Raw genomic sequence first — 57886 nt, 5'->3', positions numbered from 1 at the left:
CACGCCACTGCCCTCCAGCCTAGGCGACAGAGCAAGACTCCAACTCAAAAATAAAAAAAAAAAGAGAGAGAAAGAACGAGCCCCAAAACCACAGGTCTCCTGGACGGAAACTGGCCAAAGGCAGTGGATACAATGAAGAATACCTTGGGCAGTGAAAAATGAATCTTGAGTTCTGACCTTCCATTGGGTAAGGTGTACACGTGTGAGGATTCTATGAGAGTCAGTAAAAGTTAAGCCATTTATATATGTATGGTCCAACCATATATAATCGGCCCTCCATATCTGCGTGTCCCACCTTTGAAGATTCAACAAAGAGCAGGTTGAAAATACAGTGCTTAGTCATGGTGGCTCACACCTGTAATCTTGCACTTTTGGAATCCAAGCAGGAGGATCACTTCTGGCCAGGAGTTCAAGACCAGCCTGGGCAGCATAGAGACCTCCTTTCTACTAAAAATTTGGGGAAAAAAAAAAATTAGCTGGGCCTGGGGGCCCGCGCCTGTAGTCCCACCTACTCGGGAGGGTGAAGCAGAGGGATCACTTAAACCCAGGAGGTCGAGGCTGAGTGAGCTATAATCCCTCCACTGCACTCCAGCTTGGGTGACAGAGTGAGACCCTGTCTCAAAAAAAAGTGGGGGGAAGAAAAGAAGGAGGCTGGGCGCAGTGGCTTACTCCTGTAATCCCACCACTTTGGGAGGCCGAGGCAGGCAGATCACCTGAGGTCGGGAGTTTGAGACCAGCCTGACCAACATGGAGAAACCCCATCTCTACTAAAAATACAAAATTATCCAGGCGTGGTGGTGCATGCTTGTAATCCCAGCTACTCAGGAGGCTGAGACAGGAGAATCGCTTGAACCTGGGAGGCAGAGGTTGTGGTGAGCTGAAATCGTGCCATTGCACTCCAGCCAGGGCAACAAAAGTGAAACTCTGCCTCAGAAAAAAAAAAAAAAAAAAAAAAGACTGGGCGCGGCGGCTCACGCCTGTAATCACAGCACTTTGGGAGGCCGAGGCAAGCGGATACTTGAGGTCAGGAGTTCAAAACCAGCTTGGCTCACGTTGTGAAACACCGGATCTCTACTAAAACTACAAAACAGGCCGGGCGCGGTGGCTCAAGCCTGTAATCCCAGCACTTTGGGAGGCCGAGACGGGTGGATCATGAGGTCAGGAGATCGAGACCATCCTGGCTAACATGGTGAAACCACGTCTCTACTAAAAAATACAAAAAATTAGCCGGGCGAGATGGCGGGCACCTGTAGTCCCAGCTACTCAGGAGGCTGAGGCAGGAGAATGGCGTAAACCCGGGAGGCGGAGCTTGCAGTGAGCCGACATCGCTCCACTGCACTCCAGCCTGGGCAACAGAGCGAGACTCCGTCTCAAAAAAAAAAACACTACAAAACAGCTGGCCGTGGTAACGTGTGCCTGTAATCCCAGCTACTTGGGAGGCTGAGGCAGAACTGCTTGAACCCAGGAGGTGGAGGTTGCAGTGAACTGAGATCACACCACTGCACTCCAGCCTGGCTGACACAGCAAGACTCCATCTCCCCCCCCCCCCCCAAAAAAAAGGAAAGAAAGAGAGGGAGGAAGGGAGGAAAAGGAAAGGAAATATTGTAAGGATGCAGAACCCACAGATCTGAAGAGCTGACTTCATATCTGCTGTTTGGCAGGGCCAACTGTAGGACTTGAGCACCTGCAGATTTCGGTATTCACGGGTGGTGCTGGAACCAATCCTCAGCAGTTAACCCATGTATAACTATCAATCATATAACTATGTAATGGTTGAACTATCCGTCTTATCTATATACAAGTGTATTGCAGAGTACCAGACAGGGTAGGTACTCAGTAAACATTCCCTTTGGCCATTCTCTGAATCTTGTTTGATTTATAATGTGGTTACTGGGCTTGGAAACAATTCTGAGAGGAGTGGAATGCTCAGGGCCTGAGGATGGGTCTCTCAGAGGTTACAAATCAAGAAACATCTGACAGGCATGGTGGCTCATGCCTGTAATCCTAGCACTTTGGGAGACTGAGGTGGGTGGATCACGAGGTTGGGAGTTTGAGACCAGCCTGGCCAATACGGTGAAGCCCCATCTCTACAAAAAATAGAAAAATTGGCCGGGCGCGGTGGCTCACGCCTGTAATCCCAGCACTTTGGGGGGCCTAGATGGGCGGATCACAAGGTCAGGCGATCGAGACCATCCTGACTAACACGGTGAAATCCTGTCTCTAAAAATACAAAAATTAGCCTGGCGTGGTGGCGGATGCCTGTAGTCCCAGCTACACGGGAGGCTGAGGCAGGAGAATGGCATGAACCCGGGAGGCGGAGCTTGCAGTGAGTGGAGATCGCGCCACTGCACTCCAGCCTGGGTGACAGAGCGAGACTCCGTCTCAAAAAAAAAAAAATAGAAAAATTAGCCGGGCATGGTGGCGCACGCCTGTAATCTCAGCTACTCAGGAGGCTGAGGCAGGAGAATTACTTGAACCCGGGAGGCAGAGGTTGCAGTGAGCCGAGATCACGCCATTGCACTCCAATCTGAGCAACAGTGAGACTCTATCTCAAAAAAAAAAAAAATACTTGTGTTAGAATGGCAGTAGGAGGGGCTGTTAACTTGCCACTGGAGAACTGAAAGGGGCAGTGAATGCCAGGTGCCTGGCAGCATAAGAAATAAGAAATAAAAGTCAAGTGGCCAAGCACGGTGGCTCACATATGTCCCAGCACTTTGAGAGGCCAAGGCGGACGGATCACCTGAAGTCAGGAGTTCGAGACCAGCGTGGCCAACATGGTAAAGCCCCATCTCTACTAAAAATACAAAAATTAGCTGGCTATGGTGGCAGGTGTTTGTAATCCCAGCTTCTAAAAAAAAAAATCAAGCAAGAAAAGAATTGAAATTCGAATGCCTTCTCCCACTACAACCACTCTGTCTTCAAGGTTGTTATTCCACCTACCCAGGGTTCTGGCGCCTCACATTTTACTTTACCTGATATCGTCAGTTACTGATACTGTCCTTTCTAGTTAAGGATTAGCCTAGGCCTTAGAAATCCCTGATCAGGGCTACTGCATCACCCTCCGTACTTTTCTCCCTCCAATCCACTGGCCACCAATGATTCTTGTTAGAAGAATCTTGTTGCATGTTTGCAAATCTGTTTCTCCGAGAACAGTAAGGCTGGGCCAGACACGGTGAATCATACCTGTAATCTCAGCACTTTGGGAGGCTGAGGCCGGCAGATCTCTTGAGGTCAGGGGTTTGACACTAGCCTGGCTAACATGGTGAAACCCCATCTCTACTAAAAATGCAAAAATTAGCTGGGCGTGATGGCGGGCTCCTGTAATCTCAGCTACTCGGGTGGCTGAGGCAGAAAAATTGCTTGAACCCAGGAGGCGGATGATGCAGTGAGCTGAGATCTTGCCACTGCACTCCAGCCTAGGCAACAGAGTGAGACTGTGTCAAAAAACAAAAAAACGGCAGCCGGGCAGAGTGGCTCAAGCTTGTAATCCCAGCACTTTGGGAGGCCGAGACGTGCGGATCACGAGGTTAGGCGATCGAGACCATCCTGGCTAACACGGTGAAACCCTGTCTCTACTAAAAAATACAAAAAACTAGCCGCACGAGGTGGCGGGCGCCTCTAGTCCCAGCTACTCAGGAGGCTGAGGCAGGAGAATGGCATAAACCCAGGAGACGGAGCTTGCAGTGAGCTGAGATCCGGCCACTGCACTCCAGCCTGAGTGACAGAGCAAGACTGGATCTCAAAAACAAAAACAAAAACGGCTTGGCATGGTGGCTCACAGCTGTAATCCCAGCACTTTGGGAGGCCGAGGCAGGCGGATCACCTGATGTCAGGAGTTCAAGACCAGCCTGGCCAACATGGCGAAACCCCATCTCTACGAAAAATACAAAAATTAGCTGGGTGTGGTGGTATGTGCCTGTAAATCCCAGCTACTCGGGAGTCTGAGGCAGGAGAATCGCTTGAACCCAGGTTGGGGGGTGTGGGGCAGAGATTGCAGTGAGCAATCGTGCCACTGCACTCCAGCCTGGGCAACAAACTGAGACTCTGTCTCAAAAACCAAAACAAATTTAAAAAACCATGTAGGTGCTCCACCCAGATCCTCTGGGAGTTCTTGCTGTTTCTGGGTGGCCCAGATTACCTTTGATGTGCTTTCAAAGACCCACACCAGCACCTGAGACTCTTCTTAAAACTCCATCCTTAACAGAGCTGCTTGCTTTACCGACAGATTTTAACCAGTGACTGCCAAGTGGAGAAATTAATCAGTGACTCTGAGGCTTAGCTCTCTCACCTTCCACCCTAAGGCATAATTGACTGGTTCTGGGCTTTTGCCTGAGGTCACATCCTTGCTTGGCTTCCTCCCCTTCTCCTTCCTGCTTCCCCTGCTCTGTTTTGGGAGCACTTTCTTAACAAATAACGTGGACACGAATCCTCTCAGGGACTGTAACCAGAACCATCACTTCCTAGCTCAAAACTCACCCATGGGCCAGGTGCAGTGGCTCATGCCTGTAATCCCACCACTTTGGGAGGCTGGGGTGGAAGGATCATTTGAGCCCAAGAGTTCAAGTCCAGCCCAGGGCAACATAGGGTTTTGTAGAAACCCTGTTTCTACAAAAAATTTTAAAATTTAGCCTGGCATGATGGTCCCAGCTACTCAGAAGGCTGAGGTGGGAGAATCTCTTGAGCCCAGGAGTTCAAGGCTGCAGTGAACTCTGCAGCCACCATATTCCAGCCTGGGCAACAGAGCAAGACCCCATTTCTAAATAAATACCCATGGGTCCCTACTGCCTCAAGATAAATCCCATGTTTCAGGGCCCTGGCCTCTGACTGCTGCCTGCTTCTCCAGCCTCACCGTCCTGCCCTGCAGCTGGCAGGATTTTTCCGTCTAGCAAGTCACTGTGGTTTCCTGGCCCCCTCCATTTGACTTCCAGATACAACTTACCCTCCATCCCCCTGAAGGGTAGGAGATGGTACAGGCCTAGAGTCAGCCTTAGGAAGTGTGCTGTGGGAGCTCAGATGTGAAGGTAAGAGAACTTTCCAGTTCTCCTCCCAGCCCCACCAGGCCACCCTTAGGCCTTTCTTCTTCCCTGGCAAGGTGGGTAGGGTGTTCCCACCTAAGACGTCATCTGGAGTTCTGATTCAAGTCTAACCTTGAGCCTACCTGATATCTTTGTCCAAATCCTTGCTCCTCCCTATCAGGACCCCACCTTTCCTTGCAGTGGGGCACCCAGTCCCTGCTGGGGCCTGCCAGGACACAACCTTGTATGTTCTTTTCCTTGGCAGCAGCAGACACAGTATTTTTAACCTTACTCAGGCTCAGGAATCAGTTGGCTCAGGAGGTTGCCCAGTCTGGTGACCTTCACCTCTAGAAACTGTGACTGCCAGGAAAGGAAGAGTTAGAACTGAGGCCCGAAGCTGGGTCAATCTGGGCCTTCGATATTATCTGGGACCCGGAAACATTTGTTCAACGAGATGAATGAAAGCTCTTTGTGTAAGGTGCTGCAGTCATCCCACTCCCACCAAATCAAACATGCAACAGACTTGGGACCCATTCTACTCCTGGCCCACCAGGCTCTCAGGGCAGGTAAGAGACTGGGACATGAACCAGTTCAACCCAAGGGCTCAGTGAACCTGAATGGGGACAGAAACAAAAGCTCACCTGCCCTCCCCACACACAGGGCCCGAGAGGGCTTTCAAAATGTGAACTTTAATAACAAACAACAGGTCAGAGTGGGGGTTCCCCAGGAACGAGAATGATGGAGCTGTTGCTGGAGGCCTCAGGGTGCCCACTTCCCCTCTCCAAGGTCTGGAGGTGAGGAGACAATGGACCTTATTGAGGCGGGGCGGTGCCCAGCTCCATGTAAGTCCATCTGTCTGGGACCCTAAGACCCAAGATGCAGCAGCGTGTGGAGCAGGAGGCCACCCTGCCTGACCCGGGAGGTCCTGCAGGGAATGCGGCCCAGGCTGGTCAGGCGAGCAGGCCAAAGGCTGTGGGGTCAGATCCGGAAGCTTTCCTCTCGGCCATCGATGTGGCGGAGCCGCAGGTAGACATCCGTGCCAATGCCCTGCAGGGACTGCAGCTGCAGAGACCCACCGAGGTACTCCGCGTAGGCCCGTGACGTGGGCAACCCGAAGCCAAAGCTAGTGGTGGGTAGGGGGACAGGACAGGAGGCTTCAGAGGCTTGAGTCTCCTGGGGTCCCCCACCCCTCCTCCATCCTGGCCTGGCAGGGTCTCACCCGTGCATGGGTCCTGACTGGGCACCACTGTGCATGTCCAGGTGGCCAAAGAGGGGGCTGATCCGGGGGTCCTGTGTGCTGGCCTCAGCGGTAGTGAAGTGGTAGTCCATGACCCGGTCCAGATCTTTGTGAGCGATTCCTCCACCGCGGTCTGAGATCCTAGCAAGATGGCAACAATAATGGGCTTGGCTCAGCTTTGATGGGGGACTCACCACCCAGCAAGCAGACAGTGCAAAGTTTGCCTTCCTGTCCCTTCCACCCAGAGCTGGAATGTGGTCCACCTCGACTCTTGGGCCTTGTTTGTATCATCCTCACCTCTGCCAGGGCCACTGACTGCTTATACCTTCTCACAGGATGTGACATTTATCCTCAGCCCAGCATCCTAGACCAACTCCTGACTGCTTCTCAATTTCAAGCTCCTCAGCTGCTGACAGAGGCAGGATACCTAGGCCTGCGGCTGGCCCCAGATCCATTAATAAGCAGCTCATGGCCATCTCAGGATCCAGAGAATAGTTTATCTGGTCAGGGACCAAGTCCCAGAATGGGGCAGGAAGGGGCTCAAGGTCCTAGATCAAGTCAGAAACAGTGCCTGGATCCCCATCCCATCCACCTCAGCCGAACTCCCACTCGGGGCAAACCTGATGATCAGATCGACATCATTGTTGGCGATGGTGATGACCACATCTGGGACATTGTAGGGAGTGTCTAGGTGACTCTCCATTGTGGCTCTATGCAGAGGGGAAAGACCAGTAAGTAGAAGCACCCTGGTTCCTGTCTGCCTCCCACCCAGCACATCCAGCCATCCCACCTCATAGCATTCTTGAGCAGCTCCGGCAGGATGTAGTCCAGTGGCATAGGGATGAAGGGAAACCGGGCGGCCACGTGGCCATTGATGCGGACACGGGGCGCATTGCCATACTTGTGCTCACACAGGCGTCTGTGGACGGGAGCGACGGTTCAGTCAGGGGCCCCTCCACCAGTGGTTTGCAACTGGAGACAATTCTGCCCCCCTAAGTAATATATGGCAATGTACAGAGACATTTTTGTTTGTCACAACTAGGCAATACTACTGGCGCCAGGGATGCTGCTGAACTTCCTAACATGCACAGGGCAGCCCCTATGACAAAGAATTATCTGGCTGGAAATGTCAATAGTGCCATCATTGAGAAACCCTGCTCCCCACAGACCATGCCCCAGGCAAGGGCTCAGACCCAATCCTTCCCTGCCCCAGACGTCTGACCACCCACTGAGCCATTCTTGCCTCACCTGGCAAAGTCCACCCACTTCTCAATAATCTTCTTTGGTGAGAGACGAGTACAGATGATGCCGACAAAGTCAGGCTGGCCGGAGAAAGGAGGTCAGGACTACCCACACCCCTAGCCCCACCCCCAGATGCTGGCAACTTCGGAACTGCCCCAAAGCACCAGCTCCACAGCCTCAACCCCCAGGCCCCTGACACGGATCCCCAGCCCAGTCTCCTCTGTCTCACTTAACGTTCCCAGGCGGGTCTCAGGTCCCAGAGCCCCACCTTGTCCTCATGCAGCGCCAGGTGATGCGTGGCCAACATGCGGATTCCAAGCCTCGAAGTCAGCGTCTTGTCCAAGAAGTAGCGGACGAGCTTTTCATCCTGTAAAGAGTGAGGTCTCAGGATCCCGTGCCCTTCCCAGCCCCCAGCAGGCCCAACCCCTTCTTCACTGCCCCAACCTCTATGTGCTTCCGGCTCTCACGCAGGCCCTCTGCCAAGAGGGTCACCACATCCTTGTGGTCATCCAGCAGCTGTCGCACCAGCTGGCAGTACCGGGTGTCGTCCGCCTGGTCCTTAATCTGCAGGTCACAGAGTCATGAGGAAGGGTGGTCCAAGACCAACCTCTCAGCCCCTCACCCTGCTCTGGCCCAGCACTCACTGGAGGGAAGTCTGTCAGTTTCTGGAAGGCACGGATGTATAGCTCGTGCTGCAACGAAGAGGTGTGGGAATTCACAGAGCCGCATGGGCACTGACCAGAGAACGGCCACCCCCACCTACCCATGGGGATCACCACCCAACTGGTCGACCACGTGATCAAACCCCTACTGCCACCCTTCCAGGCTCCATGAATACACACCTTTGGCTTCTGAGGGCCTGGGGTTGAATCCTGTGTGGCCCTGACACCTTTAGGCAAGCAATTGTCTGCCACTCTGGGCCCCAGACTCCCCACTTGCCCCCTGGGCAGGGTGGCCCACTGACTGAAGGTCCTCTCTACCTTACCACGTGCAGTATGGTGGGGTTGCAGCCAATGATGAAAGGAAGGCAGCGGAAGCCCTTGATGCGGTGAGCAATCCTCACTGGAAGTTCTTGTTGCAGGTACCGAGCACTTTTCTAGGAGAAAAAGAAAAGGGAAGGCAGGGCTGGAGCCTGAGTGTCCCTGAGAGCTCCAGGATCCACGAGGAAAATAGAGGGCGTGAATCTTACCAGAAGGTGGCTGCCGTCCTGAGAGCGGCCGGAGTAGAGCATCATGGTGGGCGTGAGGCGGACTGAGGGCTAGGGAGGGAGAGGGGCCTTGAGCAGAGAACCCCCAACACTGTCCCTCGCAGCCACATCCCTGACCCCGGGCTCGCCGCCCCCTTGCGCACCTTCTCCGCTGCCGCGTCGATGGCAGACTGGTTGTAAAAGGAGGTTACGGTCTTGGAGCGCTCCCGAGCCATCTCCACGTGGTGTGTGTCGGTGGCTGACGTCGAGCGGGCACGGAGCGCCAGTGCGGGCCCCAGGAGGGGCCGGAGCGGAGGCCTGCCTCGGGGGCCGCTCCCCAGTACCGACGCCAGGATCATCGTCCTGCTCCTTTCAGATCTGGTGGCCGCTAGGGCTGAGGACCCGCTAGGGCTGAGGACCCAGGTGACCCGAAATGGCGCAAGGGGGTGTGGGTGGGTAGGGGCTCTTCTCCGACTTCAGGGACCAGGGTGCATAGAGGATGCTGACAGGCTCAGCCCTCGGAGGGCGCTCCCATCTACCGGGGCAGGGAAGAGGAAGTTGTAAGGATCTGAATCCACACAGCCTGCACCGTATCTCCACCTGTGCATCACTCTACCCAGACCCGGGCGACCTCTCCCCACCCCTCCCACCGCTTCCCCAGAGGCACACAGGCTGCGCCCAAAGGACCTAGCCTCCTGGGGCTTCTATTCCCCAACCCGAGGCTCTACTGGGGGTGGGAGGGCTAACGGGGGAGGAGCCCCTCAGACCCTTCCAGCCTGAAAACCTCGCCGCGGCGCCTTGGGGTCCCGGACACCCTCCTCAGAGGGCGGGACTGCCCCTGCCTGCCCAGCACCTTCAAACTCGGGCCCCGGGAGCACGGCCAGCGGACATGCGACACCAGCGCTGGGTCCCCGGGGCCAGCTCGGGAGGGTGCGGCCCGGAGTCCCCAGCGGAGGCCCCCACGCCGGTCACTTGGTTCGGCCCGGATGCCCCCCCATATGGTAGATGCCACCCCGTCTGCGCGCCCGCGCTGTGATGGAGGCTGCGGACGTACGCCGCGGGGCCTCCGCGGACTCGGTAAGCCGGAGTCGCCCCACTTACCGCGGGGCCGGAGCCAGGGCCCGGGTCCCAGCGGAAGGGCTCGAACAGTCCACCCGCCGGGAGCCCAGCAGCCTGCGCCTCTGCCGCCGTGACGTCGCGTGGGCGGCAGCGCCTGGTGTGTCCTGGGAGTTGTAGTTTGATCTGAGGACGTGCAGCCCCCGGGCGCCCCCGCATCCAGGCCACGCCCCTGCTCCCGGACCCCAAACAGCACCGTTTCCTCCACACGGCTTCCGAGGCTCTCCGTGTCCCTCCCGGCCTCTATCTTCCGCTCCATGAAACGGGCTTCCTGGGAGCTGGAAGATCTTAGATGTAAAGCGCACAAATCACGTCCTACCTGACTCTTTCTCGGAGGTCTTGTCCTCCTTCCAGTTCTTGGTTCATTTATGGGAAACCAGGCTGGCTGGTTCAAACCCCAGCTCCTTAATATCTGGAGCAAGTGATTTAACTGCTCAGTGCTTGGTAAGATGAAGAAGTATCATCAGTCTTGAGGTTGTGTGGATTACATGAATTTATATGACTGCCTAAAACAGTGCCAGGCGTGGAATTAGCACTATATAAGGGTTAGGCATTATTATTATTATTCACTCATGTCTGCAGAGAATGCAAGTCGCTGACTGGGTGTCTTTTATGCACCAGGAGAGGAGATTGGGCAGTGAGTTGAATAGATCTTTCCGTGCTCTGCACAAGAAAACAGTTTCAGTTATCATTTGCTGTGATGAGCACTTTCAGAGGAGGCTGCGGGAGCCTCAGATAGGAACTGAGACAGCTGTGTAGGTGCAGCCTGAGCAGGACTTGCAAGGGAGCAGGGTGGGGTGTGTGGCAGGATAGACAACAGCCCAGATGGTCTGAGGATATGGCTGGAGCCATATGGGATCTGGGAAGGAGAAGGGAGGCGGCAGAGAGCGAAGGACAAGTCTACATTTGTCCTAGGGTGGTTAGGAACCACTGAAGGGTTTTAACTGGTGAGCTCTCCTCAGACAGAACCCCCTGTCTGCCGTGATTTAGAGTGGGGCATTTGGTGAGAACAAAGGCAGAGAAACCAGAAAGAAGGCAATTACTTTAGGTTGGGCGCGGTGGCTCACGTCTGTAATCCCAGCACTTTGGGAAGACAAGGTGGGCGGATCTCTTGGATGTTCCAGACTCAGTCTAGCCAACATGGCGTAAACCCCATCTCTACTAAAGATACAAAAATCAGTCGGATGTTTTTTTTTGGGTGGGGGGAGTGCCTGTAATCCCAGCTACTCGGGAGGCTGAGACAGGAGAGTCGCTCAAACCCGGGAGGTGGAGGTTGCAGTGAGCTGATATCTCACCACTGCTCTCCCGCCTGGGCAACAAGAGCAAAACTTCGTCGCAAAAAAAAAAAAAAAAAAAAAAAAAAAGAAAAGAAAACAAAATTATCCAGGGAGGAGGTGCTGGAAGGGACACGTTTCAGTGTGTGCATGTGCATAGGTGTGTAGTGTGTATCTGTACTAACTGGAATTTTCTTTACCATGGCTATATATTTCCTAAACATGTTCAATTAAAAGTGCTAAGTGAAGCAAGTGACATTTTTGGAGGCTGTCTTTTTTAATTTATTTATATGGAGATGGGGTCTTGCTCTGTTGCTCAAGCTGGAATACAGTGGCTCCATCCTAGCTCACTGCAGCCTCCAACTTAAGTGATCCTCCCACCTCAGCCTCAAGTAGCTGAGACTGTAAGTGTGCACACTACCCCGGGGTAATTTTTTGCCCCCTCAAGCAATCCTTTTGCCACGGCCTTCCAAAGTGCTGGGATTACAGATGTAACCCACTGTGCCTGGCCTATTTTTTGTTAGAGCTGGGGTCTCGCCATGTTGCCCAGGCTGGTCTCAAATTCCTGGCCTCAGCCTCCTGAGTAGTTGGGGTTATAGGAGTGAGCCACCGGACCTGGAGGCTGTCTTTAAACTTGGAGGTCGAACAGGTGCGGTGGCTCACGCTTGTAATCCTAGCACTTTGAGAGGCTGAGGCGGGCGGATCACCTGAGGTCAGGAGTTCGAGACCAGCCTGGCCAACATGGTGAAACCCTGTCTTTACTACAACTACAAAAATTAGCCAGATGCAGTGGCACGCGCCTGTAATTCCTGCTACTCTGGAGGCTGAGGCAGAAGAATTGCTTGAACCCGGGAGGCGGAGGTTGCAGTGAGCCAAGATCGGGCCACTGCACTCTAGCCTGGGCGACAGAGCGAGACTCTGTCTCAAAAATAAATAAATAGGCCGGGCGCGGTGGCTCACGCCTGTGATCCCAGCACTTTGGGAGGCCGAGGCGGGTGGATCACGAGGTCAGGAGATCGAGACCATCCTGGCTAACACGGTGAAATCCCGTCTCTACTGAAAAATAGAAAAAATTAGCCGGGGGTTGTGGTGGGTGCCTGTAGTCCCAGCTACTCGGGAGGCTAAGGCAGGAGAATGGCGTGCACCGGGGAGGCGGAGCTTGCAGTGAGCCGAGATGGCGCCACTGCACTCCAGCCTGGGCGACAGAGCGAGACTCCGTCTCAAAATAATAATAATAATGATGATGATGATAATAATAAATAATAATAAACTTGGAGGTGAAAAAATAAATAATAATAAATATAAACTTGGAGGGAAGACTCCTCACCGTGGCTGGCCTGCCTGAGCAACTGGGGGCCGACCACAGGAAAGGGGTGTCCTGTGTCTCTGGGTTTCCTCTTTGCCCCCCACCCACACCGTTCCCACCCGTTATTTCCCAACGTCCTGGAGTACAGCCAGGCGGCGGCAGCCCCGAGGCAGGCACGGCTGGAGCCCATGGGAGAAGGGCAAGTGGTAAGGGTGCCCCTGGCGGGGAGGACGGGCTGCGCAAAGCAGCAAAGGACTGGCAGTGCTCTGTGCGCCAGAATCCGGAGCTCACGTGGCCGCGGCGTGGACAGGAGCCGCAGGCGGAGGAGGCTGCGGCTGCCACCGAAGTGGAGGCGTCTGGCACAGGCTTCACCCCATTTGACCCGGCGCGCTCGGCCACTGCTCGGCCCGGAGTCGCTGCTGCCCCCGGCGGCGGAGGTTGGTCATGCACCCTGCGACCCCCTCTTCAGAATACTGCATACAGGTCAGGCAGCTTTCTAAGCGCTTTCGATGTGTTTTTAAAAATATACATATACTCGATGTAAAAGAGAACTGTATGTATTTATTTATCGAGACAAGATATCGTGCATGTCGCCAAGGCTGGAGTGCAGTGGTGCGATCACAGCTCACTACAGCCTCGAACTTCTGTTCTCAAGCAATCCTCCTGCCTCAGTCTCCCAAAGCACTAGAATTACAGGCATGAGCCCCACGCCTGGCCTACAACATTATTTTATTTTATTTTATTTTATTTTATTTTATTTTATTTTTTCTGAAACAGTGTCTCACTCTGTTACCCAGGCTAGAATGCAATGGCATGTTCATGGCTTAGGGCAGCCAAAACATCCCTGACTCAAGCAATCCTCCTACCTCAGCCTCTCGAGTGGCTGTGACCACAGGTGCCTGCCACCACACCCAGCTGATTTTTAAAAATTTTTTATAGGGACAGGATCTCCTTATGTTGCTCAGGCTGGTATTGATGGACTTTCTGGCCTCAAGCGATACTCCCATCTCAGCTTCCCAAAGTGTTGGGATTACAGGCGTGAGCCACAACTAACTTCTTCTTCTTCTTTTTTTTTTTTTTTTTTTTTGAGACACAGTCTCGCTCCATAGCCCAGGCTGAAGTGCAGTGGCGTGATCTTGGCTCACTGCAGCCTTCACCTCCCGGGTTCAAAGGATTCTCCTGCTTCAGCCTCCCAAGTAGCTGGGATTACAGGCATGCACCACCACACCTGGATAATTTTTAGTAGAGAAGGGTTTCTCCATGTTGGCCAGGCTGGTGCCCTGTATGAATTATTTATTGCTGTGTAACAAATTACCCCCAAAACATAGCACCATGCTGGAGTGCAATGGCACCATCTCAGCTCACTGCAACTTCTGCCTCCCGGGTTCAAGCGATTCTCCTGCTTCAGCCTCCCTAGTAGCTGGGATTACAGGTGCCCACCACCATGCCCAGCTAATTTTTTGTATTTTTAGTGGAGACAGGGTTTCACTATGTTGGCCACGCTGGTCTCCATCTCCTGACCTCAGGTGATCCACCCACCTCAGCCTCCCAAAGTGCTGGGATTACAGGCATGAGCCACCATACTCTGCTCAAACATAACATCTTTATTTTTTTTTTTTTTTTTTTTTTTTTTTTTTTTTTTTTTTTTTGAGACGGAGTCTCGCTCTGTCGCCCAGGCTGGAGTGCAGTGGCCGGATCTCAGCTCACTGCAAGCTCCGCCTCCCGGGTTTACGCCATTCTCCTGCCTCAGCCTCCCAAGTAGCTGGGACTACAGGCACCCGCCAACTCGCCCGGCTAGTTTTTTGTATTTTTTAGTAGAGACGGGGTTTCGCCGTGTTAGCCAGGATGGTCTCGATCTCCTGACCTCGCGATCCACCCATCTCGGCCTCCCAAAGTGCTGGGATTACAGGCTTGAGCCACCGCGCCCGGCCCATAACATCTTTAAAAAATTTTTTTTAATAGAGACAAGGTCTCACTATGTTGCCCAGGCTGTTCTTGAACTTGGACTCCTGAGCTCAAGTGATCCTCCCACCTCGGCCTTCCAAAGTGCTGGGATTACAGGTGTGAGCCACTGTGCCCCACCAATATCTTAAAACAATAAACACTGGCCAGGCGTGGTGGCTCACACTTGTAATCCCAGCATTTTGGGAGGCCAAGGTGGGCAGATCATGAGGTCAGAAGATCGAGACTATCCTGGCTAACACGGTGAAACCCCGTCTCTACTGAAAATACAAAACACTTAGCTGGGCGTGGTGGCAGGCGCCTGTAGTCCCAGCTACTCAGGAGGCTGAAGCAGGAGAATGGCATGACCCCGGGAGGTGGAGTTTGTAGTGAGCCGAGATCGTGCCACTGTGCTCCAGCCTGGGCAACAGAGTGAGACCTCAAAACAAACAAACAAACAAACAAACAAAAAACAATAAAACTTGTTCTCACACACAGTTTTCTTGGGTCAGGAATCTGGGAGCAGCTTAGCCAGGGGGTTCTGGCTCAGGGTCTCTCATGAAGTGCAGTCAAAATGTTGGCCATGCCGGGTGCGGTGGCTCACGCCTGTAATGCCAGCACTTTGGGAGGCCGAGGCAGGCGGATCACGAGGTCAGGAGATCAAGACTATTCCTGGCTAATACGGTGAAACCCCATCTCTACTAAAAATACAAAATATTAGCCAGGCATGGTGGTACACACCTGTAGTCCCAGCTACTCGGGAGGCTGAGGCAGGAGAATTGCTTGAACCCGGGAGGTGGAGCTTGCAGTGAGCCAAGATTGTGCCACTGCACTCCAGCCTGGGCAACAAAGCGAGACTTCGTCTCAAAAAAAAAAAAAAAAAAAAAAAAATGTTGGCCAATGCTACTGTTATCTGAAGGCGTGACTGTTTTACAGAATCTGATTCCAAGGTAACTCCCTTGTATGCCCAGCAGGTTAATGCTGGTTGTTGGCAGGAGGCCTGTCATTCTCAGGGTTGGGGTCCAGCCCCAGCTGAGGTGTGAGAGGAATGGGTGGACGTGAGGCATGGAGCGAGAAGAACGCTCAAGAGACAGCAGGTAAATAAGACATGGTTTTATTCAGCAGGTCTCTCATCATCAGCATCTTACTCTCAAACTGTCTGCTGCTTACTTCGGCGGCTGGCTCCCACACACACACAGCTGTGTGGCCAGCTCTCCCTTCAGGGTCAGCAGCTTCACTCTTTCTTTTCTTTTCTTTCTTTCTTTTTTTTTTTCTGAGACGGAGTCTCGTGCTATTGCCCAGGCTGCAGTGCAGTGGTGTGATCTCAGCTCACTGCAATCTCTGCCTCCTGGGTTCAAGCAATTCTCCTGCCTCAGCCTCCTGAGTAGCTGGGATTACAGGCATGCACCACCATGGCCGGCTAATTTTTGTATTTTTAGTTGAGATCAGGTTTCACCATGTTGAGCGGGCTGGTCTCAAACTCCTGACCTCGTGATCCACCCACCTTGGCCTCCCAAAGTACTGAGATTACAGGCATGAGCCACCACGCCCTGCAGCTTCACTATTTCTCCCTCTTGGCACCAGCAAGCTGAGCTGTGTCTTGGCTTCCCTGAGATGGACAGCTCTGGCTTTCTCTCTTTCTCTGGACACAAGCACCTGCACAAGAGCCATGTCCCATGTCAAGCCATGTTGGGCCGAGCCCCGTGCACAGTGTCAGCAGGGCAATTATACCTTTTACGGACAACAGTGGCTCAGAGCCAAGTGATAAGCCTTCCCATGTTATGGCTACACGGCTGTGATAACAAGTGGAGCTATATGCCTGCACTCTAAACTCACTGAGTCACTCTGGATGTTTACTTTGGCCTATGCCCACTTGACTGCAGCACACCCATGTTCCTTATAGGGCTTCAGTTCCTCACTAAGGAGACCTCTCCCTAGGGTTACTTGAGTGCCTTCGTATCATGGTAGCTGGCTTTGTCTAGAATGAGTGATCTACAAAGGAGCAAAATGGAAGCCACAATATCTTCATGATTTAGCCTCTAAAGTCACACATTGTCATTTCTGCATTATCCCAATGGGCCAGTTCAGCCCCTTTCAATGTGAGGAGAGACTGCCCATGGTATCAATACCAGGAAGCAGGAATCATTGAGGACCATTTTGGAAGCTGACTATCAAAGCCTTGAGGCTGCCATGCTGTGAGGAAGCCCAAGCTAGCCCATGCAGAGGACGACATGGATAGGCCCAGAGACTACTGAGAGAGAGGGAGATGCTAGGTTATCTTTCAGTTGCTTTAGCTGCTCATTGTTCCAGCTTTAGCCACCATCTGCCTGCAATTGTATGAGCCAGAAATAGCCAGGTAATATTGTCTTCCCAAATTCCTAGTGCACAAAAACTGTCAGAGGCTGGGGGCAGTGGCTCACTCCTGTAATCCCAGCAGCACTTTGGGAAGCCAAGGTGGGAGAATTGCTTGAGCCCAGGAGTTAGAGGCAACATAACAACACCTTGTCTCTAACAGGAAAAAAAAAGAAAAAAAAAAAAAAAAAAAAAAGAGCCAGGCACCGTGGCTCATGCCTGTAATCCCAGCACTGAGATTACAGGCCAAGGAGGGTGGATCATGAGATCAGGAGTTCGAGACCAGCCTGGCCAATATGGTGAAACCCCATCTCTACTGAAAATGCAAAAATCAGCCGGGCATAGTGGCTGGCACCTGTAATCACAGCTACTCAGGAGGCTAAGGCAGGAGAATAGCTTAAATCTGGGAGGCGGAGAGTGCAGTGAGCCAAGATTGCACCACTGCATTCCAGCCTGGGCGACAGAGCAGGACTATCTCAAATAAATAAATAAATAAATAAAATGCTAGAAGAAAATATAGTCGGTCGGGGTGTGGTGGCTCACGCCTGTAGTCCCAGCACTTTGGGAGGCCAGGGCAGGCGGATCACCTGAGGTCGGGAGTTCAAGACCAGCCTGACCAACATGGAGAAACCCTGTCTCTACTAAAAATACAAAATTAGCCGGGTGTGGTGGCACATGCCTATAATCCCAGCTACTAGGGAGGCTGAGGCAGGAGAATCACTTGAACCTGGGAGGCAGAGGTTGCGGTGAGCTGAAATCGTGCCATTGCACTCCAGCCTGGGCAACAAAAGTGAAACTCTGTCTCAAAAAAAAAAAAAAAAAAAAAAGGCCTGGCACGGTGGCTCACGCCTGTAATTCCAGCATTTTGGGAGGCTGAGGCGGGTGGATCACAAGGTCAGGAGATCGAGACCATCCTGGCTAACACGGTGAAACACCATCTCTACTAAAAAATAGAAAAAATCAGCTGGGCGTGGTGGTGGGCGCCTGTAGTCCCAGCTGCTCGGGAGACTGAGGCAGCAGAATGGCGACAGAGCGAGACTCCGTGATCCCGTCTCAAAAAATAAAGAAAGAAAGAAAAGAAAATATGGTCAAAATCTTTTATAACTCGAAGTGAGGAAGGCAATCTCGGCTCACTACAACTTCCGCCTCCCAGGTTCAAATGATTCTCCTGCCTCAGCCTCCTGAGTAGCTGGGATTACAGGTCCCCGCCACCATGCCCAGCTAATTTTTGTATTTTTAGTAGAGATGGGGTTTCGCCATGTAGGCCGGGCTTGTCTTAAACTCCTGACTTCAGGTGATCCACCCACCTCAGCCTCCCAAAGTGCTGGGATTACAGGTAGCATGAGCCACCATGCCCCACCTAATTTTAAAAATATTTATAGGCCGGGCGCGGTGGCTCAAGCCTGTAATCCCAGCACTTTGGGAGGCCGAGGCGGGCGGATCACAAGGTCAGGAGATCGAGACCATCCTGGCTAACATGGTGAAACCCCGTCTCTACTAAAAAATACAAAAAACTAGCCGGGCGAGGCGGCGGGCGCCTGTAGTCCCAGCTACTCGGGAGGCTGAAGCAGGAGAATGGCGTGAACCCGGGAGGCGGAGCTTGCAGTGAGCTGAGATCTGGCCAGTGCACTCCAGCTTGGGTGACAGAGCGAGACTCGGTCTCAAAAAAAAAAAAAAAAAAAAAAAAATATTTATAAAGACAGAGTCTTGCCACATTGCCCAGACCTGTCTCGAAACTCCTGGGCTCAAGTTATTGTCCTGTCTGAGCCTCCCAAAGTGACTATAGGTGCACACCTCCCCAAAGGGACTACAGGTGCACACCACCACACCCGGCTAATTTTGTTTATTTTTTGTGGAGTCAGGGTTTCACTGTGTTGTCCAGGGTGTCTCAAACTCCTGGGCTCAAGTTGTCCTGCTGCCTCAGCCACCCAAAGTGCTGGGATTATAGGCATAAGTCACTGCACCCGGCCCCAGTGTGTGTCTTCTGAGGCTAAGTCATAAAGAGATTGCGGCTTCTATTTTGCTTCCTCTTAGATCACTCATTCTGGGGGGAAGCCAACAATAAATAACAGGAACACACCAGGAAACCAGAGAAAGCTGAGATACAGGCCTAATGCCCAGTCCTCTGTATTCATTTCTAATTGATGCTGTAACAAGTTACTACACATTTAATGACTTAAAACAACAAAAATTTATCTTATAGTTCTGTAGCTTAGAAGTCTGACAGAGTCTCACTGGGCTGAAATCAAGATATTGATAGTTCCTTACTGGTGACTCTAGGGTGAGAATCCAGTTCTTTATCCTTTCTTGCCTTTAGAGGCCACCCGTATTTATTAGCTCACAACCCCCTTCCTCCATCTTCAAACCAGCAACATTGCAGCTCTCTGTGTCTTTTTTCTTTACTCACATCTCCCTCTGACTCTCTTCTGTCATCCTCCTTCATTTTTTAAGGACCCTTGTGGGCCAGGCACGGTGGTTCATGCCTGTAATCCCAGCACTTTGAGAGGCGGAGGCAGGTGGAACACCTGAGGTCATGAGTTCGAGACCAGCCTGGCCAACATGGCAAAACCCCATCTCTACTGAAAATACAAAAATTGGACCAGGCACGGTGACTCACATCCGTATTCACCGCACTTTGAGAGGCTGAGGCAGGTGGATCACTTGAGGTCAGGAGTTCAAGACCGGCCTGGCCAACATGGTGAAACCCTGTCTCTACTTAAAAAAAAAAAAATTACAATAATTAGTTGGGCATGGTGGTGGGCACCTATAATCCCAGCTACCTGGGAGGCTGACAGAGCAAGACTCTGTCTCAAAATAAAAATTAAGATAAATAATAATAAATAAATAAAAATCAGCAAATTAGGCCAGGTGTGGTGGTGGCTCATGCCTGTACTCACAGCACTTTGAGGCAGGAAGGTTGCTTGAAACCAGAAGTTTAGACCAGCCTGGGAAACAAAGTGAGACCCCGTCTCTACAAAAATAAAAATAAATTATCCAGGTGTGGTGGGACGTATTTGCACTCCTAGCTACTAGGGAGGCTGAGGTGCAAGAATCGTTTGAACCTGGGAGGCAGAGGTTGCAGTGAGTTATGACAGTGCCACTACACTCCAGCCTGTGTGTCAAGGGTCTTTAAACAAATAAAATATGCTGGGCACGGTGGCTTACACTTGTAATCCCAGCACTTTGGGAGGCTGAGGTGGGCAGATCACGAAGTCAGGAGTTCGAGACCAGCCTGGCCAACATAGTGAAACCCTGTCTCTACTAAAAATACAAAAATTAGCCAGGCATGATTGCATGTGCCTATAGTCCCAACTACTGGGGAGGCTGAGGCAGGAGAATGGCTTGAACCCGGGGGGTGGAAGTTACAGTGAGCCAAGATTGTGCCACTGTACTCCAGCCTAGGCAACAGAGCGAGACTCTGTCTCAAAAATAAAAATAAAAATAAATCAATAGAGCCTGGTGCGGTGCCTCACGCCTATAATCCCAGCACTTTGGGAGACCCAGGCACGTGGATCACCTGAGGTCAGGAGTTTGAGACCAGCCTGACCAATATGGAGAAACCCCATCTCTACTAAAAATACAAAAAATTAGCTGGGCGTGGTGGTGCATGCCTATAATCCCAGCTACTCAGGAGGCTAAGGCAGGAGAATCACTTTAACCCGGGAGGTGGAGGTTGCGGTGAGCCGAGATAGCACCATTGCATTTTAGCCTGGGCAACAAGGGCAAAACTCCATCTCAAAAATAAATAAATAAATAAATAAATAAATAGGCCGGGCACGGTGACTCACGCCTGTAATCCCAGCACTTTGGGAGGCTGAGGTGGGCGGATCACCTGAGGTCAGGAGTTTGAGACCAGCCTGGCCAATATAGTGAAACCCCATCTCTACTAAAAGTTAAAAAAATTAGCCAGGTGTGGTGGCGGGTGCCTGTAATCCCAGCTACTCGGGAGGCTAAGGCAGGCGAATCGCTCGAACTTGGGAGGTGGAGGTTGCAGTAAGCAGAGATCATGCCATTGCACTCCAGTTGGGCAACAAGAGTGAAACTCCGCCTCAAAAACAAAATAAATTAAATAAATCAAATCAAATCAAATCAAGAGATTGGTCAGCTTAATTCCATCTGCAACCTTAATTTCCTTTTTGCCATTTAACCTATCATATTCACAAGTTCCAGGGATTCATGCAGGGACATCTTTGGAGACCATTATTCTGTCTACCACACTCTCTAGAAGAGAGTAGATGTGAGAAAGAGCATCCGGAGAGGGAGGAGCCAGCAGGAGAGGGAAATATCACAGACGCCAGAGGAAGAGAGAGTTTCCAGGAAGGTGTGTGCAATAGTAAGGGATCCCTCTGGGAAGTCAAGCAAGAGAAGACCTGAAAAACAACCATTGGCCGGGCACGGTGGCTCACGTCTGTAATCCTAGCATTTTGGGAGACCAAGGTGGGTGGATCACTTGAGGTCAGGAGTTTGAGATGAGCCTGGCCAATATGGTGAACCCCGTCTCTACTAAAAATACAAAAATTAGCTGGGCGTGGTGGCAGGCATCTGTAGTCTGAACTACTCGAGAGGCTGAGGCAGGAGAAAAACTTGAACCCTGGAGGTGGAGGTTGCAGTGAGCCGAGATGGCACCACTGCACTCCAGCCTGGGTGACAAAGTGAGACTCCGTCTCAAAATAAGTAAATTAATAAATAAATAACCACTGGGTCTAGCGTCTTGGTGACACCAGCCACTAGGTGTCAGGGCAGTGCTGGAGGCAGCAGCTAGTTTATGGCGTGGGCAGCAAGGAAGAAGTGAGGAAGTAGAGACTGGGAGTGTAGAATCTTTCCAAAAACTTGACTGTGGAGGAGTAGATGGGATAATGCGGGGAGGGGAGGCTGGTGAAGGACCTCTTAGTGAAGGGAGATTTGTTGATGTTTCTGAGATGGGAAAGAGAAACAAGTTGCAATGTAGATGGGGAAGATGGAGAGGTTGAAGGTATAGGAGAGATGGGTCACCATCAGATGGGACATCTGTGAAGGAGAGACCTCAGCAGGCCCACAGCTTGGAAAGGAGAGACTGACTATTGAGTTGATCCAAGCTCAGGTGTTGCCATGCAGGTGCCATGATAGTAGAGAGGTTAGGATACTTGTCAAGGGTGTGTGTGGCCAAAGGAGTGGTTCTGTGAATGTAAGGGAAAGAGAGACCGACCGGCAAGAAGCACTGGTGAGGCAGGACCTGGGAGGAGGGGAGGCTGCAGCCCGAATGGTGCCTGAAATAGTTTCAGGGGAAATGCTTGGTTCCCGAATCGGATCGCCGTATTCGCTGGATCCCCTGATCCGCTGGTCTCTAGGTCCTGGATGCTCTAGTTCTTACAACAGGACTTGGCATAGGGTAGGCGCAAATGCTGTTAGCCACATTAACACAATTTTTTTTTTTTTTTTTTTTTTTGAGACAGAGTCTCACTCTGTCGGCCAGACTGGAGTGCAGTGGCACGATCTCAGCTCACTGCAACTTCCGTCTCCCCGGTTCAAGCAATTCTCCTGCCTCAGCCTCCGGAGTAGCTGGGATTACAGGCATGTGCCACCATGCCCGGCTAATTTTTGTATTTTTTTTTTTTTTTTTTTTTTGAGACGGAGTCTTGCTCTGTCGCCCAGGCTGGAGTGCAGTGGCCAGATCTCAGCTCACTGCAAGCTCCGCCTCCCGGGTTCACGCCATTCTCCTGCCTCAGCCTCCCGAGTAGCTGGGACTACAGGCGCCCGCCAGGTCGCCCGGCTAGTTTTTTGTATTTTTAGTAGAGACGGGGTTTCACCATGTTAGCCAGGATGGTCTCGATCTCCTGACCTCGTGATCCGCCCGTCTCGGCCTCCCAAAGTGCTGGGATTACAGGCTTGAGCCACCGCGCCCGGCCCCAAAACAGTTTTTAAATCTCTGGAGACGTCATTTCCCTTGACGCCTTGCAGCCGCCCCGACTACAACTCCCATCATGCCTGGCAGCCGCTGGGGCCGCGATTCCGCACGTCTCTTACCCGCCTCACCGGTCGGGGCAGTCTTAGCTGTTTTCCTAACTCTCTCGCCTGACTAGATCCCGGGAACAGGCGTTTGGGTCGCGGAGTGCGAACCCGGCCGGCCAATCGCCAAGTCAGAGGGGCAGGAGGGGCGTGGCCATTCCCCGCCCCGCCCCTGCTCCGTGGCTGGTTTTCTCTGCTGGCGCCTCCGGCGGGACCTGGAGATAATGGGCAGCACCTGGGGGAGCCCTGGCTGGGTGCGGCTCGCTCTTTGCTTGGCCGGCCTAGTGCTTTCGCTCTACGCGCTGCACGTGAAGGCGGCGCGCGCCCGGGACAGGGATTACCGCGCGCTCTGCGACGTGGGCACCGCCATCAGCTGTTCCCGCGTCTTCTCCTCCAGGTGTGCACGGGAGTGGGAGGCATGGGGCCTCGGAGCAGGGAGGCCAGATTGCCAGATGATTATTCTGGAGTCTGGGATCAGTGTGCCCAGGGAACGGACAAGGAGGTGGACTGCTCGCGGGGTCGTTGCACGGGGGCTGAGCTACCCAGAGATACTGGTGTTCGAAATAAGAGTGCGAGGCAAGGGACCAGACAGTGCTGGGGACTGGGATTATTCTGGGGACTCGCACGTGAGTTGGATGCCAAGGAATAGCGGTGACCGGGAAAGGCGGGGAGGCAGGATGGCGGCAGAGATTGACGATGGTCTCAAGGACGGCGCCCAGGTGAAGGGGGGTTGGCGATGGCTGCGCCCGGGAACAAGGTGGCCTGGTCTAGCTGTGCGTGATGGCCAGGCGTTAGCATAATGACGGAATACCGAGGAGGCGAGTGAGTGGCCAGGGAGCTGGAGATTCTGGGGTCCAGGGCAAAGATAATCTGCCGCCGACTCCCAGTCTCTGATGCAAAACCGAGTGAACCGTTATAACAGCCTTGCCATTTTAAGAATTACTTAAGGGCCGGGCGCGGTGGCTCACTCCTGTAATCCCAGCACTTTGGGAGGCCGAGGCGGCTGGATCACTTGAAGTCAGTTTACCAGCCTGGCCAACATGGTGAAAGCCTGTCTCTACCAAAAATAGAAAAATTAGCCCTGCACTATGGCAGGCTCCTGTAATCCCAGCTACTTGGGGGTCTAAGGCAGGAGAATCGCTTGAACCCGAGAGGCAGAGGTTTCAGTGAGCCGAGATCGCGCCACTGCACTCCAGCATGGGCCACAGAGCGAGACTCTGTCTCAAAAAAAAAAAAAAAAAAGAATTACTTAAGGTCTAGATGAAAAGCAGGGCCTATGGAGTAGCCACGTCCGGGCCTGGTGTGGGGAGAGGGGAGGATAGGGTCAGTGACATGGAATCCTGACGTGGCCAAAGGTGTCCGCTGACTGGAGGTCATCGACCCTTGGACTAGGATAGGAGGTGGGGAACACAGGATAACCCAGGTGGCTTCTTGGAAATCACCTTTCCGGGGTAGGGTCCAAGGCACTAGGTTGACATTCCTAATCTGGTTCCACCCCCCCACACCACCCCTCTGCCAGGTGGGGCAAGGGCTTCGGGCTGGTGGAGCATGTGCTGGGACCGGACAGCATCCTCAATCAATCCAACAGCATATTCGGTTGCATCTTCTACACACTACAGCTATTGTTAGGTGAGTGGCTCTGCCCCCTCCCTGCAGGGCCCCGCCCTCATCCCCCTTGGTCAGCTCAGCCCCACTCCATGCAATCTTGGTGATCCACAGCTGATAGCCAGCTAGCTGCTCGTCACGGAGCATCCTGCGGGTGGAGAGGTGGGGAGGTAACTAACAGGAGTCTTTTAATTGGTTTAAGTACTGTTAGAGGCTAAAGGGCCGTTAAAGACATCCTAGGTCCCCAGGTTTTTTGTTTGTTGTTTTGAGACAGGGTCTGGCTCTGTTGCCCAAACTGAGGTCTAGGATGCCCTTAGCGTGCACTGGCGCGATCTCAGCTCATGGCAACCTCTGCCTCCCTGCCCAAGTGATCCTCCCACCTTAGCCTCCCAAGTAGCTGGAATCACAGGCGTGCACCACTATACCCAGCTAATTTTTGTATTTTTTTTGGTAGAGACAGTGTCTCGCCATGTTGCCCAGGCTGATATTAAGCAATCTGTCTGCCTCAGCCTCCCAAGGTGCTGGGGGGATTACAGGCATGAGCTTCCATGCCCCACCAGCACCCCAGTTTTGTGGAAAAGATGCCGAAATTCCTTTTTAAGGAGAAGCTGAACATGAGCTATCTTTTATCTCATTTAGTGCTCTGCAGGAAAATTTGTATCTGGTCCCAGGAATTATTGAACAGATGGGGGAACCAAGAGAGTGGGAGACGATGGCACCCCAGGCCTTGCTGATACCATACCCTGGAGATGAGACTACCCATTACCACCCTTCCCAACAGGCCCCCACACTCCCTTTGAGTCACCCTTCCCAGCTCCAGAGAAGGCATCACTGAGGGAGGCCCAGCACCACGGCCCTTGGCTGACACATGGTTCAGACTTAGCCAATTTATTTAGGAAATTTTATTGCTCAGAACTTTCCCTCCCTGGGCAATGGCAAGTTCCTTGGAGGGAACCTGTCAAAGCCTTTTTTTTTTTTTTTTTTTAAGAAATCATCTTGCTCTGTTGCCAGGCTGAAGTGCAGTGGCACAATCATAGCTCACTGTAATCTGGAACTCCTGGCTCAAGTGATCCTCCTGAATAGCTGGGACTAGAGGCACATGCCACTGCACCCAGCTAATTTTTATTTTATTTTTTATCTTTTGAGACATAATCTTGCTCTGTCGCCAGGCTGGAGTGCAGTCGCGTGATCTTGGCTCACTGTAACCTCTGTCTCCCCGGTTCAAACAATTCTGCCTCAGCCTCTCGAGTAGCTGGGACTACAGGCACGTGCCACCACGCCCCGCTAATTTTTGTATTTTTAGTAGAGAGGGTTTCACCCTGTTGGCCAGGATTGTCTCAATCTCTTGACCTGGTGATCCGTCCGCCTCGGCCTCCCAAAGTGCTAGGATTACAGGCATGAGCCAACCTCACCGGGCCTTTTTTTTTTTTTGAAACGAAGTCTCGCTCTTGTTGCCCAAGCTGGAGTGCAGTGGTGTGATCTCGGCTCACTGCAACCTCTGCCTCCTAGGTTCAAGCTATTCTCCTGCCTTAGCCTCCCCAGCAGTTGGGATTACAGGTGCCCATCACCATGCCTGGCTAATTTTTGTATTTTTAGTAGAGATGGGGTTTTGCCATGTTGGCCAGGCTGCTCTCGAACTCCTGACCTCAAGTGATCCACCACCCTCGGCCTCCCAAAGTGCTGGGATTACAGGCATGAGCCACTGCGCCCAGCTGAATTTCTACATTTTTGATACAGATTGGGTCTTTCTATGTTGCCCAAGCTGGTTTTGAACTCCTAGCCTAAAGCAGTCTTCCCACCTCGGCCTCTCAGAGTGTTGGGATTACAGGTGTAAGCCATCACACCTGCCCTGGAGCCTCTTGTTTTAGAGACACTTCCCAGCAGCAACTGGCATCTAGGTGGTGTGGTGACATCATGGAGTGTTCAGGAGGTGGCCAGTCCCTGAAGCCCACACTGGACCCTCTTCTGCCTTGCAGGTTGCCTGCGGACGCGCTGGGCCTCTGTCCTGCTGCTGCTGAGCTCCCTGGTGTCTCTCGCTGGTTCTGTCTACCTGGCCTGGATCCTGTTCTTCGTGCTCTATGATTTCTGCATCGTTTGCATCACCACCTATGCCATCAATGTGGGCCTGATGTGGCTCAGTTTCCAGAAGGTCCAAGAACCCCAGGGCAAGGCTAAGAGGCACTGAGCCCTCACCCCAAGCCAGGCTGGCGTCGTCTGCTTTGCTTTGGCATGTGAGCCTTGCCCAAGCGGGCATATCTGGGTCCCTAGAAGGCCCTAGATGCGGGGCCTTCTAGAGTCCCCCCTCCACCTGCCATACCTGCACACGACAATGGACCAAATGTGCCACACACTTGCTCTTTTTTCCACCCAGTGCCTCTGACTCTGTCCCCAAGGGCTGGTCTCCAAAGCTCTTGCCATTGCCCAGGGAGGGAAGGTTCTGAGCAATAAAGTTTCTTAGATCAATCAGCCAAGTCTGAACCATGTGTCTGCCACGGACTGTGGTGCTGGGCCTCCCTCAGTGTTGCCTTCTCTGGAGCTGGGAAGGGTGAGTCAGAGGGAGAGTGGAGGGCCTGCTGGGAAGGGTGATTATGTGTAGTCTCATCTCCAGCATGTGGAGTCAGCAAGGCCTGGCGCGCCATCGGCCCCCACCCCCAGGAAACAGGCTGGCAGCTCGCTCCCTGCTGCCCACAGGAGCCAGGCCTCCTCTCCTGGGAAGGCTGAGCACACATCTGCAAGGGCAGGCTGCCCTTCTGGTTCTGTAAATGCTTGCTGGGAAGTTTTTCCTTGAGTTTAACTTTAACCCCTCCAATTGCCTTATTGACCATCCCAAGCCAGTATTGGTAGCCCAGGAGGGCCAGGGCCAGGTTGTGAAGGTTTTTATTTTGCCTATTATGCCCTGACCACTTACCTACATGCCAAGCACTGTTTAAGAACTTGTGTTGGCTGGGTGCAGTGGCTCACACCTGTAATCCCTGCACTTTGGGAGGCCAAGGCAGGAGGATCACTTGAGGTCGTGAGTTCCATACCAGCCTGAGCAAAATAGTGAGAACCCTGCCTCTACAAAAAAAAAAAAAAAAAAAAATTAGCCAGGCATGGTGGTATGCACCTGTAGTCCCAACTAATCGGGAAGCTGGTAGGAAGATCGTTTGAGCCCAGAAGGTTGCGGCTGCAGTGAGCCATGATCACTGCACTCCAACCTGAGCAACAGAGCAAGACCGTCTCAAAAAAAAAAAACCCAGCAACTTGTGTTAACATGTTAAACTCATTTAATCTTTACAGTGATGTATGAGGTGCATACTGTTATTACCCTTATCTTGATGATAGGGACAGAGAGGCTAAGTAGTATGCCTGAGATCACACAGCTACTACAGGAGGCTCTCAGGATTTGAATCCACCTGGTCCCTCTGGCTCCAGCATCTATATGCTTTTTTTTGTTGGTTTGTTTTTGAGACGGAGTTTTGCTCTTATTGCCCAGGCTGGAGTGCAATGGCACAATTTCGGCTCACCACAACCTCCTCCTCCCGGGTTCAAGCGATTCTCCTGCCTCAGCCTCCTGAGTAGCTGGGATTACAGGCACCCACCACCACGCCAGGCTAATTTTGTATTTTCGGTAGAGACAGGGTTTCTCCATGTTGGTCAGGCTGGTCTCGAACTCCCCACCTCAGGTGATCCGCCTGCCTTGGCCTCCCAAAGTGCTGGGATTACAGGCGTGAGCCACCGTGCCTGGCCAGCATCTATATGCTAAACCCTACCCGCAACTGCCTATGTCTTGGGGTCAGGGTTCTTGAACAGTCTGGGCCAGCCTGAGTTAGGAGTGGGAAGAGGAAGAGGAGGCACGCGCCCAAGTGTTCTTCCTGCCTGACCGAGTCCCCCAGTGCCTGTGAGGAAGGTAGGCACTGCTGTCACCCTGTTTCCCAGGAAGCCAGCAGGCCCAGGGAGATACTGAGATTTGCCAAAGGCTCACAGTGAGCAAGCAGCAGTGGGTGCTGGCCCCTCGACACCCAGCCTGGCACACACTGTCTCTGAGCAGACCTGGGAGAGGGCATGTGAAACCTACCTGGCCATGGCTGGAAGAGAAGTGGGGGAGTGGAAATGAAAAGTAGGGACCGGGAGGAGCTGCTCACGTGCCCCTCCACAGTTCCAGGATGGCGCTTTCATGCTGGGAGTGAGCTTGCCCTGTGCCAGGCTGTCATCGAGGCATTTTCCATTCAACAACTATTTCTCAGACAAGGTGCAGGCAGGTTAGCTCTCCCAGGCCACTCAAGTAGTAAGGAAATAGATTTAAACCCTGACAGTTTGGCTCCACAGCTGAGGCCCAAAGAGGGGTGGTGACAAGCCCAGGGTCACACAGCCACAGTCCCAGAACTAGGAACTGCTGGCTAGGGCAAGCAGAGAGCTGACTCCTAGCCAACTGGGTGTGGAGCAGAGGTGGAGCCAGGGAGACCCAGGTGGCCTCTCTAAGAGCGGAGCACAGGCGGCAGAGTGGCCCGGGGCAGCATGAAGTGGAGCTGGGGCCCAGTGCTGCTCTTTGCGGGTGCCACGGTCCTCATGGAGGGTAAGCCGCTGTGCATGGGGGTATGGGGGTGGCCTGGTGGGGGCTCAGGGGCCATCTCTGCCCCAGCAGTCCCTGCTCCTTGGTGGGGGGACTGCCTGTGGGCAACAGTCCACCAGTTGGGATGTAACTCCGTGGGACTCTGTGGGGCGGTAAATGTGGCCACCTGCGTCAACATGGATGAGATTTTCTCGGGCCAGCTGCATTTTGCGTTGGCAGGGCCTGTGGTCTTTGTGTGTGTGGTGCTGCCTGTGTGTGTCCTATACCCTGCCTCCCCCTCGACTTCCACAATAACCTCAGGCAAACTCGGGGCTCCTCTGGCCTCAGTTTCCCTTTCTTTTCATCCATCCTCTGGGCAGCCTGGCTCAGCTGTCTCATGGGGGTGCCTGTGTGCCTGTGAGGGGTGGCGGGCAGGGGCCCTCTCTCTGGAGAGCTCTCAGGCAGTTTCTGGGAAGGTGGGGAAGACTGAGTCTCTAGACCAGGGTGAGGTAAGTCTCCATTTCTTGGGGCCCTCCCCACTTGGAAATGACGCAGGCCTCTAATCCTTCTTTTAGGCCTCTGCTGCTGAGAGGACAATTAAGCTAATGCTCTCCACACACAGAGGCCGCCTCCCTGACTCAGTGGCGGGGGCAGGAGTTGGGGGTTCTGAAGCCTGGAGGAGGGTTGGCCTACTCCCAAGCTGAACCTCAAGCCCCGGAGTGCTGAGCACAGCTGAAGGAGAATTAATTACTGAGTGTGAATGCTGAATAGGTTCCAATAAAAGCTGTCTCGACCTCATATAAATATTTTCATTCTGGGAGGGGCTGGTGAGGTAATCAGAGTCACAAGCAAGGACCCTGGGCCCGCCCCCCAGCCCATTCCCTCTCCTCCCCAAAGCTAGGCAGGCCTGGAGTCTCACCTGTGTCTCTCTCTTCCCAGGTCTTCAAGCCGCTCAGCGTGGTAAGGTCTGGGGATGTGGGGTCTGGGCCTTTACTTGGGTCTGGGTCGGGACTGGGGTGAGGTTAGGACAGGGATCTGCTGTCATTGTGACCCAACCCTCTCCACAGCCTGTGGACAGCGTGGCCCCGGTCCCCCCAAGCCTCAGGAGGGCAACACAGTCCCCGGCGAGTGGCCCTGGCAGGCCAGTGTGAGGAGGCAGGGAGCCCACATCTGCAGCGGCTCCCTGGTGGCGGACACCTGGGTCCTCACTGCTGCCCACTGCTTTGAAAAGTAAGTCATGGCTGGGGTCAGGCAGGGTCTCTGGCTCTGGAGGGTGGATGATTTGTCTCAAGCCCCACAAGGCTAGTCCCTACCTCTAGAGTAATAATAAAGTACCACTTACTGAGAATCTGCCATGTACCGGGTACATATTGTCAAGTTAATTGCAACAACCACCTTTCAACCTTAGGACTAGAGAACTGGCACGGGCATCCACACTGCTGAGCCTAATTAGGGGGCTCTTTCACCCCCTGGGATGGGAACAGCCCCATTAGGGCTGAGAGGCGCAGGCACATTGGAACTCTACAGGTTTGGAGTTTAGGTAGAAGATTTACAAATGAGAAAACAGGTTGCAAGGGAATGACCTTGCTTAAAGTCACAGACGGAGGCCAGGCACAGTAGCTCACGCCTATAATCCCAGCACTTTGGGAGGCCAAGGAGGGAGGATCGCTTGAGCCCAAGAGTTCAAGACTAGCCTGGGCAACATAGCAAGACCATGTCTCTACAAAATATATAAAAGTAGCCAGGCATGGTGGTGCACATCTGTAGTCCCAGCTACTCACGAGGCTGAGGTGGGAGGATCGCTTGAGCCTGGGAGGTCAAGGCTTGCAGTGAGTCGTGGTGATGCCACTGCACTGCAGCCTGGGCAACAGCACGAGACCCTACCTCAAAAAGAAAAAGCTGTGGAGTGCTCTCTGCTATCTTCCACTTACCTGTGGGATCTCCCATGGTGTCACTGTCTCCCCTTGTACTCAGCAGCCTGGACCTTGTCCTTCCCCTTCCAGGGCAGCAGCGATAGAACTGAACTCCTGGTCAGTGGTCCTGGGTTCTCTGCAGCGTGAGGGACTCAGCCCTGGGGCCGAAGAGGTGGGGGTGGCTGCCCTGCAGTTGCCCAGGGCCTATAACCACTATAGCCAGGGCTCAGACCTGGCCCTGCTGCGGCTCACCCACCCCATGACCCACACACCCCTCTGCCTACCCCAGCCTGCTCATCGCTTCCCCTTTGGAGCCTCCTGCTGGGCCACTGGCTGGGATCAGGACACCAGTGATGGTAAGTGCTGGCCCAGACTGAAGCTCGGAGAGGCACTCTGCTTGCCCAAGGTCACTGTCTCAGCTCCCATCTGTCCTGGCTTCCAGTCTCCCTTGCTTCTCAGATCCCAGACTCCAGCCCGAGCCCCGTCTCTTTCACTAGCTCCTGGGACCCTACGGAATCTGCGCCTGCATCTCATCAGTCGCCCCACATGTAACTGCATCTATAACCAGCTGCACCAGCGACACCTATCCAACCCGGCCCGGCCTGGGATGCTATGTGGGGGCCCCCAGCCTGGGGTGCAGGGGCCCTGTCAGGTCTGATGGGGAGGAGAGAAGGAGCAGAAGGGGAGGGTCCTAGCCCTGGGCTGGGGGTTGGACTCACAGGACCGGGGGAAAGGGCTGCAATCAGAGGGTATCTGCCATAGCTAGGCTCAGGCATCTGTCCTTGGCATTGTTGCCTGGCTCCAGGGAGATTCTGGGGGCCCTGTGCTCTGCCTCGAGCCCGATGGACACTGGGTTCAGGCTGGCATCATCAGCTTTGCATCAAGCTGTGCCCGGGAGGACGCTCCTGTGCTGCTGACCAACACAGCTGCTCACAGTTCCTGGTTGCAGGCTCAAGTTCAGGGGGCAGCTTTCCTGGCCCAGAGCCCAGAGACCCCAGAGATGAGTGACGAGGACAGCTGTGTAGGTATGAGCGGGGCATGCTGGCAGTGGGTAGAAGCCACTGTGAAGCAAACCTCAGTTAGGACTAGAGAACTGGCACAGGCATCCACACCGCCGAGCCTAATTAGGGGGCTCTTTCACCCCCTGGGATGGTAACAGCCCCATTAGGGCTGACAGGTGCAGGCACTTTGGAACTCTACAGGTTTGGAGTTTAGGTGAGAAGAGGAATCTCTGAGACCTGAATTGGGTTTCTGGGGAAGTGGCAAGCTTCCAGCAGGGACCCAGCGAGCCTGCACAGGGTAGGGCTCCCAGTCAGAATTCCAGCATTAAGTGACTGGCATGCAAATTGAATGCAAAATAATTCCTGGGACGGATATTATGTCTTGATGGTAAGAGATGCACTAATGAGCCAGGAATATGGGAGGCAGGCCCAGCCTGGAGGGTACAGATGGGTGGGGCGGGGGAGTGACGAGTAGGGGCATTCCCACGAGGCTGGGACCGAGGTCCCATCAGACCAACAGGGCTAAAAGCTCAGGCCCTGGCTTGTGAATCCCAAGTCTGCCACTTGCCTGTAGTACAGAGGGAGGAAGTCATTTAACCTCTCTGGAACTTTGGTTACCTTCAGAAATGAGGGGAACAAAATTCAATTTCAAAAGATTGTGAGAATTTGACGGGAAGTGGGAAACACTTAGCAAGAAGTCAGATGAGGCACTCATCTGTTTCAGCCTGTGGATCCTTGAGGACAGCAGGTCCCCAGGCAGGAGCACCCTCCCCATGGCCCTGGGATGCCAGACTGATGCACCAGGGGCAGCTGGCCTGTGGCGGAGCCCTGGTGTCAGAGGAGGTGGTGCTGACTGCTGCCCACTGCTTCATCGGGTGAGTCTTGGATCCCTCTCCGCTGTGCCCCCTGCCCCTGCCGGCAGCCCTGTCACCTGGTGCCGTCCACACTGCCTCTGCATAGGCGCCAGGCCCCAGAGGAATGGAGTGTAGGGCTGGGGACCAGACCGGAGGAGTGGGGCCTGAAGCAGCTCATCCTGCATGGGGCCTACACCCACCCCGAGGGGGGCTACGACGTGGCCCTCCTGCTGCTGGCCCAGCCTGTGACACTGGGTGCCAGCCTGCGGCCCCTCTGCCTGCCCTATGCTGACCACCACCTGCCTGACGGGGAGCGCGGCTGGGTCCTGGGACGGGCCCGCCCAGGAGCAGGTAGGTGGGCACGGGGCCAGGGCCACTGTCCATCCAGCCTGCAGGCCGGAGCAGCCAGCTTCCCTTGCTCCACAGGCATCAGCTCCCCCCAGACAGTGCCTGTGACCCTCCTGGGGCCTAGGGCCTGCAGCCGGCTGCATACAGCTCCTGGGGGTGACGGCAGCACTATTCTGCCGGGGATGGTGTGTACCAGTGCTGTGGGTGAGCTGCCCAGCTGTGAGGTGAGCCAAAGGCCCCCACGCCTTACCTAATAGGCCCCTGGCATCCCCTCACCCAATAGCTCAAGAACGAACCTTCCAGGCTTGGCCTCTGGACCCACCTCCCACCTGAAACTAGGCCTTTTTGCCAGTTAGCTCCCAAACAGCCAGAGCCTCCCTATCCCACTCTGCCATTCTGCACAGCTGCCTGTAAAGTCACCCAGTGTCACTTGACCCCTGACAGGGCCTGTCTGGGGCACCACTGGTGCATGAGGTGAGGGGCACGTGGTTCCTGGCCGGGCTGCACAGCTTTGGAGATGCTTGCCAAGGCCCCGCCAGGCCGGCGGTCTTCACCGCGCTCCCTGCCTACGAGGACTGGGTCAGCAGTTTGGACTGGCAAGTCTACTTCGCCGAGGAGCCAGAGCCCGAGGCCGAGCCTGGAAGCTGCCTGGCCAACATGAGTATGTGGCCCTGGGACCTCCTGTCAAACCCTGCCTCTCCAGGACCCTTCTCTCTCCAGTGAGGGGGTGCGTCGTTCTAACCCACTCCAGCTGCCCTGGGTAGTGTGGAGCAATAGGCAGACCCATTTGATTCAGATTCTGGTTCTTTGTTACCGTGTGACTTGGAGCAGGCCACTCAATCGCTTTGAGCCTCAGTATTCTAATCTGTCATGGCAGCCAAGACAGACCCTGTTCCTTTGAGGAATGGGAGAGAGGGAGGGAGGGACCAAAGCCATGAGGGTGAGGACAACTCCACACTCCTTCCTTCCTCACAGGCCAACCAGCCAGCTGCTGACAGGGACCTGGCCATTCTCAGGACAAGAGAATGCAGACGGGCAAACAGCATTACTGCCCCTGCCCTCCCCACCTTGCCATGTGTGATTCCAAGCACCAGGGCAGGCCCAGAAGCCCAGCAGCTGTGGGAAGGAACCTGCCTGGGGCCACAGGTGCCCACTCCCCACCCTGCAGGACAGCGGTGTCTGTGGACACTGCCACACCCAGCTCTGCTCCCACACAGGCGTCCCAGCTTTCCTCCTGCTTTACCCTTTCAGATACAATCACGCCAGCCACGTGTTTTGAAAATTTCTTTTTTTGGGGGGCAGCAGTTTTCCTTTTTTTAAACTTAAATAAATTGTTACAAAATAGACTTTAGAAAATAAGTTACAAATTGTAGCAAAAGGCTCCCTTCCACAGGCAACTTTCCCACCTGTGGGGCTCTGCATCCAACTCTCTCTGGTGTTACAATCTGGCTGCTGAGGGTGGCACGGCATCTCGGCAGAGGCTGGCACTGGGAAGAGCACGGTGACGAGGCTGGTGGAAGGAGGTCCTTCAAGGACAGGGACACGAGGAACACCCCACCCCATCCTTGGGAAAGAAGCCAGATCTGGGTCCTCTTCACAAGGGGAGAGGAGAAGATATGGGGATGCCTGAACTACTCCTGAGAAAATGTGGAGATCAAGCCCCTCCCTGTACGCGCTCCCTCCCCCAGATTCTGATCTTTGGAGACTTGAAGTTCAGAGGGAGAAGCTGAGGTCTGCAGGCCACTGGGGTGAAGGATCCAGGAGTGGGGTCGTGGGGGTGGGTGGAGGGGGCAATGACAAGTCCCCTCTGCCCGTCGCTGGTGCCACTGGGGCTCCTGGGGAGAGAGAGAGGAGGTCACCAACTGAGGGGCAGACCCCGCACAGCGTGTACCCCGTCCCAGCCCTGCAGGCCATTCCCCCACCCCTGGCCCTGGAGGCCCAGATGAGAACAGGAATTCTAGGCCTCCTAATTATTTTCCCAGCCCTTGCAAACTGGCTCCTCGATCATATCCCTTGAGGTCATGAGAAATCTTCTATCCTTAAGCCATTCCGTCAGCTCTCAGGTGACTCCCACCCGCCCTTTGCTTTGACAAGACCTGTCAAGGGCCCACCATCTCAGGGCCACCCACCCTCGGGGGCCACTAGATGGAATGGGCCCACCTCTACTAAAGGAGGAAGAGAGGCCAGCCCAGGTCCTGGTGAGGGAACTGGCCGCCCCACTCCCCGGCAGCCACGGCCTCCAGCAGTGCTGGGTGGAGGCGACTGCCCACAGAGATGCCCTCTGATCAGGGATGTGACACGGGCTAATGACTGTTGTTGCTGCAACTGGGCCTGGACTTCAAGGAAACAATTATCTGTGACTCAGTCCTCCAGTTAAAGGTGTGCAGAGGGTGACGGGGTGTGCAGGTGGAAAGGGTGGTTTGGCTGGATCCTAAAAAGGCCGTTGGCAGCAGAGGGAGAAGGGGCTGAATTAAGTTTAGAGAAGAGTTGGGAGCAACACTGACAGGGAAGGACCAGAGGTCTAGTTCACAAGGAGAGGGGCAGCAGAGACAACGTGCAGGGAAAGAGGGACAGGGAGTAGAGTGCCAACCAGTAACCCGGTTTCCATGGCCAAGTCAGCAGGGGAGATGTGGAGCCCATGCCCCATCCCTTGTTCCCTGACACCCAGCCTGCTCTAGGGAAGAATGGAACCTAGACCAAACCAATGGCTTCCTCTATTCCTCTGGAAGTCATTACATTACTGGCTGACTCAGGAGGGTTTCCAGACACAGCAGCCAGGGGGTATCCAGTGACCTTGCCCCGAACAGAAAGACCATTCCACCGTGGCTAGTGTAATGGAGGAGCCCAGGCAGCAGCCTCAGCCTGACCATGCCCCCACCTTGACCACGCCCCCACATGCTGCCCAACCCACCCTGCTATTTGTTATACCTGACCTGGGGGTGCTCAGCTCAGCACATCCTCAAACTAGTTCTCTTACCCCATAGCCAAGCCCCCACCCACCTCTTAGAATCCCCGGGACTCTCTCCTCTCACTCCTTGCTCCCCCACCCAATTGGGGCCGGGCTTCACCCTCCACCGTGTGCCCACCTCCTCCTGGGACCCTTCATGCCCCCGTACCAGAGCCGGCCACTGTCCACTCCTCCTGGTGCTGCTGCTGGTGCTGCACAAAGCTGATTCGACGGCGGAAGTGCCGGGGACAATGGGGGCAGGTGAAAGGCCCCTCCCGGGGTGCGTGGACCCGCCCGTGACCCTCCAGCCGGGCAGCTGTCCGGAAGGCCTTGCCACAGATGCTGCAGCAGTGACGCTTGGGGTCCGTGTGGATCCTGCTGTGGTTCTTAAGAGACAGCAGGTTAGGGAGAAGTTTGGGACAGAGGGAGCAGGGGTACAACCCTGTGGTGTGGGCCTTCTGGTGGTTCAGCAGGCTGCCGGCGTGGCGATAGGAGCGCCCGCACTGGGCGCAGCGGAAGGGCCGCTCCTTGTCCTCAGCTGCCATGGACGTCACCACTTGTCCTCCCCTGGCTCTCTCCACACTCTCTCCTGGGCTTCCGGGGGTTTCTGATGGGGCCTCCCGGGCTTTCCCTTGACCAGGGAGAACCACCTCACCCTCCCCAGTTCCAGCTTTGGGATCTCTGGCCTCCTCCATCTGGGCTGGCACCTGGCTGTGGCCCAGGGCATGAGCCTGCAGGTGGCTGGCCAGTTCCTGGTGGGACTCAAAGGCCTTGCCACAGTCAGGACAGGCAAAGGTCTGGGCATCTATGTGGTTGTGGCTGTGGCTCTTTGTGGCCACAGGATTCAAGAACTCCTTGGAGCAGAGCAGGCAATAGTGTCGGTCTGTCTTGTGGGTCTTGTGGTTCAAGAGGCTGCCCGATTGGCAGTAAGTCTTGCCGCACTGTCTGCAAGAGAAGGAGTGGCTCCCTGGCTGCAGCTGAGAGCTATTGTCTCTGTTGTCCCAGCTATCCATGTGACTCAGAGTAGGTCCATTGAGCTGGCAGTCACCAGCGTGGCAAGGACTCCTGTGGACACTGTCCTCTGGCTCCTCTGACCTGGTCAGGAACTGAGGAACACAGCCTCCACTGTGATTCCCCAGTCCCCCACCTACTGGCCACCCACCTGCCTTCCCTGCATCCCACGACAGTGGCTCTGGGGCTTCTGAGCTTGCTGCCCTGATGGGGCTCTGACTGCGCTCCCCTGGTCTCGGGGTTCCATCCTCCAGCTGGGGTACTGGCTCAGCACCACCCAATTGGGCCTCTAGTCCCTGGCTACCAGCCAGGTTCGCCTCACAGGCTGCTGTGCCATCCAGGCCTCCCTGGCCATTGGCTGGCTCCCTTTCTGTCTCCTCCTCATGCTGCCGCAGGTGCCGTTCCAGAGATCCCCGGCCAGGGAAGCCGCGGCCACAGAGGGCGCAACGCACAGCTGAGCGCCTGGACCGTCCAGCCCGTCGCCGCCGATTCTCCGAGTGCAGCCTCTGGTGGTCCTTCAGGGCCATGCGGTTGGAGTAGGTCTTGGGGCAGGTGGGGCAGCTGTACTGGCCCGTCTCGTGGCTGCGCCGGTGGTTCAGGAGGCTGCCAGCATGGCGATAGGTCCGCCCACACTGCCCACAGCGGAAGGGCCGATCTTCCCGAGTCGGCTTTCGGGTGCCCCCACCCCCACGTCGCTCCATGTGGACCCGCTGGTGGCTGGCCAGCTGTTTCCGCAGGCGGAAGGCCTTCCCACACTCGCTGCAGCGGAAACGTCGGGGATCTGCATGGATGCGCCGGTGGTTCTTGAGGGACATGAGGTTTGAGAAGCCCTTGGAGCAGGCCTGACAGCCGAAGTGGCCGGTCTGGTGGCTCTGCCGGTGGTTGATGAGGCTGCCCGCATGCTTGTAGGATCGGCCACACACCTCACAGCTGAAGGGCCGCTCAGAGCTGGCTTCAGTCTGGCAGCCCTTCTCGGCAGTCTCCAGCCTGGGCTCTGTCTCCTCCCCTTTCACAGTGGTCTCCTCCCACACCTCTTCTTTCACCCTGGCCACTTCCTCCAGGGGCTCCACTTTAAGTTTTTCCTGGAGCTTCTTGACTTCTGCCTGCCCCAGTCCCTCCTCTGCCACGTGCTGGGGCTTGCTGCTGCCTCCTTCTGGGGTGGGCCCAACCTGCAGCTCACTGCTACCTCCTGCCTCCGGGACGGGCCCAACCTGGGGCTCAGAGCCTTTGCAGCGAGGGTGGTTCCGCAGATGATTACGGTAGGCAGCCAGGTTGGGGTAGCAGCGGGAGCAGACAGGGCAGAGAAAGTCTCCAGTCTGGTGGATCTTGCGGTGGTTCACCAGGCTGCCCCCATGGCGATAGGTCTTGCCACACTGGTTGCAGCGGAAGGGGCGGGGCTGAGCCTCCAGCAAACTTTCCCCACCCTGCATGCAGAGGGCGTCTCCCAAGGGGGTGCCTGCTCCCTCTTGAGATTTGGCATCTCCACCCTCTCCAGAGACAGAAGTCACTATGTCCTCCAAGACACTGCCCACGACTATCTCCGTGGCATCACCTGCCACTCCCAAGGGGCTGGGAGCCTTGTCTGCAGCAGTCCCAGAACTTTGACTTTGGTGGTGGCGCTCCAGGCTTCCCAGGTCATCGTAGGTCTGCCCGCAGCAGCCACAGATGTGCCCATACCCTGCACTGTCCAGTGCTTCCACCTCCCGCTGCAGCTGATTCAGCAGCTCTGCTTCCGAGAGCTGCAGTGGCGGGCTGCGGGCAGGGGCTGCCTCTGCCGCTCCTTCCTCTTCCCCCTCCTCCTCTGAGCCCTCAGTCATGCCAGGGGAGCTGTGGGCCTGGCGCCGGTGAAGCCTGTAGCCAGCCCGCCCGGGGAAGATCATGCCGCAGAGGCAGCAGAGGAAAGGCTGTGCTGAGGTCGCCTCCCCGGGCCTATGGTTCTGGAAGTGGCTGCGGAGGGCAGGCAGAGAGTCAAACTCCTTTGGGCAGAGGGAGCACTGATAGATGCCTGGTGGGTGGCAGGGCCTGTGGCTCAGCAGGCCAGTGGCATGGGGGAAAGAATGCCCACAGTCAGAGCATGTGTGAGCGGCCCCAGCCTGCCAGCCAGTGACAGTGTTGGCAGAGGGGGAAGAGGAGTTGGGTTGGCCAGTGGCTGGCTTCTGGTCTTCATCCATGCCAGTGAGGCCATCGCAGAAGTGAGTCCCACCACCTTCCTCACCTCCTGGGATGTCCAAATTGTCAAGTAAACTGGCATCCTTCCTTTCCAGTCCTTCCCCAGTGCCTCCACTCTCTTTATCACCCTGGAAATGGGTCTTATCCCTCTCAAGCCCACATTTGTCCCCTTCAGATTCAGCCTGCAAACAGCCCCCATCACTTTCCAGGTTGCCTTCTGCCCCATGAGGACTTTCCCCTGAAGTGTCTTGGGGAGAGTCCAGGCCTTCATTGTCTTCTAGCTCCCGGGTCCAGCTCCCCGCTGCCAGGAGTTTGGCTTCTCCCCCACCACTGGCACCACCAGCCCGCTTCCGATGCCGCCTGCTCCGCCGCCGACTATGCCGGCGCAAGTGGTTCTTCATGGCAGCCATGGTGTGGAAGTGCTTGGCACAGGTCCCGCAACTGAAGTCTCCTGTCTGGTGGGTCTGCCTGTGGTTGATAAGGCTGCCAGAGTGACGATAGCTCTTTCCACAGTCTCGGCAGGCGAAGGCCCGAGGAGGTGACACTGTGGTCTCTGTCCTGCTATTTTCCTTTTCCCCTGCCCCATGAGTCAGGCCATGACGTTCAAGGCTCTCAGGGTCTTCAAAGAGCAGCCCACAGATGCTACAGATATGGGCTGCTGACCTGTCTGCTGCTGGCGTGATGTCTGTGGCCTCTTCTTCATGTTTGCACACATGGTCCTGATCTGTGTGTGGGGCTGCCTCTGCCTCTACTGGGTCAGGCGGGAGTTCTACCTTGAGGTGGCTGGGGGCACCCTTGGCCCCGATGTCTGCACTTCGGCGAGCAGCCTTGCAATGTACCCGCACGTGGTTGCGCAGGGCCATGAGATTGGGGTACTTGCGGGGACACAGTGAGCACTGGTACTCTCCAGTCCGATGACTGTGGCGATGGTTCACCAGGCTCCCCCGGTGGCGGTAAGCACGACCACACTCACTGCACTTATAGGGCCGATGGTCCAGGGGGGTGGTGGGGTCCTCTTCCTCTTTGTGGGTGGTCTCAGTCAGCAGCAGGGGAGCTGGTGGCACTGATGGCTGCCCATTTTCCCCAACTCCTTGCCTGGGCCTGTGATGAGCCCGCACATGGTTTTTGAGAGCAGCCGCATTGAACAGCTGCTTAGAACAGAGTGAGCAGGGGTAGACACCTGTCTGGTGGCTCTTTCGATGGTTGATGAGGCTCCCAGCATGGCGGTAAGTACGGCCACAGTCCCCACAGCGGAAAGGCCGGTATTCCTCCAGGCCACTGTCCTCCAGCTCCCCAGAGGTGCTAAGCTCTGCAGAGCCATTCAGCATCTGTGCACTGGGGAGCTGGTCCCGGCTGCTCTCGTCTGTGTGCCCATTGGTGGTGGGCATCCCTTTCTCCTCCCAGGGTGGCTCCTGCCTTTCACCCTCATGGGACTGCTGGTGTTCCAGCAGCTCCCGGGGGAGCCGGAAGGCACGGGGGCAGTGGGGACAGTGGTAAGGCCGATACTGGGCATGCAATCGAGAGTGGTTCTTCAGAGCCATGAGGTTAGAGAACTCCTTGAAGCAGATGGCACAGGGGTAGATGCCCAGCGTGTGGCTCTGGCGGTGGTTAGTGAGGCTCCCGGCGTGCTTGTAGGTTTTGCCACACTGACTACATTTGTACCGCCGCTCCTCCTCAGCAGGAGAGGACTGGGTGGGCTCCTGGCCCGCTGTGAAGTTCACTACTGATTCAGCCAGATACTGTTCCAAGTTGCTAAGGAGGCTGCTGGCTGGGGTGGGGAGAGGGGCTCTGGCAGAGTTGGTGGAGGGTCCCCAGCCGTCTGCACCATCCTCAGAACCTGGCTGGCTTGCCAAACCTTCTCTTTGTCTGGTGGGCAGATCTTCCCACGTACCCGAAGCTGCCCTGGAGTCCGGTACAGATTCACAGTCAGGTGTCTCTTCCGTATGTTTTGTCTGGTTTTCCCAGCCTTCACCAGAGCTAAGCCTTTGGCCCCAGGAGTCAGTGGACACCGTCTCACTCTGGAGGCGTGGAGTGGCTTCCTTGGGGCGTGGGGGCCTGTGCCTGCGGCGGCCCTCAGGAGCATGAGTCCTCATGTGGCTCTTGAGAGCCATGGGATTGGAAAAGTCCTTTCCACAGGTGGTACAGGGGAAAAGGCCAGTCTCGTGGGTCCGACGATGGTTGACCAGGCTCCCGGGGTGACGGTAGCCCCGCCCACACTGCTGACAACGGTAAGGCCGAGGGATGCTGTCAGCCTCCTCACTGTCCTTGTTGGGAAATGGATGGAGCAGTTCTCGGTGCCGAGACAGCTCTGGGAGGCTGGGAAAGTGGCGCTGACAGTCAGAACAGCTGAGTGAGGGGGGTGCGTCCTCCATGGGGCAACGTAGCAGAAACCTGGAGGTTCAGAAGGAGTAGACATGTGGCAGTACCTTCCTCTGGTGGAGGGGCCGAGGCCTAGGAAGAGGGGGCAGTGATCAAAAGGAAGGCCTGAATTAACTTCGCCTCTTGGCTATACGAATAACAAGTTCATCTGAGGTCACTGAGAAGTTCCCCGAGCATCTGTGCCCAGGGACCTGCTTTCTACTAGATCTAATCTGCAGGCACCATCATTTAAGGCCTCCCTGTGCACAAGCTCCCCAAATATAGGAGCTCCCCTAGGCTTAAGTCATCCCTACAGGTATAGCTAAGGAAATTAAAGTCTAGAGAGATGCAACCTACTTCTGATCACAGACTTGTTATCATGTTCTTCAGACCAGACTCAAAAGGCATTACTGTCCTTTAAGGACAGTAGGACTCTGTTCCCTACAATCCTGAAACAAAAATTTTCTGTGACATCTTAAAAGGACACCAGAACCTTTTCTAGGCCTTTCAATAAGAGAAGTCCAAACCTTCCTCCTTCATCTCTCAGCTAAATAGAGTAGCTGAGAAGCACTGAAAAAGCAGCTGTTTCCTCCAGCTAATAGCTGAGGACCTGGGAGGACAGGTGAGAGGCCTCCTTCAGGGAAAGGGCTGGCTTGTTCCCCTGCTTTCCCGAGTCCTTTCAGTGTCACAAGGTCTCTTTTTCTTGTGACGAAAGAATTAAGAGAGTTAAGACTCTTAACTGGGCCAGGCGTGGTGGCTCACGCCTGTAATCCCAGCACTTTGGGAGGGTGAGGCTGGCGGATCACCTGAGTTCAGGAGTTCAAGACCAGCCTGGACAACATGGTGAAACCCTGTCTCTACTAAAAATACAAAAATTAGCTGGGCGTGGTGGCAGGTGCCTGTAATTCTAGCTACTTGGGAGGTTGAAGCTGAAGAACTGCTTGAACCTGCGAGGTGGAGGTTGCAGTGAGCTGAGATCCCACCACGGCACTCTGTCACTCTGGGTGACAGAGCGAGACTCCATCTCAAAAACAAACAAAACCCCAAAAGACTCTCTTAGCGACTTCCTTTATCTACTTCCCTTGAACCCAAACTATCTTCCATCTTGGGAATAACATCAATATCAGGTTGTAATGTCACTTCATCACCTACCTTTTCTCTCCCATGCCTCCTGATCTTACCCTCACCAGCCCTTCTCATTTTTTTCTTCTGCCTCCTCTCTTAATACTGATGATGACAGCAATTCATGAAGAGTATTATATTACCATGTGCCGGGCACTGTGCTAACTATATTCATTTTGTCACTCAATCTTCAGAACACACGGCAATGCCTGTTATCCTAGTTCACGTAAGAGTAAACCCACTGACTGAGGCGGTCTTCATCCCACAGCCCTTGCTCGCTCATGCCTCGTACATCCTCTCGTCCTTCTCCAACTCTTCTTCCCATGGGACCCCAATACAACGGTCTCCGACCGTAAACGCCTTCACTGAACCTGCCCCCGGAATTCTCACCTCACAAAGCCCCTTTGATCAAAAATCCCCTCCCCTAGTCAACCACCAATGAGTCCTCTGACCTCAGTCATCTCCTCTGCCAATTTCCTTTCAGGACGCCTACCTCGCACCGGCGGCCCCCTCTCCTTCCCGCCGCGGGCGCGTCAGTTGGGGACCGCGAACGGGAGCGCGCCTGCGCACTGGGACCCTTACCCTAACTGCAGCCGCGCGCCCCAAGGGGTGGCTGTCGGGGGGCTCTCGCGCTCCCACACACGCACACTCAGCCAGGGTGCCCGGGAGGTGGGAGGAGAGGGAAAGAGGGAAAGGAGAAGGGGAGAAAGGAAGGAGGTAGAGAAAAGAGGGCGCAGCTAGCATGAGCCAGGAGTCTACCCCCAGCTCTGCGGACACTTCCTATTGTTACTAGGAAACAGGAAGTGTCCTTAGGTGCAAAAGCTTCCCCGCGAAACTTCCGCTTCGGGAGCACTGCCTGTCCCGCCTCCAAGCCTCCGTTTTACGCAGACACACTTCCGGCGCTAGGTTCTCGCGCTGCACGACTGACTCCGCCCACGTAGGTCACAACGAAGCGTCTTTGCGCGCTACGCTAGCCACACTTCCGGCAAGAGCAGCTAGTATCATTCCGGTGCATATTGAATAGGCGCAGAAGAGAGAAAAAGATTCTGCAGCCCTGGCCACAGTACTTTGGTGACACTTTTCGTGGGGCTCCCTGGAAGACTTTTCCTAAGGCAGATGGAGAAAACTTCGTGAAATCCACTGGTTGCTATTAAAGGAAATGTTGTGGAATATAAGCGGACTTAGGTTCTGCAGAGCTTGAGCATGGCCTTTTTGTCCTCCCACCTTCTGGTTCTTGAAGACATTGCCGGTGACCTGGCCCCAGACTAACACGAGGCCGGCGTATACCGTCAGCCTGCCCTGCGTCCCCTTGCCTCAGCACCCACAGAGACCTCTTGCAAGATGCTTCTCTACCGCCATAGGCTGGAGGTTCCCCGGGAACTTTCCCTTCCTTCCTAGCTGAGAAAGGTCCCTCACTTCCGCTCGCCGGGCCACCGGTCCCGCCTCCCCGCCCCCCGCTGGGTCCTAGCGCCGGCCCCTCTGTGGCAGGATCCGGGCTCCGTCAGTGCGAGGAGCCGACGCCGACAGCACGGAGTCAGCCCAAGTCTCATCAGGTAGAAAACGCCGGCGGGAAGCCGCGAGGGCCCCGGGCAGACCCCACGCGGCCGCAATCCGAGCTGGCCTCAGTTTCCCTGCGGGCGCCGAGGGCGGGCTGGGTTGGTCCAGCGCGGGCGGGGCGGGCGGTGAGCGGCCCTGGGCGCATTGCGGGCCCAGCAGGTCCTAGAACCCGCCGACTGTCTCCGCGGTTCTGGGCTGCGGACACCCAGGCTCGGCCCGCGCGGCTGTCGTTCCCGGCGCGGTGCGGGCCCGGGGGTCCTAGAGCCCGCCATGTTGCGGGCTTTTGTCCCGGCCGCGCGGCCCGCGCTGCAAGGTCCCCGGCGCCGGCGGCCCCCTCCCCGGCCGAGGCCGGGCCACCACTCTCGCGGTCCTAGAGAACGCCATCTTGCAAGCCTTTGTCCCGCATTCGGCCCTCCGTCCATTCATTTGTTCATCCCCTCATCCTTCGTTCAGTCCTGGTTGCCACGTCCTCCGAGGCCACGTTTTCCGAGGCTCAAAACGACACAAGTCAACCCAGGGTCCTGCCCTCCAGGGACTGCCTGGCTGGCGGGGGCGCCGCGTACAGACGGTTGCGAGGAGCGAGGAGCTCCGGGTTTCTGCAACTCTCGGCTCCTCGGCGCGCTTCGTAGGCCCCACCGCCCTTCAAACTCCCACAAACATCAGGGACCCCATTTTACTGATGAGGAAACTGAGGCCCAGAGCGGCGTGGGGCCCTTACCTCTCTACTGCCATTAAGTATTCCTGAGGGCACTGGGGAAGGGGGTTCTTGAAGAATGTAAAGGGGCTTTCCCGTTGGAGAAGGCAGGCAAGGGCTCCCGAGCCCAGAAAACTGCATCTAGAGGCGGAGGGTTGAGAATTGTGGCTGGAGGTTCGGTCGCTGCCGGGAGGAGGACTGTCGCTGGAGCTGAGGCTGGAAAAGTAGGTTGGGATCAGGTTGTGAACTGGCCGGGTTGGCGGCCTAGGAGATGATTAGCGCTCATTTCTGCAGGGTTCATCTGCTCACTAGATCACTCCTGGCCGTGAGGCCTGTGTGGTGACTGCTTGTTTAGAGATGGGAAGATTGAGGTGCCTCCTTTTTCTCCTCATCCCTGCCCCAGGATCCTAGCCTAGGATTTTTGGAAATTGAATCTCTGCTTGCCTAGTGAGACAATAGAACTTCATCCGGTTCCTAAGCCAGTAGTGAGGCAAAGCAAGGCTTCATCGCCACGACAGGGAGCCCACTGTGGTATATTGGGGCAGTAGTTGGGCCTTGTGGACTTGGAAAGGTGGAAGAATTCAGTTAATAAACAGTTATTGGTGGACATTCTCACAAACTCCTACTGTGCAGGAGGCAGAGGCTACAGACCTGGGTTCAAATTTCATCTGAGGTTGATTCCTTCCATTTGTTTTGGGTCACCACACACGGTTCTGGGTGTAGACGATGCAGATAATCAGTTTCCTAGCTCTTTGCCAGCCTGGACTCTGGTGCTGGGGATGGAGAATTAACAGCCAAACCATAAGATGTGTAATGCTAGCAAAGCAATAGTCAGGGCTCAGAGAGCAGGTGTCTGGGATTTGAACACTGGCTGGGACCGTGACTAGTTAGCTTGTTTCTTTGTGGTGTCACTTCTCATAAGAACACTAATCCTGTTGGACCAGGGTCACACCCTTATGATGTCATTCCACTTTAATTACTTCCATAAAGGCCTTATCTCCAAATACAATCACAATGAGAGTTAGAATTTGAATATATGAACGGACAGGGAACACAAACATTCACTCCTAACGAACTTCTAGGCAGTTGTGGAATTGGCTTGAGTAGTTGAGTATTATGCACAAACTGCTTAGAATGATACCTTGTCCATGGTAACCTTGCAAGGAGTATTGTCCAGATGACACCATATAGGAAATTAGAGAGGAGGGGGCTGGTCGCTGTGGCTCATGCCTGTAATCACAGCACTTTAGGAAGCCGAAGTGGAGGACCACCTGAAGCCAGGAGTTCTTGAGACCAGTGTGGGCGGCATAGTGAGACCTCTATCTCTACATACAAAGAATTTTTAATAAATTAGCCAGGTGTGGTGGTGGGTGCCTGTAGTCCTAGCTACTCAGGAGGATTGCTTGAGTGCAGGAGTTCCAGGCTGAAGTGAGCTATGATTGAGCCACTGCACTCCAGGGTGACAGAGTGAGACCTGATCTCTAAATAAAATAAGACCAGGACGGTGTCTCACACCTGTAATCCCAGCACTTTGGGAGGCCAAGGCGGGCAGATCACTTGAGGCCAGGAGTTCGAGACCAGCCTGGCCAACATGGTGACACCCTGTCTCTACTAAAAATACACAAGTTTGCCAGGTGTGATGGCTTTCGCCCGTAATCCCAGCTACTCGGGCAGCTGAGGCTGGAGAATCACTTGAATCCAGGAGGTGGAGGTTGCAGTGAGCTGAGATCCAGCCACTGCATTCCAGCCTAGGCAACAAAAACTTTCTCTCAAAGAAAATAAATAAATTAAAATAAATAGGTGGGGCATGGTGGCTCAAACCTGTAATCCCATCTCTTTGGGAGGCCAAGGCGGGTGAATCACCTGGGGTCAAGAGTTCCAGACCAGCCTGGCCAACATGGCGAAACCCCATCTCTACTAAAAATACAAAAAATTAGCTGACTTTGGTGGCGGGCGCCTGTAATCCCAAATACTTGGAAGACTGAGGCAGGAGAATTGCTTGAACCCGGGAGGCAGAGGTTGCAGTGAGCCGACATGGTGCCATTGCACTTCAGCCTGGGCAACAGAGTGAGGCTCTGTCTCAAAAAATAATAATAATAAATAATAAAATAAATAAAAATAAGCCAGGTACAGTGACTCATGCCTGTAATCCCAGCACTCTGGGAAGCGAAGGCCGTGGATCAGTGGAGGTCAGGAGTTCAAGACCAGCCTGGCCAACATGGTGAAACTCCATCTCTACTAAAAATACAAAAATTAGCCAGGCGTGGTGGCAGGCACCTGTAGTCCCAGCTACTTAGGAGGCTGAGGCAGGAGAATTGCTTGATAGATAATCGTGAAATTCTGTCAAAAAAAAGAGAGGAGTAGACAGAAGGCGATTATCAGGGTAAAGATAGCATTGGGAAAGGTAGTCATTCAATGCTCCTTGGTTGGTTAAAAAAGGAAAAAATTAGAAATATTAAAAGGCGGGGGAAGGAAAGGTGGTCAAGAAAGCTCTTTTTGAGGAGGTGACTGGGAGCTGAGATCCAAATAAAACAAAAAGACAGCTACACAAAGATCCTGGGAGAAGAGTGGCTCAGACAGAGGGAACTGCTAGCACCACGGCCCTGAGGTGGGAAGGAATTTAGCTCTTTGAGGAGAAGAAAGGGGGCCTCTGTGGGTAGAGCCCAGTGGGCCAGGGAGAGGAGTGGGAGGTGAGGTAGGCAGGGTTGTGTGTGTGTGTGTGTGTGTGTGTGTGTGTGTGTGTATTTTTAGTAGAGATGGGGTTTCGCCATGTTGGCCAGGCTGATCTCAAACTCCTGGCCTCAAGTGATCTGCCCAGGTAGGCAGGATTTAGATGGTTTGGGGCTATGCTGGCCATGGAAAAGATATGGGTCTTTTTCCTGGGAGCAGTGGGAAGTCTCATGATTCAACCTGGGGGAGAGAATGGAGAGTGGTTGAGAGTCCTGCCCAGGAGCCTGGAGACTTGGGTTTAAGTCTGGCTCCTTGACCAGCTGTATGTCCTTGTGTATGTTTTTTCCTTTGTGGGGGCCTTAATCTCAATATCTGAAAAAGAGGTGTAGTGAACATTTAAAATGCTCCTCTCCTAAGAGCTTGTGGAGACCTAAGGATGTGTGTTTGGTTCTTAAGTATTGGTTGGGCCAGGCATGGTGGCTCACACCTATAATCCCAGCGCTTTGGGAGGCTGAGGTGGGAGGATCACTTGAACTCAGGCGTTCTAGACCAGCCCAGGCAACATAGCAAGACTTCATCTCTACTAAAAATAAAATAAAAATTAGCCAGGCATGGTGGTGCATGCCTGTAGTCCCAGCTACTTGGGAGGCTGAAATGGGAGGATTGCTTGAGTCTGGGAAGTCAAGGCTGCAGTGAGCCATGATTGCACCACTGCACTCCAGCCTGAGCGACAGAGTGAGACCATGTTTCAAAACCAAACAAATGAAAGTATTGGCTGGAATGATCCAGAGTGTATTTAAAATACAGATTCCTGAGGCCTACCTCAAGCTCTTTAAAAAAATATAGATAGATAGATAGATAGATAGATAGATAGATAGATAGATAGATACACACACACACACACATATGTTTAATGGTGGGATGTTAGAAACCTACCTGGCCTCTTTGTGTAGCTGGGCACATGCTGAGACCAACCTGGCACTCCCCTACCTTTTCCCCTGGGAAGTGCTGTGGCAGGAGGGATTTGCCCCTCCAACTACCTGGTGTCTGACTCACAGATAGGGAGGCTGAGACCCAGAGCTGGCAAGAGGCAGTAGAAGGGCCAGAGCTCAGAACCACTGGGTCAAGCCCTCTGAGAGGGAAGCAGAGACATAAAGGGTGCCGGACAGGGTCTCAAGGCAGTTCTGCAAGGATGAGAGAAGACACAGGTATGACCTGAGCCCAGGGTTCTGGTCACTGCGGGGCTGGCCAAGGCAGCAGACAAGCCTAAGAGGCCCCAGACCACTGAGCAAGACCCCAGCAACTTAAGGCAAATTAAACACCTGGACTGAAGTCCCAGCTGCTTAGGTTACCCATTGAGGGACCATGGGCAAGTCACTTAACGCTTGGAACCTCAATTTATTCCTCTGTAAAGTAGGGACAGGAATTCCTATCTCAGGAAGCTATAAGACATTAAATTAAATAAACTAGCACACCCAGCAATGTGTCTGGCTCTGAGAAGACTCTGATAATTGAGGACAGTAATTATTCTTGACTCATTCATTCCTCACGCAACCCTGTCAGGTAAGTACTATCATTACCTCCATTTTTCAGATTAGAAAACTGAGGTTCTGAGACATGCAGTACATTACACAAGGTCACATCAGCTGGGAAGTGATGGAGGCAATATTTGAAGCCAGACAGTTTGGCTTCAGGGACTGGGCACTTAACAAAATACTGAACCATTTCTCTGGACCTCGGTTCCCTTATCTGTGAAAATGGAATAATAGAACTTTCCTCATGGGGTTGCCATGAAGGGTAAGCGAGCTAATACACATAAGGAGTTTAGGATACTGCCTGGTATTTGGCAAGTGCTCAGTAAATGTGCGCTATCTTTTTTATTTTTTTATTTTTATTTTTTATTTTTTGAGATGGAGTCTCACTCTGTTGCCAGGCTGGAGTGCAGTGGCACGATCTTGGCTTACTGCAACCTCTATCTGTTTGGGCTCAAGCATTCCTCCTACCTTAGCCTTCTGAGTAGCTGGGAGTACAGGCATGCACCACCATGCCTGGCTGATTTTTGTATTTTTTGTAGAAATGGGATTTTGCTATATCGCCCAGGCTGGTCTTGAACTCCTGGGCTCAAGGGATCCACCTGCATTGTCTTGAACTCCTGGACTCAAGCAATCCACCCGCCTTGGTCTCCCAAAGTGCTAGGATTACAGGTGTGAGCCACTGAACCTGGCCCGAGCTATCATTTTTTTTAAGGAGGAACTTTATCAGGCAGACTCTCCAGAAACCATCTGGAAGAGAGGTAGTGAGTACCTCATCCAGAAATAGGGAGGGATCCTTTGGAAACTGTAGGAAGAATTCAAGTCATCAGGAAGGTTAGAATTCAATCCCTTTAACTCATCTTCAAGCCCCAGGATTGATTGATTGATTGATTGATTGATTCAGTGTCTTGCCCCGTCTCCTAGGCTGGAGTGTAGTGGTGCAGTCTTGAACTTCTGGGCTCAAGCAGTCCTCCCACCCCAGCCTCTCAAGTAGGCAGGACTATAGGCACATGCCACCACACCTGGCTAATTTTTATTTTTAGTAGAGATGGGGTCTCGCCAGGTTGCCCAGGCTAGAGTGCAGTGGTACGATCATAGTTCACTGCAGCCTCGAACTCCTGGGCTCAAAGGATCCTCCTGCCTCAGCCTCCCATGTAGCTGGGACTTCAGGCGCATGCCACCACACCTGGCTAAGCCCCAGGATTTAGCGGGAAAAGTGAAATAACCAAGTGAGATTAGAATGGAGTTTTGTGGGATTGGGGCCAAACCCAAAGGGGAGATGCTTGAGGAGCCTCCTGGTGGAAGTGGGGCTCCAGTGAAGGACTTGTCAGATTTGGAACAAGCAGGAAGGACCTGGGGATTTGCATGGTATGGTGGAAGCCATGGAAAGTTCTTGAGCAGGGAATAGGAAACATCATACAGTACTTCTGGGAGAAGACCGGCTGCATGGGGTTGGGGAGGGAGGGCAGCGTGCAGGCCTGAGGCCGGGACTTCAGGCAGAAGGGTGCTGACTCTAAGGATGTGGCCCTTGCCATCCTCAGGGGCTCCTGTGTCCTCCCTGGGTCAACCAGGTAAGCTGTTTCTCCCACCTTTTCCTGCCATAAGGGGCCGAGTCTCTGTATTTCCCCTAGCACCCTCGTGGCTCAGCTCAGTTTCCTCCTCCTCCTCAACCCCAGTGTCATAACTTAGAAGCCACCAACCTCTAAGGTGTCCAGATGAGGAAATAGGCCTATAAACAACACTCATTTCACTGAGGTCTCATAGTAATCCACGGGGCTGGAAGTAGAACATAGGCCTCCTAGCCTCTGGGCACACCTGGCTCCCTGCAGCCCCCACTCCTCAGACCCCTTCCCCCAGCAGCAGCTGCTGAGCACTCCTTAAGTGGATCTGCCCTAATCCTCTTCCCTTCATCACCCAGGGAGGATGAGCTGGTGTTAAGACTAATACAGCCGTTAATCCTGTTTCCTCCCAGCCATGATCCCCAGGAGCATCTGGGTGGAGGGCATCTGGGTTCTGGACCAGAAAGTAGAGCTGGTATGCCAGGAGGCCACGTTAGATCAGGTACATCAGTTATGACTCAGAAACAGGCTTCTAGCTGCTAGCAATGGCTCAGGCTGCCTTGAGAGTGATTCTCCATTACCAGAGTTGTGGGAACAGGCCAACAGGGATTCCAGAGCAGAGGGTGGACAGATTCCAGTCTGGGGCGGAGGCCCATACAGCTGTGCAAGAGCAGCATTCTGTGTGAACAGTTGCTGTCTCTGAGGGGCTAACCATTCAGAGGAGGAAAGAAAACACAGATGCTGGGGACCTGTCACTTCCAGACAGTGCCAGCTACTAGATTTAGCCCATTGGCTTTTCTGGTCCCAGGTCTGTCTTTTCTGGGCGCTTGGAGACCTTCAGGCTAGGCCCACGTCTGGGTACACTCTTCGTCCTGGCATAGTTCTTGGACACTGAGCTGAAGAAGGAAGATGGTGAGACAGATGGAACCTGGACCTCTGGGAATGCCACAGTGTTGGGAAAAGCCTGGAGGTTGAGGAGGGAAGTATAGGTGAATCTTTTGTGACCCCCAGCCTCCTTTCTTAGTGGCTCTACGGTCACTTGGTCCAACTCCTTTCTTCAATGAGCAGTTCAGGGAGGAAACGAACACAGGGTGTCAGAGCCAGGAATGCTGGGCAGGAAGGATGTGGGGGTTCCGAGGTGAGAAATGCAGATGAGATAGGGTTCTCTCTGAGGCCTTGAAGAGTGGCGAAGGTATGTGGCTTTGGTCTAACTTTGCTTCTCTTGCAGGGAAACTCCATTCACCAAGGCCATGGAAGTGGAGGCTGCAGAGGCCCGGTCCCCAGCCCCCGGCTACAAGCGCTCTGGCCGCCGCTACAAGTGCCTGTCCTGTACCAAGACATTTCCAAATGCACCCAGGGCAGCGCGCCATGCTGCCACACACGGGCCAGCAGACTGCTCTGAGGAGGTGGCTGAGCTGAAGCCAAAGCCGGAGACAGAAGCTAAGGCAGAGGAAGCCAGTGGGGACAAGGTGTCAGGCTCTGCGGCTAAGCCTAGGCCCTATGCGTGTCCGCTGTGCCCCAAGGCCTACAAGACGGCACCCGAGCTGCGCAGCCACGGGCGCAGCCACACGGGAGAGAAGCCTTTTCCGTGCCCCGAGTGCGGCCGCCGCTTCATGCAGCCCGTGTGCCTGCGCGTGCACCTGGCCTCCCACGCTGGCGAACTGCCCTTCCGCTGTGCGCACTGCCCCAAGGCCTATGGCGCACTCTCCAAGCTCAAGATCCACCAGCGCGGCCACACGGGCGAGCGGCCCTATGCCTGCGCTGACTGCGGCAAGAGCTTTGCTGACCCTTCAGTGTTCCGCAAGCACCGGCGTACTCACGCTGGCCTGCGGCCCTACAGCTGTGAGCGTTGCGGCAAAGCCTACGCTGAGCTAAAAGACCTCCGCAACCATGAGCGGTGAGGGTGCCTTCCGGGGCGGGGCGACAGCGTTGCTGCAGCCAATGGGGCCTGGGGTTGAGTCTCAGGGTAAAGTGAGCCAGTGGGAAGGTGGGTGGGGCAGATCCAAGGGGAGGGGCTAGGCATGTGGGAGAAATTGATGCCCGTGATTGGGCAGAGGTGGCGACCGCCTTGAGGTAGAGCCCTGATAATGGGATTGGGTCAGATTGGCCTCCGTTCCAGGCCAGCTGGAAAGGGTGGGGTTTGGAGTTGGGCAGTTCTGAGGGTCTTTGGTGGAGACCAGGAGGTGTGAGTGGGGCTGGGTTTGTCTAGGTCATTTTTTTTTTCTCAGCCTCTACATTAATGACACGTTTCTTGGCTGGGTACAATAGCTCACGCCTATAATTCCAACCCTTTGGGAGGCTGAGGCAGGAGGATCACTTGAGCCCAAGAGTTCAAGACCAGCCTGGGCAACATAGCAAGCCTTGTCTCTATAAAAATTAAAAAATTACCCAAGCGTGGGGATGTACACTTCTAGTCCCGGGTACTTGGGAGGCTAAGGTGGGAGGATGGCCTGAGCCCAGGAGGTCGAGGCTGCAGTGAGCCATGATCAGGCCACTCTATTCCAGCCTGGGGAACAGGAAAAAAAAAAAAAAAAAGGCAGGGGACGCATATCTTGGTTTTTGAGGGGTTTTGTTTGTTTGTTTTTTGAGACGGAGTCTTGCTCTTGTTGCCCAGGCTGGAGTGCAATGGTGTGATCTTGGCTCACCGCAACCTCTGCCTCACGGATTCAAGCGATTCTCCTGCCTCAGCCTCCCGAGTAGCTGGGATTACAGGCATGCGCCACCATGCCCGGCTAATTTTGTATTTTTAGTAAAGATGGGGTTTCTCCGTGTTGGTCAGGCTGGTCTTGAACTCCCGACCTCAGGTGATCCGCCTGTCTCGGCCTCCCACAGTGCTGGGATTAGGGGCGTGAGCCACCGCACCTGCCCATTATCTTGGTCTTTTTTTTTTTTTTTTTTTTTTTTTCTTGAGATGGAGTCTTGCTCTGCCGTCCAGGCTGGAGTGCAGTAGCAGGATCTTGGTTCACTGCAAGCTCCGCCTCCCGGGTTCACGCCATTCTCCTGCCTCAGCCTCTCGAGTAACTGGAACTACAGGCGCCTGCCACCACGGCCGACTAATTTTTTGTATTTTTAGTAGAGACTGGATTTCACCATGTTAGCCAGGATGGTCTCAATCTCCTGACCTCGTGATCCGCCGGCCTCAGCCTCCCAAAGTGCTGGAATTACAGGCATGAGCCACCGTGCCCGGCCCATATCTTGGTCTTTAATGTGCAGAGACGGGTCTTTGGAATAGACACCCAGCCAGCCTGAAGGCTTCTTTCTCTGGGGTGCAGCAATGTGGCTCTTAGGGGATTAAGCCTAGGCCCCCACGGATGGTTGGGGAACCCCTAAAGTACAGCCCAGACAGGCAGTGGGGTCAGGTTATGGGGTCTGTCGCCTTCATGCCGAGTCCTCCACTTGCAGGTCCCACACCGGCGAGCGCCCCTTCCTCTGCTCCGAGTGCGGGAAGAGCTTCTCCCGCTCATCCTCTCTCACGTGCCACCAGCGCATCCACGCAGCACAGAAGCCCTACCGCTGCCCGGCCTGCGGCAAGGGCTTCACGCAGCTCAGTTCCTACCAGAGCCATGAGCGCACACACTCGGGGGAGAAGCCCTTCCTGTGCCCGCGCTGCGGCCGCATGTTCTCCGACCCCTCGAGCTTCCGGCGCCACCAGCGCGCGCATGAGGGGGTGAAGCCATACCACTGCGAGAAGTGCGGCAAGGACTTCCGGCAGCCGGCTGACCTGGCCATGCACCGGCGCGTGCACACGGGCGACCGGCCATTCAAGTGCCTGCAGTGTGACAAGACGTTCGTGGCGTCCTGGGATCTCAAGCGGCACGCGCTGGTGCACTCTGGCCAGCGGCCCTTCCGCTGCGAGGAGTGCGGACGAGCCTTTGCCGAGCGTGCCAGCCTCACGAAGCACAGCCGGGTGCACTCGGGGGAGCGCCCCTTCCACTGTAACGCGTGCGGAAAGTCCTTTGTGGTGTCATCGAGCCTGAGGAAGCACGAGCGGACCCATCGAAGCAATGAGGCCGCGGGGGCGCCCCCTGCACAGGAGCTGGTGGTGGGGTTGGCGCTGCCTGTGGGTGTGGCAGGCGAGGGCTCAGCCACCCCAGCAGCAGGAACGGGGCTAGGGGACCCTCCAGCAGGGCTGCTAGGGCTGCCCCCGGAGTCAGGTGGTGTGATGGCCACACAGTGGCAGGTGGTGGGCATGACGGTGGAGCATGTAGAATGCCAAGATGCCGGCGTCCGGGAGGCTCCTGGTCCCCTGGAAGGGGCAGGCGAGGTGGGGGGTGAGGAGGCTGATGAGAAGCCCCCCCAGTTTGTGTGCCGAGAGTGCAAGGAGACCTTCTCCACAATGACACTGCTGCGTCGGCACGAGCGCTCACACCCGGAGCTCCGGCCCTTCCCCTGCACCCAGTGCGGCAAGAGCTTCTCTGACCGAGCTGGGCTGCGGAAACACAGCCGCACTCATAGCTCAGTGCGCCCCTACACCTGCCCCCATTGTCCCAAGGCCTTCTTGAGTGCCAGCGACCTGCGCAAGCACGAACGTACCCACCCTGTGCCCATGGGGACCCCCACACCCCTGGAGCCCCTGGCGGCTTTGCTAGGAATACCTGAAGAGGGGCCGGCCTGAAACCCATGACCCCCAGCACCACACTCCAGGAACCCAGCCCCCATTGGGGGCTTCCTGTACCTCCTTTTGCCTGGCTCTGCTCTTTAGACTCCAGATCCCTACCCCTCAGCAACTAGCTAACTTGTCGCCCAGCTAAGAGAGCTGGGACAATGGAGGCTGGCAGCAGCTGAGACGTGACTGTCTAGGAGTAACACTCATTAAAGCTTTCATTTTGGCACCAGGTCGTCTTCTGTGTTCTGGTTAGGAGTGAATGGGTGGGAGTTTGGGCATCAGATAATGTTCAGCGGAGACCCCTGGATCCACAGATTTGAAACTAGAAGGGTCTTTGGACACAGTTTCCCAAAGTATGTTTCAGGATGTCTAGTGACAACAGGTTCCATGGGCAGTAAGAAAGGAAATTCTCTGTGCCCTTCTTGGGATTCTTAGTGATCAAAAGTGGGCTGAGGTGGCCCTGGAGGAGCAGTGCCTCTGGCAGTCGGGAGCTGGCATCTCCAGCCCCACGGACCCCTTGTGAGAGCCTGGGACTTAGGAATCTGCCCACGAAAGGGGTATTGTTCATTAAAATCTACCCATTTCCTTATAGAAAATATGTCTTCAGGCCAGGTGTGGTGGCTCACACTTATAATCCAGCACTTTGGGAGGCCCAGGCGAGTGGATCACGAGGTCAGGAGATGGAGACCATCCTGGCTAACACGGTGAAACCCCATCTCTACTAAAACTACAAAAAAACTAGTCGGGCATGATGGCAGGCACCTGTGGTCCCAGCTACTCAGGAGGCTGAGGCAGGAGAATGGCATGAACCCGGGAGGCGGAGCTTGCAGTGAGCCAAGATCACACCACTGCACTACAGCCTGGGTGATACAGCGAGACTCCATCTCAAAAAAAAAAAAAACTATTTAAGTCACAGTTAATTTGGGTCTCTGTTATATGCAGCAATACACATACACAAACTAATTCAGAATTTTCACTTACTATTATGATTCTTTTTGTTTTGTTTTGTGTTTGAGATGGAGTTTTGCTCTTGTCGCCCAGGCTGGAGTGCAGTGACATGATCTCAGTTCACTGCAACCTCTGCTTCCAGGGTTCAAGCAATTCTCCTGCCTCAGCCTCCCAAGTAGCTGGGATTTCAGGCGTACACCGTCACACCTGGCTAATTTTGTTGTTGTTTTTTTCTTTTGTTTTTGAGACGGAGTCTGGCTCTGCGGCCCAGGCTGGAGTGCAGTGGTGTGATCTCGGCTCACAGCAAGCTCCGCCTCCCGGGTTCACACCATTCTCCTGCCTCAGCCTCCTGGGTAGCTGGGACTACAGGCACCCACCACCGCACTCGACTAATTTTTTGTATTTTTTAGTAGAGATGGGGTTTCACCATGTTAGCCAGGATGGTCTCGATCTCCTGACCTTGTGATTCTCCCGCCTCAGCCTCCCAAAGTGCTGGGATTACAGGCGTGAGCCACCATGCCTGGCCTTTTTTTTTTTTTTTTTAAGTAGAGATGGGGTTCCACCATGTTGACTAGGCTGGTCTCAAACTCCTAACCTCAGGTGATCCGCCCCCTTGGCCTCCCAAAGTGCTGGGATTACAGGCGTGAGCCACCACGCCCTGCCTGGACAGCTTCTTTTTAATGCATCTCAGGATGCATGTGAGATTGATATTTACTAGGCACCATGTTGATGCTAGAAGGTCTGGGCGCCACCAGATATTTTTACAATTCCTGTGAGCAGCTGCTACTAGTTGCCAAATGCCAGCAAGAATCAAGAAGACTCGGCTTCGCTGGGTGTGGTGGTTCATGCCTGTAATCCCAGCACTTTAGGAGGCCAAAGCAGGAGGATGGCCAGAGGTGAGGAGTTCGAGACCTTCTCAGGAGGCTGAAGCACGATATTTGCTTAAACCCAGGAGGCAGAGGTTGCAGTGAGCCGAGATCGTACTACTGCCCTCCAGCCTGGCGACAGAACAAGACTCCATCTCAAAAAAAAAATAGGCTCACTGGTTAGGACCTGAGGGTGAAGAACTCTGAAGAGGTGCAAAGGCGGAGACTTCCTAACATCAGCATAGCTCATTATGGTGTGTCAGTTGTCATGGTGATGGGAAAGGATACCTGAACAGAGGAGCATCCGCAACCCACAGGGAGGCTGCATCTATCAGCTGGGATCCAGTTAGGCTGCAGTAGCAGCAACCTCCACCTCTCAGGGACTCACAACACCACGTTGATTTCTCACTCACATCCATGTCTTCCGTGGTACCGCTCTGTTCTATGCTATCTTCATTCCAGAGCCCAGTCTGAAGGAAAAGCCTCAAGCTGAAACTTTTCGTCTCCAGACACAGAAGAGAGGAAAGGTAGCAGACCCCATGACGACTCTTAAAGCTTCCTCGTGGAAGTGGCACATGTCATTTCCACTCAAAGTTCATGGTCTAAAGCAAGCCACATAGCCAAACCTGATGTCAGTGAACTGGGGACATAAAACCATTCTATATAGTGTAATGTAATGGGGAGCCAAGCAAGAAGACACGAGGCAGATGAGAACAGAGGTAGCCTTTATTGGCTAGCGGGCGAGGTTCACTGGTCCCCTAGGAGGAGGGCTGAGGAAATCGCGCGCAGGGCAGGTATCAGAGCCTTTTATAGGGCGAGGTAGGCGGGGTCTGTAGGTTTCTGTTTCTGAGGAATGAGGTGTCCAGGAGTTTGCGCAGAGCGGGGAGTTTTGGCGGGCTCAGGGTGCTTTTCGCGCGCTGAAAAGTCCTAGCAAGAAGTCC

The 57886-nt window shown here is 54.5% G+C and overlaps 5 protein-coding genes across 12 annotated transcripts; 3 read left to right on the top strand and 2 right to left on the bottom strand.

The window, feature by feature from the left end:
- Positions 1-5684: 5684 nt before the first annotated feature.
- Positions 5685-9919, bottom strand: BCKDK (branched chain keto acid dehydrogenase kinase). The gene is made up of 12 exons (XM_010362256.2): positions 9782-9919; positions 8845-9215; positions 8684-8752; positions 8480-8590; positions 8139-8186; positions 7939-8058; positions 7763-7861; positions 7501-7574; positions 7043-7171; positions 6873-6962; positions 6235-6393; positions 5685-6138 (listed from the first exon to the last, which is right to left on the bottom strand). Exons 2-12 carry the CDS (start codon positions 9037-9039, stop codon positions 5994-5996), a joined length of 1239 nt encoding a protein of 412 aa, XP_010360558.1. The 5' UTR covers positions 9040-9215; positions 9782-9919; the 3' UTR covers positions 5685-5993.
- A 12694-nt stretch (positions 9920-22613) lies between these two features.
- On the top strand, positions 22614-26730 carry VKORC1 (vitamin K epoxide reductase complex subunit 1). Of its 2 annotated transcripts, XM_010362253.2 has the most exons (3): positions 22653-23051; positions 24174-24283; positions 26236-26725. In XM_010362253.2, the coding sequence occupies exons 1-3, from the start codon at positions 22879-22881 to the stop codon at positions 26442-26444; spliced, it is 492 nt and encodes a 163-aa protein (XP_010360555.1). In that variant the 5' UTR covers positions 22653-22878; the 3' UTR covers positions 26445-26725. The 2 variants fall into 2 exon arrangements, with proteins under 2 accessions (XP_010360556.1, XP_010360555.1); XM_010362254.2 differs by lacking the exon at positions 24174-24283 and having other exon boundaries at positions 22614-23051; positions 26236-26730.
- Positions 26731-27915: 1185 nt separating this feature from the next.
- On the top strand, positions 27916-34257 carry PRSS53 (serine protease 53). 3 transcript variants are annotated; one of them, XM_030925616.1, is made up of 11 exons: positions 27916-28814; positions 29730-29750; positions 29858-30020; positions 30794-31059; positions 31201-31355; positions 31509-31728; positions 32429-32579; positions 32665-32909; positions 32985-33130; positions 33351-33633; positions 33882-34257. In XM_030925616.1, the coding sequence occupies exons 1-10, from the start codon at positions 28757-28759 to the stop codon at positions 33627-33629; spliced, it is 1704 nt and encodes a 567-aa protein (XP_030781476.1). In that variant the 5' UTR covers positions 27916-28756; the 3' UTR covers positions 33630-33633; positions 33882-34257. The 3 variants fall into 3 exon arrangements, with proteins under 3 accessions (XP_030781476.1, XP_030781475.1, XP_010360551.1); XM_010362249.2 differs by having other exon boundaries at positions 27918-28814; positions 33351-33567; XM_030925615.1 differs by having other exon boundaries at positions 32665-33130.
- On the bottom strand, positions 34178-43412 carry ZNF646 (zinc finger protein 646). Of its 4 annotated transcripts, XM_030925612.1 has the most exons (4): positions 42760-42889; positions 41919-41922; positions 36023-41484; positions 34178-34741 (listed from the first exon to the last, which is right to left on the bottom strand). In XM_030925612.1, exons 3-4 carry the CDS (start codon positions 41403-41405, stop codon positions 34620-34622), a joined length of 5505 nt encoding a protein of 1834 aa, XP_030781472.1. In that variant the 5' UTR covers positions 41406-41484; positions 41919-41922; positions 42760-42889; the 3' UTR covers positions 34178-34619. The 4 variants fall into 4 exon arrangements, with proteins under 4 accessions (XP_030781472.1, XP_010360553.1, XP_010360554.1 ...); XM_010362251.2 differs by lacking the exons at positions 41919-41922; positions 42760-42889 and adding an exon at positions 43096-43412; XM_010362252.2 differs by lacking the exons at positions 41919-41922; positions 42760-42889 and adding an exon at positions 43007-43143.
- Positions 43413-43485: 73 nt separating this feature from the next.
- Positions 43486-55357, top strand: ZNF668 (zinc finger protein 668). 2 transcript variants are annotated; one of them, XM_010362246.2, is made up of 3 exons: positions 43486-44066; positions 51754-52422; positions 53928-55357. In XM_010362246.2, the coding sequence occupies exons 2-3, from the start codon at positions 51776-51778 to the stop codon at positions 55138-55140; spliced, it is 1860 nt and encodes a 619-aa protein (XP_010360548.1). In that variant the 5' UTR covers positions 43486-44066; positions 51754-51775; the 3' UTR covers positions 55141-55357. The 2 variants fall into 2 exon arrangements, with proteins under 2 accessions (XP_010360548.1, XP_030781474.1); XM_030925614.1 differs by lacking the exon at positions 43486-44066 and adding an exon at positions 50078-51027.
- Positions 55358-57886: the final 2529 nt, after the last annotated feature.

The sequence above is a fragment of the Rhinopithecus roxellana genome, chromosome 20 (genome assembly GCF_007565055.1).
Source record: "Rhinopithecus roxellana isolate Shanxi Qingling chromosome 20, ASM756505v1, whole genome shotgun sequence".
In the NCBI taxonomy this organism is placed as follows: Eukaryota; Metazoa; Chordata; class Mammalia; order Primates; family Cercopithecidae; genus Rhinopithecus; species Rhinopithecus roxellana.
This window is presented reverse-complemented; position numbering and strand designations above follow the sequence as displayed.

Excerpts from the sequence above, each read along its gene's own strand:
- BCKDK (XM_010362256.2), bottom strand. The coding sequence starts at position 9,039 with ATGATCCTGGCGTCGGTACTGGGGAGCGGCCCCCGAGGCAGGCCTCCG. Across the intron at positions 7,862-7,938 it reads AGAGCCGGAAGCACATAGAG|GATGAAAAGCTCGTCCGCTA; the intron begins GTTGGGGCAGTG and ends CACTCTTTACAG. Across the intron at positions 6,963-7,042 it reads CTGCTCAAGAATGCTATGAG|AGCCACAATGGAGAGTCACC; the intron begins GTGGGATGGCTG and ends CCCTCTGCATAG.
- PRSS53 (XM_030925615.1), top strand. The coding sequence starts at position 28,757 with ATGAAGTGGAGCTGGGGCCCAGTGCTGCTCTTTGCGGGTGCCACGGTC. Across the intron at positions 30,021-30,793 it reads GCTGCCCACTGCTTTGAAAA|GGCAGCAGCGATAGAACTGA; the intron begins GTAAGTCATGGC and ends TTCCCCTTCCAG. Across the intron at positions 31,729-32,428 it reads TGACGAGGACAGCTGTGTAG|CCTGTGGATCCTTGAGGACA; the intron begins GTATGAGCGGGG and ends CATCTGTTTCAG.
- ZNF668 (XM_010362246.2), top strand. The coding sequence starts at position 51,776 with ATGGAAGTGGAGGCTGCAGAGGCCCGGTCCCCAGCCCCCGGCTACAAG. Across the intron at positions 52,423-53,927 it reads GACCTCCGCAACCATGAGCG|GTCCCACACCGGCGAGCGCC; the intron begins GTGAGGGTGCCT and ends CTCCACTTGCAG.
- VKORC1 (XM_010362253.2), top strand. The coding sequence starts at position 22,879 with ATGGGCAGCACCTGGGGGAGCCCTGGCTGGGTGCGGCTCGCTCTTTGC. Across the intron at positions 23,052-24,173 it reads TCCCGCGTCTTCTCCTCCAG|GTGGGGCAAGGGCTTCGGGC; the intron begins GTGTGCACGGGA and ends CCCCTCTGCCAG. Across the intron at positions 24,284-26,235 it reads CACACTACAGCTATTGTTAG|GTTGCCTGCGGACGCGCTGG; the intron begins GTGAGTGGCTCT and ends TCTGCCTTGCAG.
- ZNF646 (XM_010362251.2), bottom strand. The coding sequence starts at position 41,405 with ATGGAGGACGCACCCCCCTCACTCAGCTGTTCTGACTGTCAGCGCCAC. Across the intron at positions 34,742-36,022 it reads GTGGACAGTGGCCGGCTCTG|GAGCCCCAGTGGCACCAGCG; the intron begins GTACGGGGGCAT and ends CTCTCTCCCCAG.